General features: G+C 59.8%; 5 protein-coding genes across 9 annotated transcripts in view; 4 read left to right on the top strand and 1 right to left on the bottom strand.

The window, feature by feature from the left end:
• STK36 (serine/threonine kinase 36) overlaps positions 1-584 on the top strand; it is a 12,426-nt gene extending 11,842 nt beyond the window's left edge. The window contains exons 25-26 of the mRNA XM_059820528.1: positions 1-261; positions 363-584. The exon at positions 1-261 is cut by the window's left edge and continues 486 nt beyond it. Of these exons, the coding sequence (XP_059676511.1) occupies positions 1-261; positions 363-584 (483 nt within the window). The remainder of the gene's footprint in view (positions 262-362) is intronic.
• An 8,935-nt stretch (positions 585-9,519) lies between these two features.
• On the top strand, positions 9,520-29,216 carry TTLL4 (tubulin tyrosine ligase like 4). 3 transcript variants are annotated; one of them, XM_059820278.1, is made up of 19 exons: positions 9,520-9,824; positions 9,924-10,882; positions 11,579-11,688; positions 12,129-12,192; positions 13,606-13,730; positions 14,050-14,160; positions 15,142-15,218; positions 16,149-16,343; positions 16,427-16,509; positions 17,609-17,737; positions 18,368-18,490; positions 20,022-20,120; positions 20,693-20,827; positions 21,566-21,703; positions 23,564-23,666; positions 24,247-24,457; positions 26,727-26,797; positions 27,394-27,476; positions 28,295-29,216. In XM_059820278.1, the coding sequence occupies exons 1-19, from the start codon at positions 9,534-9,536 to the stop codon at positions 28,434-28,436; spliced, it is 3,249 nt and encodes a 1,082-aa protein (XP_059676261.1). In that variant the 5' UTR covers positions 9,520-9,533; the 3' UTR covers positions 28,437-29,216. The 3 variants fall into 3 exon arrangements, with proteins under 3 accessions (XP_059676261.1, XP_009807271.2, XP_059676262.1); XM_009808969.2 differs by having other exon boundaries at positions 9,520-10,882; XM_059820279.1 differs by lacking the exons at positions 26,727-26,797; positions 27,394-27,476; positions 28,295-29,216 and having other exon boundaries at positions 9,520-10,882; positions 24,284-24,450.
• A 1,619-nt stretch (positions 29,217-30,835) lies between these two features.
• Positions 30,836-36,333, top strand: PRKAG3 (protein kinase AMP-activated non-catalytic subunit gamma 3). Of its 3 annotated transcripts, none has more exons than XR_009484071.1 (13): positions 30,836-30,873; positions 31,766-31,805; positions 32,102-32,349; positions 32,434-32,515; positions 32,603-32,661; positions 32,957-33,002; positions 33,131-33,185; positions 33,281-33,407; positions 33,512-33,677; positions 33,849-33,886; positions 34,116-34,262; positions 34,442-35,658; positions 35,763-35,799. XR_009484071.1 is itself a non-coding variant. In XM_059820163.1 (13 exons), the coding sequence occupies exons 1-13, from the start codon at positions 30,841-30,843 to the stop codon at positions 35,783-35,785; spliced, it is 1,158 nt and encodes a 385-aa protein (XP_059676146.1). In that variant the 5' UTR covers positions 30,836-30,840; the 3' UTR covers positions 35,786-36,333. The 3 variants fall into 3 exon arrangements, 2 of the variants coding, with proteins under 2 accessions (XP_059676146.1, XP_059676147.1); XM_059820163.1 differs by lacking the exon at positions 34,442-35,658 and adding an exon at positions 34,348-34,441 and having other exon boundaries at positions 35,763-36,333; XM_059820164.1 differs by having other exon boundaries at positions 34,442-34,517; positions 35,763-36,333.
• Positions 36,334-37,321: 988 nt separating this feature from the next.
• Positions 37,322-42,615, bottom strand: LOC132317415 (sterol 26-hydroxylase, mitochondrial). The gene is made up of 9 exons (XM_059820630.1): positions 42,379-42,615; positions 40,066-40,256; positions 39,596-39,795; positions 39,321-39,518; positions 39,023-39,183; positions 38,508-38,674; positions 38,108-38,189; positions 37,821-38,021; positions 37,322-37,723 (listed from the first exon to the last, which is right to left on the bottom strand). Exons 1-9 carry the CDS (start codon positions 42,613-42,615, stop codon positions 37,598-37,600), a joined length of 1,563 nt encoding a protein of 520 aa, XP_059676613.1. The 3' UTR covers positions 37,322-37,597.
• Positions 42,616-51,947: 9,332 nt separating this feature from the next.
• Positions 51,948-64,762, top strand: WNT6 (Wnt family member 6). The gene is made up of 4 exons (XM_059820628.1): positions 51,948-52,024; positions 60,541-60,761; positions 63,715-64,016; positions 64,301-64,762. The coding sequence occupies exons 1-4, from the start codon at positions 51,948-51,950 to the stop codon at positions 64,760-64,762; spliced, it is 1,062 nt and encodes a 353-aa protein (XP_059676611.1).
• Positions 64,763-66,219: the final 1,457 nt, after the last annotated feature.

Genomic DNA, 66,219 nt, shown 5'->3' on the forward strand with positions numbered 1-66,219 from the left:
ACCTCCCCGGTTGGGACCCTGGGCAGGGCCGTGCCCAGGCTGACGCGGCTGTTGAACGACGCGCAGGCCAGGACGCGCTGCAACGCAGCCTCGGCCCTGGGCAACCTGGGCCGGTGCTGGGCAGAGCTGGGGGACCTGCTGATGGAGAGCAGGGCCCCCCACGTCCTGCTGGAGGTGGCCTGCCGGGACCCCCGGGAGATGGTGCGGGAGGGAGCCCTTGTTGCGCTGCGGGCCCTCAGCCAGCACCCCAGGATACAGCAGGTACTGCACAGGGACCGCGGCTCCTTTGTGGGACCTGACGGTGCTGTGGGGACAAGGGGCCAGGCTGGCGGGTGACTCCTGTCCCTCTCTTTGCTCCGCAGGTCCTGCTGTCCCTCAGAGCCACTGAGAAGCTGGCCGCGCTGGCCAGCGGTGACTCACAGCCTGCTGCTGGCGGCAGCCCCCGGCCACCTTCTGCCCGGCACTGCGAGAAGCTCCTCCGCCTCCTCGCACCCCTGCGCAGCACCTGTGGGGCTGGGGGTGGCGCTGGCAATGCCCCCGGCCCCCCAGGACCCGGCAAGGCTGCTGCCCCGCACCAGCGCTGAGGGCGGACGCCTGGGCTCAGCCCGACGCTGCCTTCAGCAGGACGGGACAAACGCCTTCGTCATTCTCCTGGGGCTCCAGCCCCGGCCTTCCGCGGAACCCACTTTGTCCGCCCCGAGGGGGACCCTGCCCGGCCAGCTTTACCCGGGGGCCGTCCCCGTGGGAAGCCGTTCCCGGAAAAGTGCCTGTAGACCTCAGGAAACCACCTCTTCCTTAGCGGGGCGCCCCGGGTCTTTGCTCCTCCGTCCCGGGGCGAGCCCCGCGCCCCGGCTGCCTCCCCGCCACGCCGCTAGGGGGCGCCGCGCGGCACGCCGGGAGGTGTAGTCCGCCGGCGCGGGTCGCGCGGTGGCTGCCGGGAGGTGTAGTCACGTGGCGGCACCGCCCCGGATCCCTATGGTAACGGCGGGCGGTGCGGCGGTGGCGGCACGGGGAGCGGCGGGGCCCGGGGGCGCCGGGCGGGCGGTGAGTACGGGAGGGGCGGGGCGGGCCTGAGTGCGCTTCCCCTCCAAGGAGCGGGGCCTTTCCCCCCGGGGGGAGTGCGTGCCCGCTGGCTGCTATCCCCAGCGTCCCCCCCGGGGCGTGGGGCCCTTGGTCCCCCCCGCTGCCTCCCCATCCCTGCCTTGCCGGGGCCCCCGGCGCTCCCTGCTCCACCGCCGTGCCCCCGGCACCCACCCGGCCTGTGCCCGGGCCTCGAGAAGGCACCTTGCCCACCGCCGGGCTTCTCCGCGGGGGCTCGCCGTGGCCCTACCCTGTGTCCCCTTAGGGCGTGCTGGGCCGGGCCCCGTGGAGCTGGGGAGACGGCACGGAGATGTTCTGCGGCGTCCTGACCAGTGCTCCTGGGGCAGGACAGAGCGTCTCAGCAGCGCCTTTGGCCTCAAAGACTTTTACCTGAAGAAATGACAGAGCGTGTTCCTCGGCTGAGCGCCAGGGAGGAAGAAGAGCTGGCTCCCCAGCGAGCCGCGGCCCTAGCAAACCTCTCCAATGGCACTTGGGGCAGCAGTGAGGATGGAGCTGGGGTTGACTGGACCTGAGCAGGGTTCTGGGACAGCCCAGCTGTTAATCCTTCCACTGGGGTCTTGGCTTGCCTGCTCGGGTGTTGTGAAAAGGAGCCGATGGGTCTGAAAGGTGAATGGCAGAGCTGCGAGGAGAGTTGAGACAAGCCTGGAGTGTTTCCTGAATGCCTCCAGGGTCTGGGCTGGGAATGAGGGGCGCAGGAGTGGGGAAGCCCTGTAGCGCTGTGCCAGCCTGCTGTCTCCCTGCCCGGCCGGGCTGCAGGTATCTCGTGGGCAGCAGAGTTCAGCTCCACATCAAAACCCTCCCTGTGTGACTTCCTGTGATGTGGCTTCTCTTTCTCAATGCTGTGTGCTCCCCATTGAATGGGCATGTGACATCTAGTGGCTCCTAGGCAGTTTAGGGGAATTAACAGCGAATTGTTGGTCTGATTACAGTTTTGTCTAATAATTTTTCCTTGACTTTTAGTGCTTGTACCCAGCAGATAGTGGTGCTTGTCTGTCCTTGCGTTGCTCTCTTGCTCCAGTCCTTGTGTATTAGGCAAACTTGGTTGATGACAAATCGGCCCATCCCGCTCTTCGGTCATGCCTGGGGCCCTTCTCAGCATAGCAGGGATCGCATTTCGAGGAGGATGCTGACGGGGCCAAATGCCACTGTCCCCAGATAATGATGCCTGTGTGGAGATGTTGTGTCACCGTTGCAGGTCAGGGGCTTTGGCTGCCTTACCAGCCTGGCTGGGTGCCGTTTCTTGGCATTTCCCGGGTTCTTCCTGTGCAGCAAGTCTGGGAGTATTTGGTGGCTTCTTCCCAACTCTGTTTCTGCTCCACTCCTGAGCTCTGAGAGAGAGCTGTATGGAATGAGGTGGTTGCAGTGCCTCCAGAGGAAGCACCCTGGAGGGTGTTCCCACCCTGGTCAAGGCATGGAAGGGTCCTCATCGCATACTGAAGGACAGACCTGGGAGCTTTTGCTTCCAGTTCCAGATATGTTTCAGAAAAAAGTATCAAGAAAAAAGGATGGACAAAGAATTTATGTGTTTTGAACTAATTGGACAGTTCTTGTTTCCTTGCTACATATTGATATTTTATACTTGTTCTACACACACCAAGTCTTCCACCTTTATTTTATTTCTGTGCCAAAGGCTGAGAGTGTGGCCACACTGCCTAAAACCAGACCGAGCTGCGCTGACTGCCTGTCGGTTCCTGCGCTGGCGGCCAAGCTTCCCCCAGGTCTCACTGCGTAATTCTCCTGTACCTTTTCTCCCATCACGAAGCTCAGTTGAGAATGCTATCCCTTCGGTTTGCTGCCTGCTTGGATCTGCAGAAAGGTGCTTTAGACCTCCTTGCTGAAAGGACCTCCCCATGCTTTATCTGGTTGCTTTTAACCCAGATTCGTTTCCCTACTCTAGTTTACGTTGCAATACGGCTGCTCCGATAGCCCAGACAATGAGTCGGTAAGAATTGGGAGCAAGAGCAGGGACTTCCCAGCTTTGTTGGTGGGGAAATACAGAGCTGCGCAGTCTGCTATCGCTGTGCAGCAGGTCCCCTTTGGTGGCCTGGGGACTCTGTCAGGGTGGAAAAGTCGGTATCCTTCGATAGTGATGGTGACTCCACGCTCTGGACGTTTCACCCTTTGGTGTGGCCCCTGCATTCTCTGGTCACAGCCAGGTCAGCCCGCCTTGGCTGAGCACTGAGCCAGCCCTATATTTTAGATGTCCCTGGGGCACTCACTCCATGGCAAAGCTGCAACCCTGGATTTTCTGCCTAATCATGCTGGAGTCCCTCACCTTGTCTGACACTGTGCTCCAGTGCCCTGAGAGCAGTGAGAAAGTCCCCTATGAACTTGAACGCATGAGCCTTCAGTTCCCAGCCCAGACCATGTGTGCGTGGAGGGAGGCATCTGCTGTGGCACAGAGCGAGGCTGTGTCTGGATTCTAGTTCTCATGTGGCTTGGTCCCGTGCCCTGCCGCCTGTAAGGTCTACCTCCCTCCCTCCCCGCCACCTTGGGAACGGGAGTGCGCACCGGACCTGCTCTGCTCTTCTTGCAGGGCAGCGCTCTGCTTGGTTAAAGGATCATTTTGGGCATCCATGCACTTCTCACGCCTTCTCTGTTCAGCGTGGAGTGGAGTTCAGCACTGCAGCTGTTGAATTGAAATTACTATCCCCAGAGCAAATGCCGGGCACAAATGTAATCCTGGGATGCAGGTGGAATTTGCTGATGCATCCCCATGGTGGGTGGTTTCTCACTGGTATTTTTTTTGACCTGAGTGGCCAAGCAAAAACTTCGTGTCTTGTTTAGGAGAGAAATTGGTCATCATCCTGTGCCTCTGGTTTTGTACCCAAAATGTGGTTCTGCAGGATGGTATTGGAGCTAAGAGGGAGCAGTGATGCCTAACTGCGTGGCAAAGCAGCACGCCAGGCTGTTGGTCCCTGTGCCACCGGCATTCCTGTGGTGGCTGAGCTGTCTTGTCCTCATGGACTTCTCGTGGCCAGCAGGACCCTCTGCTCTTCAGCCTGAATTTGCAGGCAGCCTCAGGTGCTGCTTTGTCTCGGTGTGTGACTGCACTTGAGGCCACTTGTTTCCTGGAGCTGATGTAGGTGAGGGTTGTTTCCGTGCTGTTGAAACAGAAGAGTTTGTACCTAGCTACCAGGTGTAAGAGCAGCTTTAGGCTCTCTCAGTCAGTTGGTTTCGGATCAATGCGCTTGAACATGTTGAAAGCTTTTTAATTTTTTTGAAGGGGTACAAACCCTTTTTTTGAAATGTATTTTGGTTTTAAAACCTGTTTATTTTGCATTGTTGTTAATTTGCTTGTTCAAGCTTTAATGAAAAGCCCTAGAGCTGCAAGTGAGGAACTTGGTGTGAACTCAGGTCTCATTTAGAAAAAGATGTTATCCTTTCTAATTGTAAAGAACAGAAATTGCACACTGCAATGGCATAGAAAACAATAGCAAATCACAGTTGTCTGACACACCCCCCCTTGTGACTTTGGGCTGCGTGAGGCTGACAGCACATTATCAGGTCAGCTTGCAGCTCATACATTTGCAAGCTCTTGTTATTTTAAGCATGTCACCACAGTTGCGTTTAAAATAACCTCCCCAGCCAAACTCACGTGATGTGCACACCCGGGCTCTTACGGTCTTGTCCTTTTCTGCTAGAAACGGGTCTGCGAGGAGCTGCCACGCTGCCGTTAAAGGAGTGCACACTGCAGGGAGGCTTGAGTTGGAAGAAGGGACGTCCACTGATGCTCAGTGGGGTGTGCACGGGCTGGGGCGCGTGGTGGCCCCTGCGCATCTGTGATGTGACATTTGTAAAGGCTGTGGCAGCACTCCAGCTGACGTCCCGAAGCTTGCGAGCAGGCTGTGCGATAATGAAAGGTGCTAGCGAAATAATTATAAGCGAGTGCAGCTGTACGGTCACTCCAACGGTGACAACTTTGGCCTCTATATTGTGTGTCAATAAGTCTAAGCCAAAATCCATTAGTTACTAGTAATGACGTTTGGGTTTGACTTCCAGCCCAGCCAGTTTGCCCTGGGCCTTTCCCAGCTCATGTTTCTACAATAAAATTTCCAAGCGTAGTTTTATTGCTGTTGTGAGCAGCAGAACGGACTCCTGCTCCTTTGCCATAGGGCTGGGTTGGCAGAACTAGGGATTGCATCAAGCTGTGACCTTCCTCCACCCCAAAACTCTGACCAAGTTAGACGTAAAGGGGAAACTTCCCTGACAGGTAACCAGTAGGGATTTACCTTGGGGCAGGTGATGTGGTTCGTGCCCAGATCCATGGGGATATGGCAGCTGCCGTCCTGTTGTGCCCACAGCCTGGCATGTCAAGGTGCCTCCGTCTCCGCCAGCTCATCTGGATGTTCAGCAGCTGCTTTGCCAAGCTGTCCTTGCAGCAAGGACAGGAGCTGGTTTGCAGGCAGACATCAGAGGTAGCTGTGCTGGCATGCAGGAGGTGGGACAGGAGTGTGGATGGGGGGAAGGACAGGCAGCATAAACTGGTGCTGACAGTCTGGATGCATCCTGACTTGTCCCGTGTGGGGGCATGTTCTTGCTTTTGTCCTTCCTGCCCCTATCTCTGAGCTCCTGTCTCCACAGGGAAACAGCGGTGGTTACTAGCTGTCAGCCAGCACAGTCCTCACCTGAAAGCTGTGTGAAAGGCCCTGCCGCTTCCTTCTGCAGCTGCTGCTTCCAGTGCACCCCAGCCCTGTGCTGGCCCAGCTGCTTCTGCAGCTCTACAGCAAAACCACTCTGGAGAGGGGCAAGCTCAGCACATTTTCTCTCTGTCACTGTGGGGCTGGGGACCAGCCCTGGCTGAGCAGGCGGTGGCAGCTAAGGCCATGCCATGGCCAGACCTCCACTCTGGCAGCCGTGGCTACCGGCAGTACCGCCATGCCTGTGCTGGTCACATCTGTGCCACTGTTGTCACTTACTCCAGGGGTAGGGTCACACAGGGCTTCTGCTGGCATACTCATGCTTGTGTCTAAGCCGGCTTGTAGGATTCACGTCCCTTATTACAGCTTCGTTAGGCCAAATCGCTTTTATTTTTATAGCAGGATGATCCATTGATAGCTGTAAAACTGGGTGGAGATGAAGCACAGGTGGCTTTCACTGCAGGCTGGTTTTGCAAAGTCATTCACGGCTGGTGAGAGCAAAGGCGATGGCCAAGCTGGCAGCATGCATGGTGGTGCTGCAGTGACAGTCCCCTCTAGGCAGGCCCACTGGGGACACTTTCATTCACCTCCTTGCATTTTTATTTTGCTTTTTCACATCTGCGTTTGCTGGTGTGCTAGGTTCGCTTTGTGGTTCAAGCGCACTTGCGACCTGGGTGCATCTGGGGAAACGGCGTGTGGAAGCCGAGCTTCGCTCGCTTGTTTACTGGGGGAAACTTGAGCCAGGCGGGTGACAACATCTGAGCTGCAGCCTCTTTGCTCTGTGCTAATCACTGTGAATGTCACAACACGGCCGGGTTTGCTGCTGGGCAAGTGATTGGATAGTGTGGTACAGCTCAGTTTTGTAGGGCATGTAGAATTCCCTTCCCCAGGGCTCAGAGCCCCTCTGGGCTGCAGCTCGCCGAGGGACGCAGTTGCCCCGTCCTCATCGGGAGTGCTCAGCGTGACTGTACAAGCACTAACAAGCAGTACAGCCATGGGCATGGAGCGGACCTGACCCCTTCCATACTTCCTTGCAGAGCTTGGCAGGGCAGCAGCTCTCCTTGGGGACGTATAGCTCCTATGGGATCCTGTGTGGGACGTTCCCACCTCGTACAGCCTCCAGTTGGGATGCCGCTGACCTGATGGGCGCTGGAGACTGGGGCCTGATTCATGGGTTGAGAAGGTCTGGTGGGTGTAGGTCTGTGAGGGGTGTAGGTCTGTCTGACCCAGCACTGTGGTGAGTGTGAGCTGCTGTCATGGTGCTACAGAGCAACGCCGGGGTTTCCTGGCTACACTTTAACTGCTGCAGACAAGGCTTGATTTTCAGGTGAGAAAGGAGTGTGTATGTGTATTGGAAGAAAACTAAGAGGGTGATGGTTGATGCTTTGCTTACCCTTCTTCTTATACTTTTTTTTTAAACATGGAAGCTTGTGAGAGCTAGAAGGTGGAAGAGCAAGCCAGCCAGCCTGCTTGGGATACAAATTCCTATCAAGGCTGTATCCAGGGGCCCTCCAGGCATGTGTTAAAGCAAGACAAATACCTGGTACGTAGTTTGTTTTCTCTTTCCCTTCTCCCCAGCCAAGAAGATCTTACAGGCATGGTGCAATAGTTCATTTTGGGAGGATTCAGGACACCTATGTCTGCAGCTCTGTGGTCTTCCAGTTGCTCCTTGCAAGTCTTTTCTGTTGGGGGAGAGGAACGTGTGTGTGGTACTGCCAGTCTCTGCTGGAAACCAAGGTGTTGATGTTAGAACAGCCTTGCATTTGCTCCTTGCTGCCTTCTCAGTCCTGAGCTCTTTAGGATGTCCTCAGCCCTCACTGAGCTTTTGCATGGGGTTACAAAAGTGAGAAACATGTTCCCTTTAAAAGCAAGGGCTGAGGTTTTCACCTAGTTGTGTGACTTTGGGAGCTGAAGCTTGAAGGAGTGGGGAGAGGAAAAAGAAGCAGATGTTTTGGGACTTGCAGTGGAGTTGGGAGAGCTGGTGGTGGAGCGCACGGTGCAGTTTGGAGACGCAGACTCGTGGGAGTCTCCAGCTGCTGTGCCGGGTCCAAAGCAGGTGGGCAGGTGGCCTCTCCTTGCAGCTGGAGCTGCTGTGCTGGGGCTGCTGCCCCATGGCCCTGGCTGGTAGCCAAGCATCCCTGCGCATTTGCAGGGTACAAGCTTTCCTGCAGATGGCACTTTTCGCAGGGCCCTCTCTAAGTTGTCCTTTGCATCCTCTGGTTTCATGTGAGATGCCAGCTCTTCCTTTGACTTGGTCCCAGGAGACTCTCGGGGAGGTCAGCAGGTGGAGACACGTGCAGGATAACCAAGGGATCAGGCCCAGCCAGCATGGATTCATGAAAGGCAGGTCCTGCTTGACCAACCTGATCTCCTTCTATGACCAGGTGACCCGCCTAGTGGATGAGGGGAAGGCTGTTGATGTTGTCTACCTGGACTTCAGCAAAGCATTTGACACTGTTCCCCACAGTATTCTCCTGGAGAAGCTGGCGGCCCGTGGTTTAGACAGGTACACTCTTCGCTGGGTAAAAAACTGGCTGGATGGCCGAGCCCAGAGAGTTGTGGTGAATGGGGTGAAATCCAGCTGGCGGCCGGTCACAAGCGGAGTCCCCCAGGGCTCAGTTTTGGGACCGGTCTTGTTTAATGTCTTTATTGATGATCTGGATGAGGGGATAGAGTGCACCCTCAGCAAGTTTGCAGACGACACCAAGTTGGGAGGGAGTGTTGATCTGCTTGAGGGTAGGAAGGCTCTGCAGAGGGATCTGGACAGGCTGGATCGATGGGCTGAGGCCAACCGGATGAAGTTCAATAAGGCCAAGTGCCGGGTTCTACACTTTGGCCACAACAACCCCAGGCAACGCTACAGGCTTGGGGACGAGTGGCTGGAAAGCTCCCCCGCAGAAAAGGACCTGGGGGTGTTGATTGACAGCCGGTTGAAGATGAGCCAGCAGTGTGCCCAGGTGGCCAAGAAGGCCAACAGCATCCTGGCTTGTATCAGAAATGGTGTGGCCAGCAGGAGCAGGGAGGTAATCATGCCTCTGTACTCGGCTCTGGTGAGGCCGCACCTCGAATACTGTGTTCAGTTTTGGGCCCCTCACTACAAGAAGGACATTGAGGTGCTGGAGCGTGTCCAGAGAAGGGCGACGAAGCTGGTGAGGGGTCTGGAGCACAAGTCTTATGAGGAGCGGCTGAGGGAACTGGGGTTGTTTAGCCTGGAGAAGAGGAGGCTGAGGGGAGACCTTATCGCTCTCTACAACTACCTGAAAGGGGGTTGCAGAGAGGTGGGTGCTGCTGGTCTCTTCTCCCAAGTGACTAGTGACAGGACTAGAGGAAATGGCCTCAAGTTGCGCCAGGGGAGGTTCAGGCTAGATATTAGGAAAAAGTTCTTTACTGAGAGAGTAGTGAAACATTGGAATAGGCTGACCAGGGAGGTGGGGGAGTCACCATCACTGGAGGTATTCAAGGAGCGTGTGGATGTGGCATTGTGGGATGTGGCTTGATGGGCATGGTGCTGTGTGGTGTTGGGTGGGTTGGTTTTTGGTGTGTTGTGGTTTGTTTTTTGTGTTGTTGTTTTTGGTTTTTTTTTTTTTTTTTAAGGTTGGACTTGATGATCTTACAGGTCTTTTCCAACCTTAGTGATTCTGTGATTCTGTGAGATGTGGTTTTTCATCCTGCAGGGAACACAGCTCACCCTGCTCCCCTCCTGGGGCACTGGGCCTGGTGCTTTGCCCTGCTGGGGTAACAGTGCCTTTCATGCTGTCATCTTGTTTCAGGCCAGCAAAGATGCTTCTGTAGATGACTGATTTGCTTGTGCCTCATGTGCTATGGCTCTTCATGGCCTCTGCAGGACCAGAACATGCTAATCTGAGCCCTGAACAGGAGAATAACGTCGGGCTTGAGTCAGGCACCCTTCCAGCTTGGAGAGCTCAGCTGCGCCAGGCCTGGCCCCTCGCTCAGCAGCAGGCGAAACCCATCTGGAATTTAGAGAGGTATGTGAGTGCTTTTCAGGATCGAAGCCTGCTGCCCTCAGGGACCCCTCTGCAGCAATCCTGCTTCTTGTGCCCACCATCACTATGCCACGCACACGCCGGTGAAGACGCCCTCCCGAGCCTGCCCTTGGCCCAGCCCTGCCTGGACCTGGGTGGGAGCGCTCTGCTCTACCGACACTCCTGCCTCAGACCCAAGCCCTACAAGTTTCCTTTCCGAAGCCCTCCAGATACGGGCTCTGCCGCGGGAAGGGTGATGTCTTCCTTGCTGATGGAGCCCTGCCTGCTGTCTGCACTGGTGGAGGAGCACTCTGGGACTGGAGTCAAAGTCTCTGCCCTCAGCTCAGGAGCTGGAAGCCTGCCGACCTATAGACCAGTGCTCAATAACAACTCCTTCCTACGGCCAAGTAGTGCTAAAGTGCCTTTGCTGCAGTCACTGGAGATCAAAAAGGTGAAAAACACCTACAGCTTGCCCACCGCCTCATCGCCCCATTCCGGGGATGATGGAGACAGCTTCCCCAGCAGCCTGGTCAACAGAGCAGTAAAAAACAGCGACCTTGTGTTGGAGCAAACTGTGGTCCCCTCCCTGACCCTTGTGCCCAGCAGTGCGATCCTCAGGAAGGACCGGTGCTCACGGGAGGATGCTGAGAGGAGAGTGCACAGCTTAAAAGAGAAGGAGCCAGACATCAGCCTCACAGAGGCTGTGCAGCAGCTAGCCAGATGGACTGCCACACACAACGGCTTTGGACGCGAAGTCAAAAGCTCTGTCCTTACAAATGTGGGCAGCCTGTCCAACTGGAACAGCAGGTGGGGGCAGCACATCATAGCACAGCTCACCCCAAAAGAAACGATTGCTCCTCTGAACTTGGAGCTGGGTAGCCATCACCTTAACGGTAACTCGAGCCTTATAGGCACCGATGGTGCCATCGTCTGCACTAAGCGTATCAGCGTCCATCTCTTAGCCTCACGCGCTGGCTCTCCCGACCGCAATGCCGACTGCCGGCTTGTGAGCATGCTGAGCCAGCGCAGCGGGGAGCAGATGGTGAGAGCAGAGCCTCCGCACCTCGCTGCTGTCTCCGAAGTGGCAAGTCAGATGTCCACCATCCAACTGGAGAAAGAGGAGAAACGGGCTCAGGCTGTGCTCCCAGGAAAGCTTGAGTAAGTAGAACCAGGAGGAGGAGGGAGGCTGTGGCGGGCTGGGCTGGCTGTTGAGTCTGTATGTGTTGGGAGATGATGCACTGTGGGCACTATGGGGGTGGCCATAAGGATAACTGTAGGCTGTGTCCCTGAGCAAAACCCATCTGCGGCATCCTGGTGCATGGGGGGCCTTTCTGCTACCCCCAGCTTGACGCAGACACGTGGGGTGGCTCCGAGGCCTTCCACCTTCTTCAGCCACAGCGTAGAATTGCTGTGTAGCATTTCTAGCTCATTCCCCACACAGTCATGGGGCCCTGCCTGCTGTGTCAGGCTCTGCACATATGTTGGGTGAAGACTGCTGTTGAGCCAGGTCCGGCAAGGCTTTCCTGGGCAGAGACATGGGTTCCTAAAGGAATGTGGAGCTGATGCAGGACAGGCAGGGTGCAAGAACACGGAGCTCCTGCTCCTGCTTTCCTGCTGGGAGATGGTGTCCTTGTGCCCCTTTCTTTCTGGCTGCTCTGGAAAATGTTCCCTCTCAGGGTGCCCTGGGGCCTCTCCTTCTTGCTAGCTTGGGATGAGTGCTTGTATGTTAGCACTGGGGAGGGCAGCACTGTCACTCCCCTGCCCATGTTATCTCATGCTGCCTGGTGGGCTTCTGGGTCTTTTGGCACTGGAAAGCACGTGCCACTCTTTCTGATGTGATGTCCTTTGTCCCAGTGTCACTGCTGAGCAGTTGCCCCTGGAGCCGAGCCATCCCCGGGATGAAGCAGAGGAAGAACTTGCTGATGTCCTGGACGAGAGCTGCAGTCAGGAGGAGGATGAGGACAGTGAGTGCTGGTTCCCCAGGGAGGGCTGTGCTCCGTGCCTCAAGGTGGGGAGTGTGGGGCCTGTGTGGGAGCTGGAGATGAGCACAGCTGCCCTCTGTCTTATATTCATGCTGTCATTTCTGGATGACCTAGAGATCGTGCTGAACACAAAAGCTATTTAGGAGCAAGGAGGAACTGCATGGGTTCCTCTGGGGAGTGGGCTAGGGTTCACCACCGTCCTGCTCCAAAACTTACCCATCTCCTGTCTGTGCAGGGCTGTCAGCTCCACCCCCTGCCCTGCCTTTTATGCCACCAATTACTAGGCAAAACCCAGGATCCAAGGATTTGGGGCAACTGGGAAGGGTCTCTCCCCTGGAGCATTTGTTTTCTCTCCTCCCTTCCTAACCCTGTGAGTATTCACTCCCTATGGAGATAAAACTTGAGTCTGTCCCCTCCTGCAGGTGACTCGGATGCTTCCTCTGTCGCTGGTGTGTCATCCAGTGGCTCTGTGGCTCTTGTATCCAGGTTAGTAGCTGTAAATAGTGCACGGAACTTGGCATCTTTGCCCAAACTTGTCCATCTTTGCCTTCTCTGGTGACAGAGGAGAGCTGTAGCATGTGGGGGAATGGAGTGAGGGTAGCAACAGGCTTCCCAACCAGAATGAGCTTCCTTGCTACTATGCAGACCAAAGCTACCTCTCTTGCTACAGATAGCAGCCTGCGAAGTGCTGAGGGTGAGTCCACCACAGCAAAACAGGGGTCGTAATTTCACTGCCAGTTGCTGGTTTAGGTTTGCTGGATTAAATTGTGCTCTTGCAGTGCTACTGTCTTGCAGATGAAGCAGAGCGGAGGTGTCCTGGGCCAGAGGTTGCAAATGCTCCTGCGAGCAAGTGTTGAACCTCAGGGTGCTGCATATGTGGTTGTGGAAGTCCTGCAGAGGTGACATAAATTGGACCAGCAGCTGTTTCTGGCAGGACATGGCTGGTTGGCCTCTGGGGGCAGATGGGGGGAAGCAGTGCTCAGGTTAAATGCCTCCTGTGGTGGGGAGGGAGGGATGTCAGCCACATCCCTGTATGGGCTGTGAGCTGGGCTGGCCTTGAAGCTTTTGCAGCTGCCTCCTGCCTTCAGTCTGTCGTGGATCAAAACCAGTTTTGTGCCAGGGGATTTTAATCAATATAATTTATTGCCAATTAACAAAATTTTAATTACTGATTCTGGTATTGAAAAAAATAAATACATAAAGACTTGGGGAAAACATGTCTTCTTCCCCCTTCCTGGTCTCCAACCCCCTTGCTGCAGGCTACACTTACTCCTTTCAGCAATATGAGGGGTGGTGTGGGAGATTGGGGTTAGTGTGTTGTGGTCCCTTTTGTTTTGCTACTCTTTGTTCCTTATTGGATTGCTCTGACATGGCTTCTTCCACTGGCTGCAGTGACATATATTTGAATATATGTTCATTATAATCTCTACTTTTAGCATCATCACAACTTTAATAGGTGTGTTTATAAATTCTACCCTTCCTTCCAGGTGTTAGGGATTGCCATGGTAAGAAGGTGTATGTAGAGTTGGTAAAACTCCATCTCTCTTCCCTGCAACACACCAAACCCAAGAAGGTTACAACAGTTAAATTATATATGCATTACAACCTCCAGCCCTTTTTCCTGTGGACTAGGTTATAGGGTTTATTGTGTAACAAACTCCACGCCTTGCCCTGGCAAAACACAGTTCTGAGGGGCTTACACACTTGGCCCATGTATTCTTTGCAAGCTTGACCCCTCATTGCTGCAGGCTGTGTTACTGGCCTTAGCGCCCATTGCTTGCACCACATTGTAATGATGCAAATTCCCAATACCAGAATCAAGGCTCCTTCCAGCTTCCCCCTTCCTCCCTGTTCTACTTTTCACCTTTAGCCAACCGCCTACTGCTTCATCTCTTCTAGGAACTGCATCGAGTGCAAGGCCCAGCCCGCTGAGGCTCAGGAGAAAGTGCTCAAACCAGCTCTTGTCTGCAGTTTATTCCCTAATGTGCCTCCAACCATCTACTTCAGTACTCGGGATGAGAGAGGTGAGCTGGTGTCTGTTGCAGTGCAGGGGGAGAGCGGCTAGCCAGGTATTAGCAAGCAGTGGTGCCAGCACACAGGCAGGAGCTGGCCAGCAGTGGCTCCCCTTCACCCTTCCCATGATGGGACCCTGCACCGTTGTGAGATCCAAAGGGCTGGAGTAAAATGATGGCTACTCCCGCAGCCTGGAGCATGAGTCAGGCTGCCACCAAATGTTCCAGCGTCCTCAATCTCCTCAGCTGTGGGGTCTTCTGCTCCATGCTAGTTATGCGAAGGGGATATTGTGTGTGTTTTCCTTCTGTCCTTATCTTTTTGCCTTCCTAGTGGAAAAGCTGCCTTGGGAGCAGAGGAAGCTGCTGCGATGGAAAATGTGCACAGTCACGCCAAACATAGTGAAGCAAACTGTTGGCAGGTCTCACTTCAGAGTCAGCAAAGGTAAGTTGTGGGAGGATGGTGGCATCTGACATGTCGTGTCCTCCCTTGCCTCCAGCCTGTGGGCGCAAGAAGGCAGACTGCCTGTGAAGAGCAGAGCAGGAGCGATACAGGCTTGGCACTGCAGGATGCTGTGTTCCCGTTTCTGCCTGTCGAACCCGCAATATCCGAGCTCTATGGGTCCTGACAGGGCCTGATCTCCCTCTTGGCTTGTCCCTGACATGGACCACAAGGACCTACTCCTGGGTTGTCAGGAGCTGAGGCAGCGTGTGGGGCAGCAGAGCTGTGCTCCGGCTTGTTTCAGCTGTGCCTCTAGATGGTGCTGCCACTCTAAGGAGGCTGGCACTCATCTGGTGCCAACCCTAGCTGTCCCTTGTCCCCATGTGCTGAGGAAGAAGTCATTCTCTCTGACTGTAGCCAGAGAGTTCTCAGGGTTGGGATCTTGTTGCTGAAGAGATGTGTAGGAGAGGGCTGGGGAAGCACTGGGCATTTGCAGCTATGATCCATACCCTGGAGTGTGATCTCCCAGCAGTACTTATGGGGCTCCTGCGTGTAACAGCAGACCTCTGCCCAGACCATTTTGGGACTATAATGGGACATGCAGGGCAGAGCAAGACCTAGGAAGTCTTGCAACCCTACATGTCCCTCTGCAGTGCAGCGCTGATTAGCCAACTGCTTCATTCACCTGCTGTAAAGCAGGAGAGTCAGGGTGCTGGGGGATTAAAGCCATTCCTTTGACTCTGTGTCTGCCCAGATCCCTGCAACAATCATGTTTGCAAGGATATGACCCACCTGGTTAACTGGATCTCACTCACAGCCCTTGATGTGGCAGCTTCGCAGTAGCCAGTATGAGTGCTTTGTGCTATTGCTGTGCAGCATCCCTAGAACGCTTCTGCTAACCCCAGGAGTTGGGGTGCTGGTGTGTTGAGAGGGCGTTGTGGGTGGCAGGGTACTTGATCATGGACTATTCTGTTTTTCCTGCAGAAAGCAATGACTGGCTGGGTTGCTGGGGCCACCACATGAAATCCCCCAGCTTCAGAGCCATCAGGGAGCACCAGAAGGTAGGAGATGTTTTGGGCTGACCTCCTTCACATGCATGGAGAAGTGTGTTGGGAGCAGTTTGAGTGCCCCTCTCTTCAGGGCCAGGTGTTTGCTGTGCAGGCTGTCCCTGCAGTGTCCCTTCCAGAGTGTGGCAGCTGGCATTCCTGTGCTGGGAGATGAGCCCAAGAGACAGGCACAGCTGGGTGAGCATCCCTGCTGTGAGGGTGGCTTTTGTACAGACTAAGGCTGTAGCCAAGACGTGTTCACTTGTGAGCTTGTCTAAATTCAGTTGTTGTTGCTTAAAGCAATCCTTCCTCTAGCAGAATTGAGCAGTAGGGCCAGTGCCCTCCCTGCCAGCACATCCAGAGGAGTTATACCTAACTCAGATCACAAAAGGGTCAGGAGTGGCCCATGGCTTGGGGAACATGTGAGGGACCAGAGGTTTGATATCTATCACACATACATGTTTGTTCTGGAGAGCCATGATGCTCCAGACTGCTTGGTCTTGAGGCAACATCCAGGTTTGGAAGCTAGCAGCCTCCAGCCCTGTTCCTGTCCTGCTGCGGGGTCTTTCTGTCCCCAGAGCTTGTGTTGCGTGGGCAGGACTCTGGCATACAGTTTAGAAGCAAGTGGGAAGCCACTGGGGTGGAGGATACTGCCAGAGGAAGCTTAAAGGCTGCAGGTTAGTGCCCTGCAGCTGATCAGACATCAGAAGGGATGAGGTGGCAGCTGCTGGCTTTATAGCTGGTGTTGGTCACCATGTGGGTGTTTGTCCCTGCAAAGCTTCAGGAGCAGGTGGGTCCTGTCTTGGTGCAATCCTGGGAGGGAAGCAAAGAACATTACCCTGCACTGTGTTCAGAAAGGATGTATCCTCTGGCCAGGGAGCAGCAAGGGTTGGGCAGGGAGGTGGGGAAGCAGGGAGATGTCACACCATCTGGGTTCTTTTCCAGCTAAACCACTTCCCCGGTTCATTTCAAATTGGGAGAAAGGACCGTCTGTGGCGCAACCTGTTGAAGATGCAGGCTCGCTGTGGGAAGAAGGAGTTTAACTTCTTCCCCCAGTCCTTCATCCTGCCCCAGGACATCAAATTACTCAGGAAAGCATGGGAGGAAGGAGCTAGCCGCCAGAAATGGATTGTGAAACCAGTAAGCGCAAAGCAGAGTTCAATCCTTTATCCCATTGTAGCTGCAGGGAGAATATCTGATCCCTTCTTGTTTGTGTTCTGCAGCCAGCATCAGCAAGAGGTATTGGTATCCAGGTCATCCACAAATGGAGCCAGCTCCCCAAAAGGAGACCACTGCTGGTACAGAGGTGAGTGAAGGAAAGCAAGGTTGACACACAGCCTGGGACCTGCTAGTGTTTAGTCTCTCTAGCCAGGTCTGGGCCGCTGCTGCTGTGTGGCAGGGCAGAAGCACCTGATTTGCATCCAGAAACTTCTGGACTGCCTGGGTGCAATGCTGCTGCTGGAAGTCTGGCTCTGTCAGCTGCAACTGGGCTTACCGGAGTGCTGCTGCCTCTGTGTGGATTTTTGAGGTCTCCAGTACAAACTGGCCCGTGAGCTTTCTGGAGCTTCTGTCTGGCAGGTGATCCAGCTTCAGTGCTGCTGTCATCCCTTTCCTACTGCTTTGTGCTCTGAGGTTTGGCATTTTTGGAGGCAAACAAACCTTATCCAGTGCCCACAAGCACAGTGGGGAAAGAAGTCCCAGGGAAGAGGTGGCAATTGTCAAAGATTTGTTCTTAACCAAGTTAGAATGGGTCAGTAAGAGTCTCTGTGTGTGTGGATGTTGGTCAAAGGGTTTTCTTGAAATAACAGGATTTTCAGAATCTCCTTCCCCTTCTGCAGAAAAATGGAATAGCTCATCTTGGTTTGAGGCTGCTTTCTGGGAAGGTTCTTGTGAGGGCACAAAAACTGTCTGGTGTTTGGCAGACAGGAACTGCTGTGCTGGCTTGTCTGTTCTCCCTGTCCACTTCCCATGTAAAGTGACAAGCTTTCCTATGGAAAATCATGAACTTCTGGGGTGAATAATAAAATGATGAAATGATGAAAATTTCCAACTGTTTCTGCTCACTGAATGAAACCATCTGTGGCCCACTGCATGTCTTAGGTGTTCTTGAATATTGTGATCAGTCTTGTGGGTGTGGAAAAGCTACTATGCCTTAGAGCTGGGGAAAATCTCTTCAAAATGCAACTGAGCAGAAGGGAATACTGCTCATGTGCTGCAGGATCTCCCTGTGCATAGGAGAGCTTTTTTCTTTCTCATTTTGACTGTGATGTACTTAACTTGGAAATGCTGTGCAAAAGGGCTTCTGCATTGATCCCTGGTTTTGCCAAGCCTTCTGAGGTGGGGGCTAGAGATGTTCTCTCACACAGAAATCATAACCCTCCCCTGGTGCTTGCTTCCCTCTGCAGATATCTGCACAAACCCTACCTCATTGGCGGGAAGAAGTTCGACCTGAGGATCTATGTTTATGTCACTTGCTATGATCCCCTCAGGGTCTACCTGTTCAAGGATGGATTGGTTCGCTTTGCCAGCTGCAAGTAAGTTGTGTGGGAGAGCGGTGCTGGGGGGCTGCCTCAGCAGCTGAGGCATGTGTGGCTATGGTACCTGCCTCAGCTGGGGCAGGAGGGAGTCATCCTGTATATGGTGATGCTTAAAGCTGTAGCTTGCTTGCTTTAAGCAGTCTGGAAACACCCAGGGTCACTGCAGGTGACAGTGTTGAAAGGGAATGCAAGACAATGCTTCGTTCATCCACCTTTCCCAAGGCAAGATCAGCTCAGTGTAAAGCGGTTCTTGAAATATGCTGGCTGTACTTCATACTGCATAAGAGCTGGCATACCAGAAACTGAGATTTTTCTTCCAGTTTCGACTTTATTGCCTGCATTTCCATTAGTGCATCACTGATGCTTTGGTCTTTTCTTAAAGACATGCTGTGAGGGTGGGATTGCATCCCACTGCCCCAAGACAGCCTGCTCTGCGTCTCATGCTTTGTCCTATCAGCTCTGGGCCCGTGGGGACAGAGAGCTCCAGGCAGCCTGGGGAAGGGAGGCAGCAGGGCTGGTGGGTGGCCAAGAGTGGTCTGAGATGCGAACAGAATTTCTGCCTGCCCTTTGGGCCTGGGGGCAACCAGTTCAAGCTCAGACTGCTTGTGCTCCTATTGCCTCTTCTAGGTACTCCTCCTCGATGAAGAGCCTCAGCAACAAGTTCGTGCACTTGACCAACTACAGCGTGAACAAGAAGAACATGGAGTACAAGTCCAACTCGGATGAGACTGCTTGTCAGGGGCACAAATGGTAGGTGCTGCTTTTAGGGCACAAGGCAGCTTTTTCTATTCCCTGTTAAGTCAGCCTTTTTTTCAGTATCCCTACCCAAAACTGGAAGGCGCTTCCTGTATTGTCTGGTCCCGCTTGGGGAAACTGGAGGAGCAGAGTGATTTTAGCATGGGTTAGTGTCGATGGAATCTGGATGGTCTGCCTGGCTTGTGACTCATCCAGTCCGCTGCTGCTTGGGCTGTGGTTGCCGTTCATCCTGCCTCCGTCTGTGCTGTTCCCTGTTTCCAATGCTGCTCTCGTGTGCTCATCCATCCCCTTGCCCTATTGCGGGGGCGATGGGATGTGGTTAAAGCAGAATCTGATTTTTTGCTGTTGGAACTTGAATGGGTAATTGTGATGCTTAAATTGGTTAGATGGGAGCTTCTGCCTATCTCACTCTTGACTTCCCTGTGGAGGCAGAGAAAGGGATAGTCCTGGTGCAAAACTGATAATTTATGTGCTACTCCATGTGAACAGGAGCAGTGGTGCCATTTCTAGGCATTTGGGAGGAGGGCTGCAGTCCTGGAGTTCCTGTTCCCTGCTGTCCCATGGGTGGACTGATCCAAGGCCCCAGACACTTGTCTCTGATTCCACAGCGGTGTGTGAACTCTTTTAAAAATAGTGCAGGATAGAGTTCTCAATTCATGGGCCTGGGCAGGGCTACTTCACTTCAAAGGGAGCTGCAGAAGGTGGTTTGCTGTGGTAGGATTGCTTTCTTAGACCTGGACCTGCTGCACAGTGGTCTGTTCCTCCACTGGGACTTTGAGAAGGGTCTGCTGTCCCCCAGCAGTTGAAATCCCATGGGGGTGGGATTGTGTGGGTTTTTGGTACCACCATGCAAGTCAAAGCTGGCTGCTCCCACATTAAAGAAGAGTGGCTGTAATCCACTCCATCTCGTATGCAGGAAGCCTGACCTTTGGATTCCTGGCCATTAGCCACGCGGTCTCACTTGGGCAACATCTGAGCATCCTTGGCTCAGTGTCAGGGTAGCTTGCAGCGCTCAGTGTGGTGTGGGAAACTCCTATAAAAGCTGAGACGCTCCCCCCACCATCTTGTTCTCCACGTTTTTCAAAAATTTTTCTCCATCCCTGAAGCCTCAGTGAAATGGCTCTAGCTAAAAGATTTACGGGGTTCTTGCTGGATTCCTGCTGAGCTGCTTTGCAGTGCTGCAGGGGAAGGCCTGCAGGAAGGAGAGGTTTGCTGAGGACACGGAGGGGGAGGGAAGAGAAGATCTGGGCCTGACATACCTTGCTCATGTGCTAATTTGGGACCTATTACTCCAGTGCTGGGACAAGTCTACGACAGATTTATGTTCCTAGTAGCTTGGGCCTACAAGACCAGGGGCCAAGCTGGGGAGGGCAGCAACCAGGAGCTGAGGGGTTTGAGGATGGCAGAAGGATGGCCATGCCAGGGAAGAGCTTTGTCAAGGCCTCCCCTCTGCTGCTTTCACTCCCCTAGCAGGGCTGGGCAGCAAGGGGCTACAGAGCTATGTCCTTTGCTTTCTCTCTCCCAGGGCACTCAAAGCTCTCTGGAATTACCTGACCCAGAAGGGAGTTAATAGCGAGGCCATCTGGGAGAAGATTAAGGACATCGTTATCAAAACCATCATTGCGTGAGTCCTGGCACCCTTTGCTCTGTGCCTGGCTGTGGGGTGCACCCTGGCCCCTCTGGCTCTCCAGTCCCCTCTCAGCCCGGTCCTTTAGCTCTTAATCTAAATGCTACCACTGCTGTTGGCTTCAGTATTTCTCTCTGGATCCTTCCTTTCATCCTGTTACTTATGCTCATGCTGCAGTAGCTGCAATGAGTAAAGAGACCTTACATTTCCTGGGTCTGCCTGCAGTGCAGGGGGGAGGGCAGGAGGATGCAGTGTACCCAACACTCTGCTCAGCTTCCCACCTGCTCTCCTGCTTGGTCAGGGTGGCTGAGAAGAAAGGTCCCCTTGTGCAGGATGGATCTTGTGTTCAGAGATGGATCCTGCCCGACAGACCGGGGATGCTCAGGATGCAATGCTGGATCCATACGCAGTGCAGCAGCCACAGCTCACAGGCCTGCGTTGGTTCCTCAGCCCATCCACTCCCGCAGCATGTGGCTGCATATGCTCTCAGAACCGGCAGTGTGTGCTATGAACAGCCAGAGCTCTGCTGTCTGACTGTTGGAAACAAGTGTTTTTCCCTTGGCTTGCAGATCTGAGCCCTATGTGAACAGCCTGGTGAAGACGTACGTACGGCGGCCGTATTGTTGCCATGAGCTGTTTGGGTTTGATATCATGCTGGATGAAAACCTCAAGCCCTGGATATTAGAGGTCAACATTTCCCCAAGGTAAAGCAGATTCTGAGCGACAGCAGGGTGGATAATAGCCTTTCTTTTACCACAAAGTGAATTTGGCTCATGATGTCCCCTGCACCCTGTGCTGAAAGACTGTGGGCTTTGAAGCCTCCCTCTCCAGATTGCAGGAATCAAAGTCCTCCCTGTCTGCAAAAGCAATATCCATCTGCAGCTCAGAAAGCTTTGCTGGGCATGCTCCAGCTAGAGCCAGGGAAGAGTACATTAAAAAAGGAAGGCCAAGGAGGGATGTGTCATGTAGGGAACAGGCGATGGCACAGATTTCTTCTTTGCGTGGGCAGAAGTGATCAGCGGCTCCACCGTCTCGTGCACTGTTCCTTGCTTGCTGATGGCACCCAGCTGTGCAGCGTCGGCTGCGCAGGCAGGGCCAGGAGCTGCGGTGTACCTGAGCACGGCCTCTCCTGCCTGTGAGAGTGGATGGGCATGAGCTGGACACAGAGCCGTGATCCCGGACAGGGCTCTGGGGTGGATTTGCAGGTTTCCAGCAAATCTGAGAACAGGTGGATAAATGAACCATTTCTGGTGGGGAACCCCCATTCAAAGAGCTGTTGTCAGGACTTCTGTCTCAATGTCTTGTGGCTGGCTGTGATGAGATGAAGGACAGGCTGGGTTTTGTATCCCAGTCGGTATTAACCCAGGTAGTGATCTCGGGGCTGTGGGGCTTGGCATCTAGCATTCTAGCACTCAGACTGCTGTGATGCTTCTTCCCTGCAGCCTCCACTCCAACTCCCCACTGGACGTGAGCATCAAGGGCCAGATGATCCGAGACCTCCTCAACCTCGCTGGCTTCGTTCTGCCCAGCACAGACAGCATGGCCTCAAAGCCACAGATGAGAAGCGGCTCTACCTGCAGGTCAGCCCCCTTCTCTGTCAGAGCAGCAGGGCAAGGCAGGTTTTTGTCTTAGGAGATTTCATCTGGGGACTGCTTGCAGCCCAGCAAATGCTGGTTTCTGTGCTGTTGAAAGCCTGTGCTTGCTGGTCCTTCAGCTATGGGTCTGAGGGACTTGCATCATTGCCTGGGTATCTGGTTCCTGCGGTCTCTTCAAGGCAGAAGGATTTATGCCCTCTCTGGAGGTCCATAGCTGGAAGTGAGGCCAGCGTAATTTGTGCTTGCTCTGCAGTTAGTTGAGTCGTGCTGCCTCCTTCCCCCTGCCAGAACTAACGTGATGCTGAGCTGCACTGCCTCTCTGTTTGCTTGGAGGGCTGGCTGGCTGTGTTGGGGCTGGATCCACTTACCCTCTACCGCAGGGCTGACGTGCTGCTGCCTTGAGCAAGAAGAGCACCTGCTATTTTGCAAAGGCTGGAGTAATCTCTTCCTTAGGGAGGACTGCAGGTGTCAGAGGCTGTAGACCTATGGGTAGGGGCATGCACAGCCTTACCTTGCAGCTAACATGACTGTTTCTTGCATAATGCTAATTCCTGGGCATGTGTCCACCCAGGCCCCTGCTCCTTCTGTGTTTCACTACAGCTTGGGTTTATACCAGTTTGAAACCTGATGGTGGGGGGGAAACCAGTCCTGTTCCCTGCAGCAGAGTGACTGCTGGCCATATGTCACCGAAGGAGCAGCTTGCTGGGATAAGCACCAGCTCGCAGTGATGTATGGACACGCCAAAAGATGGGACTCTTGCCCTCCACCTGCCCTGTGCCTTCAGTGAGGGATAAGCCTGGAGCATGGGCCCATTCCAGCTGGGGAGCTCTCGCCAGCTCATCTGCGGCACTTTGATCGCACGCTTGTTTGCGGCTTGCGATGGAGGTGCTGAAGGGCAGGTGTCCTCGGAGGGACCTGCAGGGGATTAAGTGGATCCTTAACATGATTCAGATGATGCATTATCAGAGTTCCTGCATCTAGGGGCAACCTTGCTTAACCATATCTCCTGCCCTGGAGAGGATATGAAGGGTTTTTTTGCATATGGGCATAATTCCAGTAGATCTGTGTGCTCCCCAAGCACCACGCAGCACGGCCTCAAGGCTCTGCTCTCCCTGTTTGGATCTGCACACAACTAATAATTTTTGCAGCAGCAGAACAAATTAGCTGTGTTGATATAAGGGTTAAAAGGTGTTGGACAAGTATCTCCCAGACTCTGGCATCCCCAAATGGTTCAGTTGGGTGCTTAGAATAGTTTAGATTGTTGCTGGTCAGATAGTACAAAAGGCCAGGGTTTCCCATGGCATGTGGAGCTGGAGCTGAATTCGAGTCTTGAGAGTTCTTGGATGTTGCAGGAGGAAGTTTTTGATCTAAGAGTTCTCTCCTTCCTTGTACAGTACCAGTACCGAGTACTCGTACCCCCAGCCCTGTGGTTACAGTTAGGAAGCCGCGTTCCAAGCAGGATGTAAACATGAGATCCCACCAGGCTTCAAGTGCTGTGAATCAGGTCGTGGTGTATCTTTGGCCCTGTTGAATCCTATGTGGGTATGAGGTGATCATTCACCTTTTGGATGAAGGAACGTTAAAATGCCTTGGCGAGGAGGTGGCAGGGCCCTCCCAGTTCCACTGCCCTCATCCTTCCTGGGTCCTGTGCTGATGCACAAGCCTGTGGGTACATCACTGATCTTGGAACTAGTGAAATTGTTGGAGAAAGCGGTCTCTTCTCCACGTCATCTTCTTGAGGGTGTCACTGCTCTTGCAGAAGTTGCTGCACAGGGAGCAGCTCTGCCATGACAGGACTTTGTCTTCTCTGCTTAAATGCTCTACTGCTTCTTCTTGTGTCCTCAGTCTGGACAGTGCTTTGAAGGAGAAGCCCAAGCCAGCATCTGAGCATTTCATAGCAGAGAAGATGAAGAAGGCCTATTACTTGACGCAGAAGATACCTGACCAGGTATGATACAGTCTCCTCTGATACTTGCACCATCCTGCCAAGCTACTGTCCCAGCCAGTCCCACATGTCTATCCCTTGTCCCTCTCTGTGGGACAGCCAGATGATGGGGAGCACTTGGGCTCCAGTGAGTTACGGGACAGCTGGTCAGAAATAAATTGGGTTTACTTAAGCCACTGCTGCACTAGCTTATCTTTACATTAAAATAGGCATGTGCTGAGGGGCACACTACCCACTAGGCCCCAGACAGCGTCTGAGCACTGCCTGTTCCTCGTTGTGCCTCTGTGCAGCTCTCATAGCCTTTGCCTGCTGAGCCCGTGCAGGTTAGCAGGGATGCTTGCCTTGTGCCACCTGGCAGTGTCTGTAAGAGAGGTTGGGCTGCAGAATTGGGGATCTCCTCAGCTCTGTGCAGCGTTGATGTCACCACTGAGCCTAGATTTCTTCATTTTCCATGTGGCCTGTTCCCAAAGATCTCAGATACATGGAGACCTCTGCCTGAGAGACTTCGAGGAGTGGGGAGGTGGGAAGGGGGAACAAGAAAACAGTTCATGTCTCCCTGACCCTGGATTGCTCTTGTCTGCAGGATTTTTATTCTTCTGTCTTGGACATTCTGACCCCAGATGATGTTCGCATTCTGGTGGAGACAGAGGATGAGTATTCCCGGCGTGGGCAGTTCGAGCGGGTGTTCCCCACCCACATCTCCATGCGGTACCTGCGCTTCTTTGAGCAGCCTCGTTATTTCAACATCCTGGTGACCCAGTGGGAGCTCAAATACTACTTGAATAAACACAAAGGTAACTGCCATCCGAGAGCCTGGCACCGTCACCTGAGTCAGGCAGGCTGCCTGCTGGCGGTTGTGGGAAACTTCTGAGCTATGCATGTTGAGGGGGAGCTGCCTGCCTGCACAGTAGCCATAGGAAATGTGTTACCCTCCCAGACTGCTTCAGATATCATGAAAAACATATTCTGAGTTGATCAGAGGTGCTGACTGCTTTGGTAAACACAGCACCAGCACTTCTAGGTGCCCTGGGCCTGAAGCAGGCTGGGATTCTGTCTTCAACCTGTAGCTCTGGCCTCTTACTGCGTTCCTCTGCCCTCTTTTGAGGGAGAAACAGCTGGAGTGGCTGGGCTTTGCTCCTTACAGGTGATCTGTGAAGTGAAGGAAAAATTGGGCCTATTCCCTGGTCTCCTGTTGCTTTCTAATTGATGAAAAACTGTCAGTGTGCACACAGAGGAATTTTTCCTAAACACTAGAAATCTAGCTATCATTTCCATCTTTCCAGGACACAACTCTGTATTTTAATAAAAAACATCTTTTAATGAAGCATAGCTGGGCTGGACCCATTCCTTTTCACCCAGGGCTGTCTCTATCAGGGCAGTAGTAGAGGCTATTTAGGAGAGAGAACCAGTGAGGTCTAGTGTGAAGGGTTAGAGAACATAAAAAGAAACTGTGGCTCAGGGCTCTCTATCCAGCATCTGATCTAGCTGGAGAGGCTTCTGCAGGAGCTGGCCCTCCACTGAGGCAACCTTATGTGTGCTTCTATCCTGTCATGCAGAGAAAAAAAAAAATGCTTTTGTCACTTTTCACTGGTGTTAAAGCATATATCAAAGGGGTCGGTAACAGCCTTTCACAGAGAGACAGTAACCTCATAGCCCTCTCCAGCTGCGCTGTCAGCATGTGTCATCCTTTGCTTCACTAATACCTTTGCTGGATGCTCTCCTGTCAGCTTGAAGAAAGATCCTGTCATCATCCGCACTGAATTGCTGCCCTGAACTCTGCCGCTCAGGCTGGGGTCCTGGTTCAGTGCTCCAGCTTCCCCGAAGCAGCCCAGTGAGCAGATTTGCTTTAGCCCCTCGTTGCTCTTCACCTCTTGAGCAAAACCCAACCTCCTCCTGGCCCCTTCCCATTCACATATGTTGCATACAGCCCTCCTCTCTCCCTGGCCGACAAGGTGCAAAGCCTGGGCTGGTGCACCAAGCTGGGGCAGGGCTGCCGAGCTGCCCTGCTCCCCTCAGCCCCCAACACGTGGGGTTTTTTTCCAGGGTCCTGGGGCTTGCTGAAAGGTCACTGAGGAACAAAGTTTGGACAGCAAGGATTCCTCCTGTAGCCAGGGCTGGTATCGTATAGCAAACCACAGTAACCCCAGCTGGACAGCATCAAGTTCCTGGCCATTGCTCTGTTGGTTCTTAAATCTCAAGGCACTTTAGCTTGTGCTGTGGCTCTAAGGCTCTTAAAAAAGAAAACAGGAAGGGAGAGGTCCTGGATTTCTCAATATTTCTGGGTTAGCAGAGAGCAGGGAGCTTGGCTGTAGCAGGGACAGCTAGCAGGAGGCCTTGGAGGAAGTGGAGCCCGTTCAGTGCGGTTGGACATATGGCTCTGCTTCAAGGTGACCTCGCTGTGCTCTGGAGCAGCATGTCTTGTGTGCGGCTGGAGGAACGGTCCCTTCCAGTCACACCGCCAGTGAGCTTGGTCCGTGCCAGCCTTGCCCTCTGTCAGGGATGGAGACTAGATCTCAGCCCACGTTGAGCTCTGGCTGGATCCATGCAGGGAGGACGTGATGCGCTGGGACTGTGCAGCTGATCGGTGCTGTGCAAGGAGGAGGTTGCCTGAGCTGCTCTCCTCTGGGAAAGGGGCCGGTGACAGCAAAGCTGCTCTATATTTGCACTGTAGGAACTTTCACCTGTGCAGCCCAAATCAGGTGCTGCTCTTGGCAGGCACCAGTCTCAGGGGGACAGCCAGTCTGGTCTAATTCGGCAAATCCTGTGTTGCCCCAGTTTCCTTGCTTAGCTGAGCCTGCTGCACACTGTGTCTGGCTCCCCCGGAGGAAGGCGGGCACTGTGGCAGCCCACGTGCTGGCGCTCCTTGGTGTTTGCTTGTACAAAGGGTGAACGCCCTTGGTTTACCCCGTGTTTGCTGGGGCTCAGGCATGTGTTCAAGTAGTTATTGCATAGCATGCGCTGCACGGTCAGTTCACTTCATGCAGCATATTTGCGTGCTGAGATGGCTTAACTCTTTGCAAACCTAGTCGTTCATTCTCACTTGTCTTTTCTGTCACTTCCCAGGTCTGGAACTACTGAAGAACTGGTGTGTCAAAGGGTACCACACTGGGGCAGGGATGGATTTGGCCCAGACGGTGCGTATGGCTGTGGGTAAGCTAGGGAGAGGTGGTTGTTTGCCTGGGCAGAGTTGGGCAGAGAACCTGCTTGTTCTGCTCCTGTGGCTCCTGCCCTACCTGTTTGCCCTCTTCTTCCCTCTCTGCCAGGGCCTCCAGGAGTCTGGAAAAACCCACGCTTCTCTATCAACCCACCAACATGAAGTCCACCCAGTATATCAGATCTGCAAGTACTTTGCATCTGAATATCCTTGGGTGCACTGGGCACAGCCCTACATACTTGGCACCTGGCCTGCCCTTTATTCCCCTCCGTGAGGGAGCCATCTCCGTCTGTCACTCCTGTGCCTTATAGTAGGCTGATCCAGCGAAAGAAACCCACTCTTTCGACCTCGAGATGCTCTGCTCCCACTGACAGCCAAGGGATTCATTAGGCAGAGAGCAAAGACTGCTCTGTTTTTGCTATTCTGGGAACAGTCTGGTGGCAGTGACGATGCACAGCAGTGTGAGGCAGTTCAAGCTGAAGCGCACTAGGGCAGCCTACAGCAGAGCCCAGCAGGCTTGAGGGATTTTTGCCATGACTTAAATAGCCATTTCGTTGTCTTTCTCTCCTCCTGCAGTGGTCGTTGCCAAAGTCTTTCTTCCTTCAGAAGAGCAGCATTCAATCAAATGGCTTCAGCAAACTGGAACTGGGCAGACTGGGGTGAGTTTGCACTGGCCGTGACACGCGTGATGTTCACAGTGTGGCTTTAGGACTGATGTCGTGAGAGAGAACTGGCAGCAGGGAAAGCAGCTTTAAGGGGAGAGGAACAGGTTGGCTTGCAGGCTCTGAAGCCAGCCTCCGCTCTCTGGAGAGCCAACTGGTGACGCTGGCATGATGTCTACGCGACTGGGCATGTCTCCTTGGCACTGTATGCCCAGCTCGGATGGGAGTGAGGCCCAGAACAGCCGGTCTGGGTGATGTTTGGGGTTGTCATGGTCAGGACACACTGACAAGATGTTCCCCACAGGGACCCACACCACTTCTGTGGGCTCTGCTGTGGCCAGCAGTGAGCAGAGTCTCTCAGCCACAGCGTGGGGCTGGGGGAGCAGTGAGGCCTCCAGGACTGCTGCACTCTGCCAGCTTCCCTGAGCAAAGCTGGGCTGCAAAATGGCTGCTGCTGGCCCTGACAGCCTTCTGCAGAGAGGTGCAGAGAGGGGTTCATCTTGGTGAGCCGAAGTGGAGGGCAGGCACACCCCTGGTCTCTGGTGTTAAGGGAATGGGCATCCCTGCTCCTGTGCCCAGGCCAGGATGGAGTGGGATTTGTGTGCAGCCAGGGAGATCAAGCTGTGACCCTAAAATCCCATCACTGTCTTGGATGTCTGTTGGGGTGACTGGTGCTGCACAGGGTGGGGGATGGAGTAGGTGAACCTGGCAGCCTCATCTGTAAGCTTGTGTATGATGGTACCACAGGTGAATGTTGCACCATGGCCTTTTTGATCCTTTCTCACTGTCCCTAAGGGGTCTCCTTTCTCCTGCAGCACGCTCCTCCCTTCAGCCAGTGAAGACCTCATGAGATGCCTGGAGCCCAGCCCTACTCAGAGCTTACCTCTCAACAAGTGCACTGGTGGAGCTGACCAGAAACTTGCTGGCTGCCTCTCGGACACCGCCCTGGTGATGTGACCAGGCAGCTGCCGTCCCTCCCCAGGGACACCTCAACCTACCTCAAAGGAAGAGACAGGAGCTGGCTCCGGAGAGCAAGGACTGTGGGAGCCCCCTGCGCTGCACACTTCCCTGTGGGTCTGTTTTTAGGGAGGGATGTTTTACTGGGCAGCGGGGAGAGCTGTGTTGACTTCCGTTTTTAAAACAAATGGCAAAGCCTGGGGAAGTGGAGTTTGTCTGGCCTTTGTCCTAGTCTGCTCTTAAAGCCTGATGTGGTGGTGGTGGTTTCTTTGCTGCGTGGGAGCTGGCTGAGCTTAGAGTCAGCCTGGCCTTCCTTTTCCTGACCAGCATGGGCTGAGCCCTTGCTTGCCTGTGTCTCCGTGCACTTGTCCTGAGCTGCTGGGAGCAGAGTGTCCTTCTGCAGCCTGTCCCGTGGAGAAAAGTCCTCAGCTGCCACCCCGCTCCTGTGGAAGGAGCAGGGCTTGGGACTTTCAGCTGACCCGTTTCATCCTCTCTGGATGCCTGTGCCAACATCCTGCCCTCCCCCAGCCTCAGGGCCTTGGAGAAACCTCGGGCCTGCATGTCGCAGCTCGAGAGAGACCACGGGTACCAGCGTGGCTCTGGTTTGTCGTGGGGACCGTAGGGCTGCTAGGGACGGAGCATCCTCTCAGGGCTGTTGGCTTTCCTGGGTGACCTGCAGTGTACATGCAGGGACTGCAGGCTGGTGCTCTTCTCTTGGGCTCTGCTCTGTATTTTCCCTTCATTTCTCAAGGATTTCTATTAAAGTTTAACACTCAGCTACTCTCCTGACCTCCATCTGCCTCTGTTTCCCCGGCCTGTTTGGGTCCATGGGGCAGCTCAGCTCTCCCTGCACTCCGCTGGGCTCTGGTGCAGGTAGGGTTTGTGCTACCACCCTGCCATTCCCTTGTCCTTCCCGGAGCTGGGGGTCATTCCTGCTGTCCCCATGGCAGGTAAGCATGCCCCTCTGCATGGGGGAGCAGCTCCCAGCATAGCTGCTGTGGTCTGGGGTCTGCCTTACATCCTGGGGTCTCTCCCGCAGATGGTTAACCAAGGGGGACAGAGCAGCCCAGCCCTGCAGCAGGGGAGGGAAGGGTTGGGTTCCCTGAGCTCTCCCTTGCTGGTTTTGGGTTGTGTCCCTCAAGCCTGGCCAGGCGATGCTGGGCACTTGAGCGACTTGCTTGGGGCCAGGGGTGGTGCTGAGCCCCATGTGTGGACCCTGGGGCATGCAGAAAGCCCTTCCCTCCCCTCTCCTCTCCTCTGCCCGCAGCCCCCCTCTGCCTGGAGCTGGGCCCTGTTTCTCTGGTCTCCTTGGTGACAATCTCGTTGCTCCTCGGCTTTTCTCCAGCACCTGAAAATAGCCACCGAAAGTGGAGATGCCTGCTGCCAGCACCCGGCAGTGGCCAGGCTGGAGCCAGGCTGCCCGGCTCAGCGCAGCTGTAAGGCCTGGCCCCATCCAACCCCCTGCACTGCTGCGGGGCAAGGGCCACCCAGGACCAGGGCAGCCGCTGTGTCACCCCAGCCCTCCTGGCCCGGCTCCCACACTGAGCCCCCTGCCTCGTCCCTCCTCTTCCTCCCTGCCTTGGGGTAGCACCAGGGGACAGGGGCTTTGCTCCTTGCACCCTGGCAGGGGCTAGGGTCTGGCTGTCCCCTGGGAGTCAGCTGGAGCCACTTTGTCCCCTTAGCCCGGCAGCCACCAGTCTGCTTGCCCACGGCTGCTCCCGGGCCAGCACGGCAGCTGGCCAAGGGGTTATTTGAACCTTCCTGAAATAGAAATGGAGCCGGGAGTGAACAGAGGGCAGGCAGGAGGGGGTGGCTCCAGGAGTCAGGAAGGAGGTTCCCCGGCAGGCGCTGGCTGCCCCTGCCATGAGACCCGGGGTGGCCGGGGATGGCTGAACCGCAGCAGGACCCCGGGCAGGGGCAGCATCGGGGGCAAAGCGTCCCCAGGTGCTCTGGCTGTTGCCAAGCCCGTGGCTGGATCCAGCCCTCCTCCAGCATTCCCAAGGGAGAGGGGGAATACTGTGCCCCCCACCTGCTCCTGCTGCAGGACAGGATGGGAGCAGCACCTGGGTGGGCAGGGCTGCATCCAGGCAGGTGCTGAGCACCGCTTCTGCAGGAAGAGGGTCTGCGGGGTGGGGGACAGGTTTTCTGCCCCTGGCTGTCTCTCCATCACCCCCTCCCTTGCATCCCCAGGGCCAGCACTGTCCCCGGGGCCATGACATCCCCTCCAGCCCAGTGCTGTGGGGTCGCGGGGTGGCGCAGTAGCCACGGGCACTGCCCAGTGGTGGTGGCGGTGTCCCCCCCCGCGGTGGTGGCGGGGGCATGGCTGGCATTGCTCGCTGACACCCTATCTGCCAGGCCCCTGCCAGCCGCGGGCCCAGAATAGCAGCGCTGCCCCGCAGTCAGCATGGAGCGACTCCCCGGCCCTGCCGTGCCCCAGGTACCGCCGGGGCGGGTGGGGAGCCCGGCCCAACAGCCCCTCGCTTGGGGTCGAGCCACCCCCGGGGTGGGGGGGTGTGGAGGGCTGGTGGCCCCCTTCCCATGGCCAGGCAGCCTGGCCAGCCTGCCTGCTCCGGCTGTCCCCAGCCCCTTGGGAAGGGTTGGGGGACGTTGACGGAGGGTAGCCTCCTTCCCGGGGTTGACTCTGGGCTCCTTAGGGAGCAGTCCCCGTGCCTTTGTTATTGTAGGGTGGCTCGAAAACATTGGCTCTGCCAGAGGGTTTGTGGTTCGGGGTTGCTCTTCCTGCCGCGTGTGCCGCTTTGCTATGGTAGGGTCTCCTGGGGACGGGGGGCACGGGGTCAGCTGGCCCGCGGTGCTTGCCTCCCCCCCTGCCTGGGGCTGCCCCCTTGTTATTGCAGGGTCTCCCGGGGCGGACCTGGTCCCTGGGGGGCAGGTGTGGCTGGCGGGGTTCCCGGCACGGGAGGAAGCAGACTGGGATTTACACCTTGGGGTCGGAGAAGGGAGAGGACAAGCGCAGAGCCGCTGCGGAACGTGCTCAGGCTCCAACAGCGGCGAGAGGAGCCAGGGGGTCCTGCCATCCTCTGCTGTGACCTGGGGACTCCCACTGCCCCCCCCCCCCCGCCCCGAGTCGGGGCACAAGCTGGGAGTCCTGGGCTGGAGCCACCACGGGGGCAGCAGGCTCCAGGGGTCCTGGGCAGGCAGGGGGCTTCCCGTGGCAGCTGAGCCCAGTCTGCATCCCCACCCTGAAAGGACAGTCCCCTCTGCCCGGTTTGGGGGGGAGCGAGGCAGCCGGATGTCTGCAGGCAGCACCCATGGGTGGGGGAGAGGCTGGGCTGGCTCCCGCTGACCCCCCTGCCTGTGTGCCCCCTCAGGTGGCGCTGCTGGATGCCGCTGCCCGCCCCGAGGAAGAAGGTGGGTAGCAGGCAGTGCCTAGGCACATAGTAGGGGGGGCTGGCTGACCATGTGATGAGCGCATCAGTCCTCTGCCCACCCTGCCCATACCCCTTGTCGCCCCACTGCTCAGCTCCTTCCCAGCAGCTCCCGGTGCCCCCAGACTGGAGAGCCACAGTGCTGTGTGCTGTAGAGTGGAGAATGGGGGGGTCTGTGGGGAGCACTCCCGCAGCATCCCCCTGCTCATCCCAGGCAGGAAGATGCTGAGACCTGGCAGCTCAGCTCACAGGCCAGGGCTGGGGCGGGTTTGCCGGCAGGGTTCCTGGAGGCCCTGTGCCCCAGGGAGGAGGGGGAGGAGGAGGAGGAGGAGGAGGAGGAAGAAGACAGGCGGAGGAGCCCAAGACCTGTCACCTTCACGCTGGGCAACGAGATGCTGGGGCTGGGCCCGGAGAGTGAGTTTCAGACCCCCGATGCCGAGATCTACATGCACTTCCTGAGGAGCCACTGCTGCTATGACGCGGTCCCCACCAGCTGCAAGCTCGTCGTCTTCGACATATCCCTGGAGGTGACAAAGAGGGGGATTGGCAGGGACGGGCAAGTTGGGGAGCGGGCTCAGGGACCCCCTGACCCCTCCCCACTCCGCTGGCAGATCAAGAAAGCTTTCTTGGCGCTGGTGGCCAACGGGGTGCGTGCCGCCCCGCTCTGGGACAGCAAGACGCAGAGCTTTGTGGGTGAGTGCTGGCAGTGCCTCCTGGTCCCTTCCCCTGCCTGGCAGTGAGGGGTGCAGGCAGCGCTGCCAGCCCCATGTGTCTCCACAGGGATGCTCACCATCACAGATTTCATCAATATCCTCCACCGCTACTACCGCTCGCCGCTGGTGAGTGTGGTGGGGAGGGCATGGGGATTGGGGTAGGTATGGGGCAGGGAGGGGCTGTCCCCACCTTTCCTGGACCCTTCTTCCCTCTCCTGGTCCCCTCTTCATCACTAGACCATGACCAGGGAGATGCTCTGGGCCAGCCCAGCATCCACTTGATGCCCCTCTGCCCAGCACCCAAGATGTGATCCCTGTACTCAGGGTGATGGGGTGGGATGCCCAGGGAAGGGGGCAGTGCCCCAGAGCCCCCTCAGTCGCCTGTGGGGCCACCATGACTGGGGCATCTCCCTGCCCTCAGGTTCAGATCTACGAGGTGGAAGAGCACAAGATTGAGACCTGGAGAGGTAAAAAGTGGGGGGCAATGGGGGTGGCTGGGTTGGGGATGTTGCACAGGGCATGGAGGTGGGCTCCGGCAGTGCAGGGCTGCATGAGAGGGCTGGGGGACCCCTCTCCCACCTCTCTCCCTTGGCAGAGGTGTACCTGCAAGGATCCTTGAAGCCACTGGTCTACATCTCCCCAAGCAATAGGTGAGCCCCTGCCCGCTGGGGGAGAGCACACCCCACGGGGGTGTGCCTGGGATGCAGCCCTATCCTCCTCCCCACGGTGTCCCCATCACCTGCAGCCTCTTCGACGCTGTCTACTCCCTGATCAAGCACAAGATCCACCGCCTGCCTGTCATCGAGCCTGTCTCCGGCAACGTCCTGCACATCCTGACGCACAAGCGCATCCTCAAGTTCCTCCACATCTTTGTGAGTGCCGGGGCTGCGTGTGCACACGCACGGTGGGTGTGTAGGGTCACAAGCAAGGGTGTCAGGGTGTGTGTAGGTGCCAGCCCAACCCTGCCCCACCACAGGGCTCCACCATCCCCAAGCCGCGCTTCCTGAAGAAAACGGTGCAGGAGCTGTGTGTTGGCACCTTCCGTGATGTGGCTGTCGTGCCTGAGACCGCCCCCATCTATGCCGCCCTGGAGATCTTTGTGGACCGCCGCGTCTCCGCCCTGCCTGTCATCAACGATGCTGGTACCTGGGGAAGGGACCAGTGACCCCTTCATGTCCCTCTACCAGTGGCTCTGGCCCCATCCCCACCCAAAAATCCCCCTTCCCACCAGCCTGGTTCTTGGGGTGCAGGGGGAGCACAGTGGGTGGTCCTCAGGGCCCCCTCCGCAGCCCCCGCGCTGTCTCTCCTTGCAGGGCAAGTGGTCGGCCTCTACTCCCGGTTCGACGTCATTGTGAGTACCCTGTGTGTTTGCACACCTGGGCACGAGTGTGGCCCCTTGCACGCTGCTGGTGGGGCGCTCACACACGGCTGTGCCCGTACAAACCTGCCGCATGTGCACCAATGCACGTGCCAGAGCAGATCTGCCCTGTGTGTCACCGGGGTTCGGTGTCCCCCTCGGTACCAGCACAACAGGGTACAAGGACGTGTTGGGGCGCTGAGCAAGGCCACCTCTCCCGCAGCACCTGGCAGCCCAGAAGACCTACAACAACCTGGACATCAGCGTGCGGGAGGCACTGCGGCAGCGCACCACCTGCCTGGAAGGTGTCATCACCTGCTACCCCCACGAAACCATGGAGGACATCATCGACCGCATCGCCAAGGAGCAGGTGAGCAGTCAGGGCGCCTCGTGCCAGCGCCAGCACCCCCAGCCCGCTGCCTGACCTGCCTGTGATGCTCTGCCTGCGCCCACAGGTCCATCGCCTGGTTCTGGTGGATGAGAACCAGTACCCACGGGGCATCGTCTCCCTCTCAGACATCCTCCAGGCCCTTGTGCTCACTCCCGCAGGTATCGATGCTCTTAACTCTTAGCCCGCGACGCTCCGTCTTTCTCCACTTGCACCCTCCATTTCTCTCCACTTCAGGTAGGCGCCGTCCCCCGCTGTTGTGTGCCTGTCCCCTCCCCACCGCTGGGTCACCCGCACCTCGTCACCTCCCTGCTCAGGCCACCGGCCCCCACCCCAGGCCAACCAGCCCCAGGGGACGGAGGAGGCTGGGGCTGGGGTCCAGCAGCGGTGGGTGGCCAGGTGGGGATGGCAGGACCCGGATGCTGCTTGCCTCCAGGGACACAAAGATCACGGGGATCCCTTCTGGGGTCCTGATCCCTGGTGTCCGTGAGGAAGAATGCGGGCACCTGCCACGGAGCCACACCCAGACCCCCATCCATGCAGCGTGTGGGATGCAGGTTTTGCAGCTCCCTGAGGTTTGGGCTGGATCAGGGTTTTGGGGTGTGATGCACCTCAAGACAAAAGCCCTTTTTAGACCTTGCCTCAACCCCCCTCGAGACCTGAGCCCCTCCAGTGCCGTTCCCAGGGGACACAGAGGGGACGAACCCCCACTGGCACACCCCGGACACGCTGCCCACCACTAGCCATGTGCACAGTGTGGCCGACCCATGGGCCATGGCTGGCAGAGCCCACTGCCCCCTCTGCCCACAGTGGCCCCAAAACCGCTTGCTCCAGGGACAGGGCTCACTCCCAGGCCGTGCTGGGATTGCGCTGCCCGGCCACCTGTGCCTGGCTCTGCTCGCCCGCTGCCTGGTGAGTCCTCACTGGTGATGAGGGGGCACAGTGCTGCCACCCACTGTGGCACACATTTAGGGGTGAACTGGGCACCGGAGGGAGCTGGCCCTGGTGTCCAGCTGCTTCCCAAAGCTAATGATGCTTTTTTGGGGGGGTGGTGGGGAACGACCTTGGGTCACCCCATACCTACCCCTGTGCCCACCCATTCCCCCAGCAATGCCCAGTTGCTCCATGCAGAAGGGGACTGGGGGGTAGTGTGTCTTAACACACCAGACATGGGACACCCCCCTTTCCCCATCACAGTGCCTTCATTCACCCCATCCCTGGTGCTCATGGGGGGGGGTGGCTGTGCTGGGAGCTGCTGGGTGGCCACCGGGATGTCCCTTTCCAGGCCAGCACCCCCCTCCTACTCCAGGGCTTCCATCCAAGCCAGGAATGGAAGCAAGACCCCGTTGTTCCCTGCGCTGTCCCCATGGTGCCTGGGGTGGGTCGGAAGGCCATGCTGCGGGGTGCCCAGCCCAGCGCTGGTGCCCTCGGGGGGGGGGGAGGGGGGGGGGCTATGGCCTCACGCACTCTCTCGCCCCACAGGCATTGACCGATCCTCACTCTGAGGACACCAGGGAAGTGCTGTCATCCTGTCCGACTCGGGGGTCTCTTGCGTGGCCCCGGGGCTGTGGAAGGAGGCTCGTCTTGAGTCTGGGGCCAGATCCTGCCAGCCTCGGGGAGGCAGGGAGTGGGGAAAAGGGGGCCCAGGGGCACCTCCCACCAGCGAGCACATGGTGATGCTCGATGGGCACTGTGCTGCCAGGAGCTGTGCCACGTCCGCAGCTGGGCGTGGGGACCAGCATGGCCCTGCACGGCCCCAGGGGACTCGGCCACCCCGCTCCCATCCTGCTGCTGGATTCGAGCACTTCGGCCACAGCTCCCCCGTGGCGAGCACCCGATGCCTGGTAGCGTAGGCTCAGCAGCACACACAGGCTTGTTTTTTGTAGGGTCACATGGGGCTGGAGCTCCCTGGCAGAGGCGCAGCCTGTGCCGGAGCTGGCACCAGGATGGGCACTTGCACGGGGACCCTGTGCACATTTTGGGGTGGGCGGGGGATATTTATTTATTTGCTGCCTGTTCAGCCTTGCTGTAATAAAGCAGCCTGCTCCAGGCAGCGCCGCCTCGCCTTTCTGGGGTGCAGCTGGGCACGGTTCCTCCGGAGAAAGCCAGGCTGGGGAGGGGGTGCCACCTGCTCAGCAGGGCTAGGGCACCCAGCCTGTGATGCCCACCGGGACCCGCTGCAGCCAGGGTGGTGTGGGCAGAGGGTGCCACCTCTACCCATGTGGGTAGAGCCAGGGGGATGGGGACATTGGCTTACTGCAGGTCATGTAGCCTTGAGGGCTCCACAGGTCCCCTTGGGGACACCCTGGGGATGGCAACCTTGGTGCCAGCAAGGTTTCTGCCTGCTGCTTTCCCCCAGTCCAGCTGCGGAAGGTGAGGGGGGTTCCCCTCAGCAGCAGGAAGGTGAGGGGGGTTCACCATGGGGGTGCCCTGTACCCCAGCCCTCCAGGAGCGCAGGCAAGCAGCAATGCGTCCCCTGCCTGTGGCTCCTCCCAGCTCTGAGCCCCTGCGATGGCACTGGGTGTCAGCCCCATGTCCCCTCTTGGGGACTGGGGGAGCTGAACCGATCCTCTTGTGGCTGCTTCGCCCAGAGCAAGTCCTGCCCCCATTCCCATGCCCCCATATCAGCATCTTGGTGAACTAACGGCTGATAGCAAAAGGCCCCGGGTGCTCCACGCTCCCCCTGTGCTGGCTGGCTCTGCCAGGGGCCACAGTGCCAGGGCCGGGTGGTGACAGGCCCCCTCCCCATCGGGGGGGGACATACTGGGGCTGGCTCTGTCCCTCGGGACCAGGTGCAAACCCCAAACCCCCACCAGCGGCTCAACCCTCCCCAGGGAGGCAGCGGGGAAACTGAGGCATGAAGAAACGGCTGAGGCCAAGGTCAGCTGTTCAGAGAGGACCCAGACGTCCTGGCTCCAGGCACAGATCCACGCGCAGCTACACAAGGACGGGACGAAGGAGACACTGAACGGCTGCAAGCCCCCTCCCCGCATCCCCCCCCAACCCTGGTAGAGCTCCTGGGTCCCCGACGCAGCCCAGCTGGGCAGGGGATGGGGGGGACACAACCCCTCGCAGTGTGTAAAAGGCACAGCAGTTCCCCAAGCCTCCTGCTGATTTGCGGTGGGGGGACACTAGTGCCCCAGGAGCGATTTGGAGGCATCTCTCATCCCCCCGTACCTTCCCCACAGTGGGGCTGGGAGCCCCCTGGCCCAGGTTGGGCAGGGGGTGGGTGCTGCAGTGGGTTTGCCTTACTGCCCCTCCTCGTGGGGCAGCAGGGGTCCCCACTTGGCACCCAGGGTGGGGGGGTCAGCGTGCAGTCAGGGGGCCCCTGGGCGAGCGATGAACTCCAGGTTGATGGGCTTATCAGCCACCAGGACGATGCGGGACACGGACGTCACCTCCACGCCGCGGGGGTCCGGCCGCACCTCGAACGCCTGGATGATCTGTGGGGAGAGGGGGAGGTGGCAGTGCCTTGGGGACTCCCTGGGGCCCCCATCCCAGCTCGTGGTGAGTAGCCCGGGTTGGGGGAATCCTACTCACCCTGGCGAGGGCCAGGTGCATCTCCAGCTCAGCAATGCGGCGGCCGACGCAGGCACGGACCCCGTAGCCGAAGGGGATGGAGCTGAAGGGGTGGTGGGGGGAGCCATGGCCCCGGAGCCAGCGCTGGGGCAGGAACCGCTCGGGCTCGGGGAAGTAGGTCTCGTCGTGGGACATCGCGTAATGTGCCAGGACAAAGAGGGTCTGCAGGGCAAGAAGAGGGGGCTTAATGACCCCCGTCTGGCCCCACTGAGTGCAGCGGGGGTCCCCATGGCATGGCCCCCACTCACGTTCTTGGGGAAGAGGTAGTCTCCGATGACAATGTCCTTCTCATAGAAGACCCTGGCGTTGGTGGGCACCACGGGGTAGACCCTGGGACACGGGGAGAGTTCATGGGGGAGCAGGACCCATCTGGGGACCCCAGAGGGAGAGAGCCACAGGCAGGACAAGGGGGAGCATCTCCCGCTGCGCAGCAGCTCTGTCCCCCTCCCCAAGGAGGTGGTGGATGGATGCGGCCCTGAGGGACTGAAATCCAGCCCTGCACCCTGCCTGGTCCATGCCTCCATGTCCCCCATCACCAGCCACCCTGGCTGCTGCATCCCCCAATGTGGGGGGAGAAGGGGCTGCCCCCAGCCCTAGGGAAGGGGCCATTGACAGGGACCCTGGGGCAGGGGCAAGGCTGGGCTGTACCTCAGCGTCTCCTTGATAATGGCCCGAAGCATTGGCATCTTGGGGATATCCTCAGCACCAGGAAACCGGTCAGCGGGCACGACGGCTTTCAGCTCCTGGTACAGGGTCTCCTGGATGCCTGGGTCCCGGGAGAGGTGGTACAGGGCCCAGGACAGCGTGTTGGAGGTCTGAGGGAGGAGAGCACAGAGGGGAGTGAGGGAGATGGGGCCAGTACCCAGGCAGCCTTGTGCCAAGCGTGGCACCAGTACGGCACCAGACAGCCGCTGCTCTGGTGTGCAGGGAAACCAGGGGTGATGGGCAGCGAGCATGGGGGAAACTGAGGCAGGGAGCAGGGTGGGGAGCAGAGCAGAGGACAGGGTCTGTACTGACCGATCCCTGAGGATTTGCCCCTGTGAGGCATAAGCCCACCAGCCCAGAGCTCACAGGGGCTGGGCAACATGCCTGAGCATGACACCATGGTTTCCCTGGCACGGAGCTCAGCAGGGATCCCCCGACAGCAGCTGCCCGGCTCTCACCGTGTCCACGCCGGCCAGCAGCAGCTCGGCCACACTGCCATAGACCTCGTCCAGGCTGAGCCTGCCGCTGGCCAGCAGGTAGCTCAGGTAGCCAGACACCTCCTTGCCCCGCTCCACCTGCCCCTCCAGCTCCTCCATCTTTCGGTCAATCAGAGTCTTGCCTGCAGGGACAAAGAAGGGGACCCAGCGCTGACAGAGTGAGGGTGGCCAAAAGAACACATGGACGGGGGCTCCCCACTTCTGAGGGTCCTTAGGGAGTCCAATCCCACTGTGCCGGGCTCCCATCATCACCACTCACCGAAGGCGAAGATGGTGTCCCAGCTGTCCAGGTAGCGGTCCCAGAAGGGCAGCACCTTGCGGCTCCATCGGGGCAGGACGGTGGCGAAGATGGAGTTCTTGAACATGAGGTTGATGGAGTCGATGAAGCGCTGGGTCTCAGCAGGGACCTGCTGCTTCAGGCACCCGATGCGGGTCTCAAAGAGGATATAGGAGATCCCTGCAGGGGACAGGCCACATCCAGACCCCCGTGGGGATGGCAAGAGCGGGGCAGGGCAGGGGCGAGGACCCCCCTACCTTCCAGGGCGAAGCGGTAGAGCAGGTTGGCCACGTCCCCCACCAGCACCCCTGAGGGGCTGCGGCTCCGCTCGTCCCGCAGCCGCACCATCAGGTCCGACACCACCTCCCCGATGGCATCCGCGTACAGCACCGCCTCCGAGGGCTTCAGCAGCCGCTTGTTGAGGACCTGGCGCAGGCGGTACCAGCGCTCCCCTTCCCTGCGCGGGGACGGGGCTCAGCACCGGGGGCACGGCCGGGCAAGGGGCAATGGCTGGCAGCAACTTCCCAGTCCCCAGGAGCATCCTCCCCGTGCCGGGCTGGAACCACCCCGCGGGTCTTTCCTCCCCCCATAACCATGCCCTTCTGCTTGGGGGGAACACGCTGCGTGCAGGAGGGGTAATAATGTGAGCTGCCACCTGGGCCCTACACCTGAGGAAGGGACAGGAGCCACCTGCCGCCCTGCAGAGCAGAGCCAGGGCAGGACTTACTCGGTGAAGGGTCCGTAGGGCAGGCGCCGGGTGTCCCGGTGCTCCTTCCACAGGGCCATGTCACTCCGCATGGGGTACTTGCCCTCCTGCCGTAGCAGCTGCTCCAGCACCACTGGACTCCCAATGTTGATGTTCTCGTAATGCCCAAAGGTCGACTTCCAGATGGGGCCGTAAATGCGCCGGGACATCAGCTGCAACGCACCAGAGCATGGCAGGGTGAATGGGACAGTGGGTTGGGGAGCAGAGCTCAGCATTGGGGCTGGATCAGTCCCTCCCTGTCCCGATCCTGCCCTGCATGTGTCCAGCATGCTCTGCACCCATCCCAAGGACCCCTCAGCACCAGCTGCGCCCAAGCACCTGCCTCTGATCCCCCAAGCTGGCACCATCCTTGAAGCGCCCTGCAGATGGCTTGGGCTGGTGTCTCCAGGCACATGTCCTCTGCCAGCACTAAGCACACCAGGCACCAACCCCCGGCACAGGCTGGCACATCCCTCACCCACCCCAGAGATGCACAGAGGGTCTGATGGGTCTTTTGGGGAGGCAAGACCAAGAGGGGACAGCAGGGACAGGGAAAACTGCCAAGCACAGGGCTCCGCCAAGATGCAGGGCCATTGCATCTTCCAGCATGGCCCCAGCCATGCTCTGCTCAACCTGGGGACAACAGTCCCCGCATGGGTCCTTGAACCCGCCACCCGATAAGGGTGGTTAATGATCAGCACTGGGAGGGCAGCGCCAGGCTGGGGCAGGATTGGGCTGCTCCCAGGGCAGACTGCCATCCCCGGGGCATGGCCCTGGGGCCACAGGCTCACAAAGCAGCCAGGGGACATCCACCAGCATCAGTCCCGCTCTGGGCTCTGCTGGTCGCAGCTCCCCTCTCCTCGGCTGCACCCAAAGGTGCCATGCCTGCCTCCCTGCCGGGGAGCACTGTGAACCCCAAGCACAGCCCTCGGGGGCAGCCAGGCACCCCTTTGCAAATGGATCTGCACGGGGCCACGTCCAGGGGGTGCTTTCCATCCCACTCAGGCACCACCAGAGCCCCTGCAGAATGGGGCCAAGCCTGGGGGGCTGTAGGGGACCTAGCAGGGAAGCCCTGGTCCCCGTTCCCTGCGGCTGCGGGGATGCACGTGGTACAATCTCCCTTGGTGACTGACTGCATCGCAGCCTGTGCCCGGATTCAGCTGGATTCGTCACCGCGGGGAGACGTTCCTCGTTCCTCGTGTGTGGTGGCAGAAGGAGGGGGAGGGATGGCCGCCCCGGTGCCTCAGGCGACTCATCGGGTGAACACTCTGCGTGGGACCGTGGGCAGCCGTGGCCCAGGCTGAAGTCTGCCCACTGGCATCTGCTGGCAGCTGGGACCCGGCACAGCACAAGCCTGGGCGAGCCGGGCCGAGAGAAGCTGGAGCTGCCGGGATCTGGGGAAAGGCACCTCCGGAGCATGCGGGCATCTATGTGCAAAGCCAGACCACACTCGGAGCCCCAAGGGCAAGAGGGAGCAGCAGGGAATTCCCATGCCCACTCCCCAAGACGCCGCTGCCCTGCGACAGTCTCTTCTCCAAACAGCAGTGCCCGGTGCTCTGGGGTGCCGGGGAGGCCTGACCCTGCATGCTCCTCCCGAATGGTCAGAGCTCCAGGGCGCTGGAAGATGCCGCCTGGCTCTCGGCCAGCCAAGCCCATCGCTTGCTTCATCCGAGGTATGAGGAAGTGTTGACAGAAGAAAACAAACACCTCTGCCTATCCCTCCCCTGCCTGTCTGGGTACCATCTGCCCAAACACCTGCCCGGCTGCCTGCCCCCCAAACCACAGCCTCTCCGGCTTGTCACGGCCAGGGCAGCTCAGGCTGCCCGGGGATGCCAGGACCCCCCCAGCTGCCCCCGAACCTTTGCCCTCGGCTGTCTGGCTGGCTCGGGGATGCCGGAGCAGCCCTGGGCTGGCAGTGACCACCCGGTTCTGCCCTGGCCCCTCTCCGTGCTGCTCGCCGCAGCACCAGGCCGGGGTGCAGGGGTGCTCCCCGCCGCCCAGCCCCTCCTCCCCCCGCCCCGCCGCCCCCGCGCAACTCCCTGCCGTCACCTGTAGGCTGCCCCCCCCCCGCTCCGGAGCCCATCTCACCCTGCCCCCAGCGCGCACCCACTCCCCTCCCTGCCAAGCCCCCTCCCCACGCACAGCACCCTCCCTGCAGCCCAGCCGGGAGCCCCTCCACCCCACGCACCCCCCCCAGCCCCCCCACCCCCATGCACCCGTGCAGGGTCCCCAGGCCCCCGCGCACCCGGCAGCCCCGGCTCCCCGCAGCCCCCGGGCCGGGCTGCCCCGGCGCACCTGGAGCCGGTGTGTGTGCAGCAGGTAGCCGCGCAAGAAGAGCCAGACGAAAGTCCGGAGCAGCCCCGGCCCCGGTAGCTCCTCCGGTCCCTTCAGCCGCGCCGGCCCCGCCGCCGCCGCCGCCGAGCCCCCGGTCCTGCGCGGCGGCCCCGGGCTGCTGCGCGACGGCGGCGATGGGCAGGGGCGCAGAAGCAGCGGCAGCAGCGGCCGCCGGGCCCCGACGCTCGGGCCCGCCATGCTCCCTCGGCAGCGCACGGGACGGGGCGGAGCGGGGAGGCACCGGCGGCGGCGGGGGGCGGCACCGGGGGCGGTGCGGGGGGCGGTGTGGGGGCGGCAACCGGGCACCGGCACCGGGCACCGCGCACCGGGAACTGAGCATCGCGCACTGGGTACCGCGCACCGGGTGCTGCGCACTGGCTACCGACCCCGGTACTGGCTGCTGCGCACTGGGTACGGGGTACCGGCTGCTGCACAGCAAGGACCGGGCGCCGGGCAGAGCATACCGGGCACCTTGTGCCAGCTACTGCACACCTGCTACCAGGCCGTAGATACCGACTACAGCATACCGGGTACCGTTTCTGGCACACTGGGTACCATCTGCTATACACCAAGTGCCGTACACCCGGCACCGCTCACCGGCATCACACGCCATGCACTGGGTGGTAGGTATCAGGAACTGGCATCAGCAGTACCCGGTGCCACGTACCAGGTACTGGGTGCCATGCGCTGTGCACTGCTCAATGGCACCGTACACCAGGCAGCTCGCAGCCAGCACTGGCACGGCGTGGCAGGGACAGCACCCTGGGCATGATGTGGTGTGTGGCACTGGCACCGGTACCGGTACCAGCGCTGGGTACTGCACACTGGGCGTTGCACATGGGCAGCGGGCGCTGGGCACAGCTCACCAGGCACCGCACATCATGTACAGGCACCGGCATCGCGCACCGGCACTGGGTACTGCACGCCAGACCCTGCACAGAGTGCAGCTGCTGGCACCCCAATGGGAGGTAGGTTTGGTTTGCCTTCAGGCCAGGGAGAGCATGGCACCAGCTCCTGCCCAGCCTGGTGCAGGCCAGGCTGTCCAGCCCACAAGCAGGGCTCTGCTGTGGCACGGTGTCCGGGGCCACGGGTGCAGGGCATGTCCCTTTTTACGAGCCTGGCACTACCACCAGGTCCTGGGGCCGTGGGGCAGGGCACTGCTCTGCCCAGGTGTCACTCCGGGGGCAGCCAGCACTGTGCTTCTGGCTGGGACATCCCAGCACTGATCATTAACCACCCTTATCTGGTGGTGGGTTCAAGGCCCTGGATAGGGAGGTTTTGTCCCCAGATTGGGCAGGCAACTCAGAGCCCTGTGAGTGGCTGTTGTCCCCTCGGTCCTGCCTCACTGGGGGACAAGGGATCTCCCAGGCTGGGCTCCAGACTGGTCCCTGACATGCTCCCTGCCAGCGGCGCGGAGGCTGGCGGTGCAGGATCTGGGCACCCCTGTGCCTGCAGACACCCGTGAGGCACCCCAGGCTGCGACAGCCAAGCATGAGCGCCTGCCGCCATCTCATGGCTGTTCACAGCCAGCTCTGCAGCTCGCCCTGCCCCAACCGGGCCCAGAGCCGGGGGCAGCGGGAGACCCCAGGCCCCAGCCCTGCTCAGGGCGTTCCAGCCTGGCACCCAGCCACCCTGCGGCTCTCACTCCCGGTGACAGGGGGACGCCTCGGCCTCTCCCAGCCTGCTGTGGCCGCCTTTCCCCTTGCTGGGGAGTGGGACCCCGCCACCTCTTTCAGTTTAAAACTGTTGCCCCTTGCAAAAACAGTAAAAACTACAGGGCCTGGTAAAAAGTCTCTCTCCATCTTTCTTATAAACCCCTTTATATCTTAGAAGGCCACTCTAAGGTCTCCCAAGCCTTCTCTTCTCGAGGTTGAACAACCCCAACTCTCTCAGCCTTTCTTCATGGGAGAGGTGTTCCAGCCCTCTGACCATTTTCACAGCCCCCTCTGGACTCACTCCAACAGGTCCAGGTCTCCCTTGTGCCGGGGGCCCCAGAGCTGGACGCAGCGCTCCAGGTGGGGTCTCACAAGGGCAGAGGGGAGGGGGAGAATCACCCCCCTCGACCTGCTGACCACTTTTCTTGTTATGCAGCCCAGGACATGATTGACTTTCTGGGCTGTGAGTGCACATTGCCAGCTCACATTCAATTTTTCATCTACCGGTATCCCCAAATCCCTCTCCACAGGGCTGCTCTCCCCTCCCTCCCTCCCTCCCTCAGCCCTCCCTCCCTCCCTCCGCCTGTACTGGTACTGGGGTCGCCCCGACCCGGATGCAGGACCTCGCACTTGGCCTTGTGTTAGGGCAGGCTGTACCACCGAAGCGCTGACCGCAGCGGCTCCCGGGCGGGGCGGGGGGGGGGGGCACCGGCATCCCGGTTCCTTCCAACTCCCGCCGCTAGGCTGTGCTCCCCGCCCTCGGACCGCGGGCAGCGGCGGCGGGGGCCGGCCGGGGGCTCCGCCGGGGCGGGCTGCCAGGGCTGTGGGGGAGGCCGTGCGGGAAGGGGGGGGTCGGGTGAGTCAGACCCCCCCCAGAGCCGCTCGGCGGGGACTTCCGAGGGAAGCGGCTGGGCCATGAGACATCCGCAGCTGGAGGATGCCGTGGGGAGCCGGGGGCATCGCCAGCTCCCGGGAAGCCAGGGACCCCCAGTGCGGGGCCAGCCCCGGCCCCAGCTTGGTGACAAGCAGGGCGGAGGCAGGAGAGCAAATGCTGCGTTTACCCGTGGGAATGGGGAGCTGGGGCTGGCAGGTCCCATCCTGTGTGTCCCTCTGCCCCAGGGATGTTGCGACTCTGCTCATCCCACAGCCACATCATTGGGTCCAACCTCACCTCACCCATGGGACCTATGGGTGCAGAGACAGGCACCGTGGGACCCCCCCCATTGCTCTGCCACTCAACCCATCCACCACACACTGCTCATGGAGTGCTGCCCCCAACAAGGAGGGCCCTGGCTGCTGGGATGGAGTGACAGCTTCTTTACGTGACTTGTGCAGTGTCACCCAGGAGCTCGAAACTTTTCCCAGGGCTGCATCCACTAACCCCCATTTGCTCTCCCACAGCTGGGGGGGGAAGCGGGGTGTCCCAGGGGAGGGCATCCCCTGACTCACCCCCAGGAAAGCCCAGGCTGTGAGAAGGCTGAACTCGGGGTCCCAGGGATCATAAATAGCCCACAGCATTTAGCTGGAGATGGCCTGTCACGCCAGCTGTGTGTCACCACACTGTCACTGCCTGAGTCATGAGCCACGCTGGGGCTGGTGGGGCTGCACAGGGAACACATGGGGAGATCCAGAGGGATGGGGGACCCCTCAGACCTGGGCAGGGTCTTGGGGACAGCACAAAGCTTTTGAAACAAGAGGTAATTCAACCAGCATTATGGTCCCCCCCCCCCCCCCCACATACCACGTGGGGCTCAGCACCTGGCAGTGAGCTCTGGGCTCTCCCCGTTTTGTGCCCCACGGGACCCCAGCGGGCCGGGACCTTTCCCCGAGGACGTGGGAGCGGGATGCCGGAGCGAGCCCAGGGCTGGCGGCTTGTTATCATGGGAGATGGGAGGCAGCCCCTGGCTGCTTTCAAGTGGTCCCGGCTGATTAGTGACTTCAAGTGCCTATGGAGTTATTCTAAGTCAAGTAGGCGCGAAGGGAGCCGACCTGGGATCGGCAAGGCCAGCGCCGGGCTTTGCTGGGGCGTCCCCCATCGCTTCTGCTCCCTGCCAAGCCGTCCGAGGTGGGGAGGTGTCCCCCCCTCCAGCCACTCTCCCTGTCCCTTACTCCTCCTGCAAAAGGCTGTTTGCTCCAGCCCAAAGCAAACCTGATTTTATCTCCTGACTCCAGTTCCCTTGGCTGTGGGCCATGGTCGATGCCTCCCACGCAGAACTTGTGAAGCCCATTCGGAGACCCGTGCACAGAGCAGGCTGTGTACGCTGCCACATGACATCATGTTTACGGCCCGCGGGGGCCCAAGGACACCCCCTCCCAGCGGCATCGCTCCCAGCCCAAGCAATGTGTGCCCTTCCTGTGGCTGGACAGACGGATGTGCGGGGAGCTGGAGGAAGCAGCACTGGCCACAGCACCGTGCTTGCCTGGAGAGGAGTGGTTTCAGCTTTGCTGCACTGCAAGCCATTCCCCCCCGGCCTCAGTTTCCCCTCTGGGCAGTGGAGAGCGGATCCTGTGCTAGGAGCAAGGGTGCACTGCTGCAGCAGCACAAGGTCAGGCCCTCAAGTTGTTGTGAAGAGAGAAGGGCAGTTTTTCTCCCCTTGGGACATGGATGTTCCCTTCTCTCCCAGGACAGAGCTAGGCCTTTTCTGCTGCTGCATGAAACTCAGGTTGTTGGGAAAGAGCAACAATGTCCAGAGCCACTGGGGCTCACTGAGGAGTGCTAGGGCCAACCTTTCTCCTGTCCATCTGTCCATCCATCCATCCATCCATCCATCCATCAACACTTGCATGCAGCTTTGTATCTCACAGCCATCTCTTTATCCATTTATTGAGCTGCCTGTGCACTCACCCATCCATCCGTCGACAAATGCATGCATCACTCTTCCCAGCCATCCCCACACCTACCTGCCCATCCATCCAGCTAGCCACCCACCCACCTGTCTGTCCATCCTCCCATTCACCCCTCCATCCATCCGTCATCTGCTTGTCAGTGCCTGAGTGATGCCCAGCCACTGAACAGCCCTCCTCGGGGGTACGGTATATGCCCACGCGTGTGCGCACGTGTGTGTGTGGGACATGCTGGCCACGCGGAGCACTGTGGGCAGGGATGTCCCGGGCTGTGTCCAGCCATGGGGCAGGGTCCCGGAGTGCCAGCTGGGGGGAGGCGGGGGACCCGTCTAATTTAAGAACGGGCTCCGTGTCCGCTGTCAGCGCCGGGCGGCTCTGATCTGGGGACAGGTCCTCATCAGCTCCGCTCGCCGCCCGCCAGCCCGACATGAAAGGGCTCTGCGCCCCGATAAGGCCTCAGACGCTCGGTCCTGGAGGTGGGCAGCGCCATGGCCAAGCCTGGGGGACCCCTGAGCAGTGAGTCGTGGCATGGCTGTCCCCAAATTCACCGTCACCCCAGCACCACAGGACTTGTGTAAATGGTCGGGGAGCTCAGCCGTGGGCACTACCCTCTGCTTTGGGCGCTGAATCGTGCCCTGTGTCACCACCAGCTCCCACTGGTGACATGACCCCAGGGAGGGGTCTGTCCCCAGCATCACCCTGGCTGCCACCAGCCCCTCTGCCAGCCATTACCCTGCATCAGAGTCCCCGTCCGCAAGCGGCCGCGGATGGGGACCATGTTGTTTTAATAAGATCATTCTCCTCCTGCAGTGAGGTCGCAACCCTGGGCTTATGACATCACAGCGCGCTGCCATGGAGACACCGGGATGTCACAAACACAGCTCGATGACCTCACTGCAGGAGCAGGAGATGGGGCCAACCTGGGTTTGATCGCCAATGTCCTCGGGAATAAAGGAGGGGAGGGACGCTGGGAAAGTATGCGGCTGCTGAGCGCCGGGGTGTTTGGGTTGGAAATCACCGCGCTTTCCCCGCAGCGGGAAAGGCCCATTCCTTCCTTCCCCCGTCCACTCCTCCCAGCGGCCAGAGCCCCCCCAACCTTGCGGCTGCAGGGCAGGGGGGCTGGGGAAGCGGGGCACCCCCATCCCTGCCCTTGGGGCCATGCGGTGGGGAGCGAGAGCTGGAGCTCAGTGCAGCGCTGGGGCACCAGCTTAGGGGCAGAGGGGGGTTGGCGGGGGGCTGTGTCCCCGAGCAGGATGGGGCACTCGGGGGGTGCTTTGTCCCAGGAGCAGGATAGGGACCACTGGGGATGCTGTCACATGGGGCAGGGTGGGTTGTTGTCTGGGGGAGGTCTCCTTTTTCCCAGGGGAAGCCCAAAGCCGTGCTCCTACACGTGGACATGATTCCCCATCACAGCATCCTGCAGCTGGACTCCGAAGCACCCCTTGGCCCTGCCCAGCCACCCAACAGCCATCCCCTCCTCAGCCCATAGCCAGCAGCATCTCCTTTGGACCAGCCCCCACTGCTCCATCACCCTTCCCCGCCACAGCCCGGCTCACCACCCTCCACACTCAGACCTTGCCACCGGGGAAACCGCGGCTGGTTGGGAGGACACCCGACCCCCCGCCTCTCTGCTGCAGGGGTGCATGCTCACCCCCTGCATCCCCCATCATTAATTTCCATCAGTGGCCAAGCAGGGCTGGGGCTGCCTGGGGGTGGCTGAGGAACACGGCGCTTTCCCCTGATAGCAAAAATAAATACATTAAAATTCTTGCAGGAGGCAGAAGAATGCGGGACGGCAGGAAAAAATTGTTTTATAATTTGTAATAACACAAAAGTCGGGGGGGGGGCGAGCTGCAAGAGGCGAGGGAAGGCAGAGACAAAGGATCAGCTGCGGCGGCAAAGGCTGCTTTGGGGTGGCGGTGGCATCCCCGTCACCCATAGCCCTGGCTCATTGTCACCACTGTGGCCTTGTCCCCTGAAGGATGTGGCCCTTTGGATCTTGTTGCAGAAGGAGGGGTGAGCAAACTCCTGGGGCTGGGGGAGCAGGCAATCACCCCCCGGCTGCTTAAGCAGGTCTCAGCATCTCTGTGCCTCAGTTTCCCCCTTGCTAAAGGCGGATTTTTATGCAACTGGGAGGAATGCTGGGAGGCAAGGGTGAACCCCAGGCATCCCCCTGGTCCCAGCCCCCCTGGTACAAGCACAAGGCAAGGACCTCGCCTTTGCCCATCCTGCCCCACAAGCCCCTCTTGGGGGGGTATCGCTGCAGGACGCAGGTGATGTTCCCACGTAGATGCTGGGGGCATCACGACCCCCCCGGCCCTCTCCAGCCTCGCACAGGGCTGGGACGTGATAAGGCAAGTTGCTGTGCGCCAGCCGCACCTGCTCACCGGGACGGGGCTCCCCCTCCTCCTGCTCCCCTCTTCAGGGCAAAATCAAAGGGATTTTTCTGCCCTTAGGAAATCAGATAAAGGCTTCTCACCTGCCCCGCACTGCCTTTGCGAGGAGGCCGGGCGTTCGGAGCCGGGGGACAACAGGCACTTTCAACACGCCGGCAGATGAGCCGTGCGTTGCAGCCAGCCGCCACGGAGCTCTGCCTGCAGGGGCTGGGGCCCCGGGCACGGTGTCAGCCTGTCCCCGGCCTCGGCAGGGACGTCCCCTCCCCAAGAGCTGCCTGTTGCTGACTGCTCGCCCAGTTTTGAGGCAGTAGGGTTCCCGTGGGGCAGGTAGGATGGAAGCTGGCGGGTGAAAGCAAAAGACCCCGGGGACCGGACACAATGCAGCAGCCCAGATGCAGTGCCCAGCTCCGGGAAGGTCCCTGGGTCCCCCTGCTGCGGCCAGAACAGCCCAATCCTGGCCACCACTCCAAGGGTGCAGACTGGGAGCCCGATCCCTGTGTGGGAGGGCAGGGAATGAGCAGGTGGGAAACCTCCGCAGGTGGTGGGAGTCTCTTACCTCCTGTGCCCAGGAGGGAGAGGAGAACTGTGCCAAGCCGCAGATAAAACCTGAGTCATTCACCACCAAATGCTGCTGATGGGGAACGAACATGCCTGGGTGAAGGGGAGAAGCCTCTGGTGGTGGGGCATGGGGAGCACTGATGGGGGAGCCAGGGGCTAGAGATGGGCACGGGATGGGGAGTGGTACCCTCCCAGGAAGAGAGACAGAGCCCAGATCTTTCCTGGAGGGAGGGGTGAGCTCACCAGCATAGAATCATAGAATCGTTTAGGTTGGAAAAGACCTTTGAGATCATCGAGTCCAACCATTAGCCTAACCCTGCTAAGTCCACCACTAAACCATGTCCCTAAGCGCCTCATCCACACATCTTTTAAAAACCTCCAGGGATCGTGACTCAACCACCTCCCTGGGCAGCCCCTTCCAGTGTCTGACAACCCTTTCAGTGAAAAAGTTTTTCCTAATATCCAGTCTAAACCTCCCCTGGTGCAACTTGCAGCCATTTCCTTTTGTCCTATCGCTTGCCACCTGGAAGAAGAGACCCAACACCCACCTCTCTACAATCACCTTTCAGGTAGTTGTAGGGAGCGCTAAGGTCTCCCCCGAGCCTCCTCTTCTTCAGGCTAAACAATCCCAGCTCTCTCAACTGCTCCTCATAAGACAGTGAGGGTGTTCTGCTTTGCCATCACTGGTGGAAGACACCCTGTTTTAACCCAGTGGGCTGAATGGATGCTCAGTGGAGGTGGGTGCAGAGGTGGATCAGGGTCCCACGAGGGCAGTTGTCCCAGCCCCAGGATCTGTGGCCCTGATGCTGCAGGGCTGGGAGCTGCATCCCCAAGCTCTGCTGTGAGTCACAGATGGTGCAAGAGGAAGTGGAGACCCAGGGCCCTGGGATAAGACCTGGGAAACCATTCCTGAGGCTGCACAGGGGGGAGAAAATTGGGATGGCAGCCTACAGGCGCTGGCTCCTCCTGTCCCTGGCCGCCCAGCCCCGGTGTGGCCCCCCGCTACCTCCCAGGCCCCTCAGCTTCCTCCTGCCCCAGGCAGCTCCTGCTGCCTGCTATGATCCGGTGCTGGGGGCTGTCTCCCTTCTGGTTCCCCACTGCACCTGAGATGAGATCACCATAAACAAGCTGGCCCTCCCCGCACTCTTTTCCTGGTCTCTTTGCTCCTGGGGGTTGCTCCTGCCTCCCACCTGTGTGTCCCGCTGTCCCAGGGATGTCTCCCCAGAGGAGTTGGAGCTGAATGCTGGGAGATGCTTGGTGGGGTCACTCCTCCAGTGTCCCCAGGTGGGACAGACTGGTCCAAGGGCAGGCAGTACCACAGATCCAGGCTTGTGCCAGGTGGACCCAGTACAGGGACAGGGCTGTGCTGGGGGGCAATGCAGGGGCACCAGGTTTGGGCAAGGCCATGCCAGGGATGTCAGGGTCAGGCAGAAGAGCAACGGGCAGGTGCCGGGGGGGACCTCAAGACCGGGTGAAGTTTGGCAGGGCAGTGACGGGACCCCGAGCAGAGCCAGGCAGAGCAGAGCCAGGCAGGGCTGTGCCAGGCAGGGCTGTGCCAGGTCCCCGGGGCTGCCGGGGACAGGGCTGTGCCAGTCAGACCCCGCTAAAGTGGTGCGCGTCCAAGCGCGGCGGCGGGACGCGGGGCTGGGCAGGCTGCGGCCACCGTCCCGCTGCCGGAGGGTGCCCGTGGCCGTGGCCGTGCCCACGCCGTGCTCGTGGCTGCGCGCCGGGAGCCGAGCTCGGCACCCAGGAGTCCCCCCGCCCGGCCCGCCCTGTCCGTCCCCCCGGGCTCCGGTTTCCCTGTCGGAGGCAGATGCTTTCGCAGCCCCGTCCCTCCTCCTCCTTCTCCGGAGCAGCCTCCGCGCCGCGCTCCAGCCGCCCGGAGGTGCCTGCCCAGCCCAGCCCCAGCCCAGCCCCGCCGGCCGCGGTGCCCGCCCGCCCCGGCCCGGCGGAGGGAGGCAGCGGGCACCCACCCGCCGGGGCCCAGGCCGGACCCTCGGGGCGGCGGCGAGCCCGGCTGCCCGGCTCCCCGCGGGGGGCGCGGAGGGGGCTCGGCGCTCCCCCCAGCCCTGGCAGGATGCTGCCTTCCTCCCGGACCCAGCTGGGGCTCTTCTTCATCCTCCTCTGCCCCGCCAACATCATCGGGCTCTGGTGGTGAGTAGGACATCCCAGGGTGGGTGTCAGGAGGGCGCGCAGGGTCCCTCGCTCTCTGCGGGTGGTCCCCCCACCCCAGCTTGGGGACAGAGTCCCCTACACCAAGGGCACCCTTTGGGTGGGGACCGCTGCTCGCTGGCTGGGTGGATCCAGCTCGGGGGCACCCCCATGCTGTCGGGGTTTGGCACACGAGGGTGGGGACAGCAGGCTGAGGGACCCCGGGAGTACAGGGCACCCAGGTCCTGTGGAGAGAGCTGCAGCCTGCCTCCCCGCACCCCAAGCCCACAGCCTGGGAGGGTTGTGTGCCTGTGGGGAGGGGAAGCGGGGGTAGGGGCCTCCCGACTTCTCCAATAAGTCAACTTTAATTAAAAGCCCGAGGGTCCCTATGGTGTCCCCTCCTGAGCGGTGGCCTGAACGCGGCGGGGACAAAACCCCTGTTTGTAATGGTGCCTTCATCAAAGGCAAAGACGCAGAGACGGTGCCTTGCAGGATACCGGAGGGGGTGGGGGATTCATTACAGGCGCAGAGCTGGGACCCAGCCTTGGAAAGCCCAGGTATCTGTCGAAACATGAACTATTTAAATCTATTAAGAATTTCACCCAGCCTGTCTTTATCCGGTTTTAAGTGCTTAGATTCCAGCTCCCCGGCGTGCCGTCCGGGTTATCATTCATTATCTGAGGCTATTCGTCTCCACATTGTCACACTCTTTTGACCCCTAAAATAAAGCTCTCCATAAGCCTTTCCCTTCCCGGTCCCCCGCCTGCCCGCCAGTGATTTATTCTGTGGCTCCATCCCCTTTGCTAGCCTTGGCTCCAGGGGTGCAGGGCAAAAGCAGGGAGGGCCTTGGTGGGTATAAATCGTGCCGTTACGGATGGTTTTACACCAGTTGAGAGTTTGGACCCAGAGCCCAAGCACAGTGTTTATTGCTAGGGAAGGGTTTAATTCGGCTCTGAGAGAGGCTTGCCTTATTTTTTTGCTAGAGGAGGGGAGACCAAGGTAGGGTGAGCCCTGGCCGGGGCTGGGTGCATGCTGAGGGTCCCCCTGCTCCCCGCCACCCACCTCGGGGTAGCTGCACCATCCTGGGGCATGGTCCATCCTGCTGTTTTTCCCCTGGCTAATTCTCAGACTGCTGCTCCACACACAAGGCTGTCCCTTCAGCTCTTTCCTCTTTCTCTACCCCAGCCTCACTACCCACCCGGTGAGCCCTCACCCCCAAGATCGTGCCCCGCACCCCATCTCCAGGGACATCAATACCACCCAGCCCATGGCTGGAAAGGGCAGGGGTAAAGCGGGAGTTCTCTTTGCCTTCAATTCAGGGGCAGGCAGACAGCACCGGCAAGGGCAGGGTGCTGGGGTACTGCTGCCCTCCTCCCCGGCTGCTCAGAGCTGTGTCTCGCTGCCGAGCCCGGGTCCTGCTGGTGCCGTGACCATGCCGTGCGTGTGCTAGCAGCGCCGGCTTGGGGAGAGTAGCAGTATTTGGCAGAGGAGGGCAAGGGGTCACACTTGTTTTTTCTTCTATTAAAAAAGAAGAAGAAAAGGAACCTTTAATTTAAGACTAATAACCCAGCTGCACGCATGGCCACATGCGTCGGGCAGTGGAGTGGCCGCAGGGGGATCGCCAGCATGCACTCTGCTTCACTCTGGAGCCCAGAGCCAGTGAGCCGGGAGGAGGTGATGAAGCCACCAGCACCACCAAACGGATGTGCCGGGCTTCCCAGGATGGGGCACTGGAGCAGCCAGCTGATTCACGAGCTGCTTCCCCCAGAGCTTGGGATCTCCGGCCCCCGGCTGAGATCATCCCTCATTTCCAGGGAGCTCTTCCCGTGTCGGGGAGAGAGGTCCGGGTGCTGCCCAGCCCTTTGAGCCCAGTTGAGACGGGCATCTTCCCATGTGCCTGCTGCTGGTACCCGTCCTCTTTCCCAGATCTGGGTAGCACTGGTGACTGTGGGTTTTCTTTTGGTGAGGAGGGGTTCAAGGGTGCAGCCATGTGTTGTGCCAGGGCTCCTGGAACCCCCAGGGCTGGTGGCATTGGTAGAGCTGTTCCTTACTGTCCCTGTCACCAATGCATAGGGAACTTGGTGGCACGCCTTCATGTGTACATCTCTGCACACTCACCTGGAGCACCTGTGGGTGCTTAGCCAAGGGGGCATGTTGCCCTGGGCAGGAAAGGAAGGTCTTTACCCGCCACCCCATCCCACCCCTGGGCGCATTGGCTGTGCAGTGCAGGGGGACGCAGGGGCTGCCTTTTTGAGGCATTTTTTTCCCACGCTGGTGACAAACTGATTTGTGAGAGTGGCACGGCAAGGTGCAGTGGGGCTGGGTCCCGGGGCGGGCTGTCCCCAGCCCAGGCATGCAGCAGGGCTCGGCCTCTTGCAGATGGTAACGGCGCCTGTTGGGATCCTGGCAGATGGCTACATCTACAGAAAAAGGTTTGGGTGCGATGTCTGAGCGGTGACATCATGCTGATGATATTGTAGCCTGAGAAAGAGCATCCTCATTGTGGCAGGATATCCTCAGAGGGCTCACTGAAGATACAGTCACCCTTGTCCTATAGCCCCTGTGCCCCTGTGTCTAAGAAGAGACAGAGGAACAGGGGACGGGCATACACACGAACCTTTCCATGGCAGAGGGGAGTCAGCTATGGCCAGGGCCAATGGGGAAGATGTGACATTCAGGTGCTGCCGGTCCCTTGGTTAGTGCCAGGCTGCAGGGAACAGGTTCTCCTTGCTCCCACCAGTCCTGTAAAATCTCTTTCTTCCTCCTCCCTTCATCTTTTTGTGTTTCTCATCCAACTCCTTGTGCACCAGTGATTCCTTCCTGAGCAGGAAAGGTAGGGGCTGCCTGGGGTTCCCGGGCTGGCCCGGAGGGTGCAGGGATACGGGGCTGGAAAACCTGGTGTCTCAGGAGCCCCGGGAAGGTTGAGGGCAGGATTTCAGCCAGGCTGGTTTGTGGTTGGACTGCGCTCACAGGGATGGAGGCACCATGGGGATGGGGGTGAGCAAAGCCTGGGCTTCCCCAGTACCCCAACGCCCATTAGCTCTCTGTGGGCATGGCCGAGAGCAGTTGGGAGGTAGAAGAGAGAGCAAGGGGGAAAACCATCCCAGGTGAGATATTCTCTGCTCCAGCTGTGGGTCTGAGGTGGCCCAGAGGGACTGACGCCTGCCCTGCGTCCCCTTCCCATGCATGCCCACAGGCAGCGTGTCTCCAGCTCTCAGTACAGCTCCTCCAGATGCCGGCTCAGGGAGGACCCATCCACTGGCACCCGTGGCTGCACCCCTACTTGAGGGGGTCCCGGCCCTGCGCCCCCCAAAACCACACACTCCTGGGTGGGTTTCATTAGCCGGTGGCCTCCCCTTCTCTGCTGCCCCAACCAGCACCACCTGTGCTGTCTGCAGGCTGTAAGGGCAGGCTGCTGGACTGTAGGACCCTGCCTGTGTGCCTGGGGGTGAGCATCGTGAGTCACCCCCTTGGGCCTGCTGACCCACACCCGCCACCCCACAGCCCACGGCCACCCATGGCGCCCAGCAGACTGGGCTGCCTGGCCGTCCCGGGCATGCCCTCACCCCTGGAGGAGCGCTGTGTGGGCAGCAAAGCACCTCCCAGCAAGGGAGCCCCTGCCCAGTGGCATCTCCCTGTGCCCCTTCTGCAGCAGCTGCTGACCTGCTGGGTTTTTCAAAGGGAAAATGTTTCCCTTGCGCTCTTTGAGATGGCACCGGCTCCATAATTGGGCTACTTGTGTCCTGCCCCAAAGACAATGGAGCTTTCTCCCATGCCATCCCTTGTCCCTGCTCCTGGTCTCCTCTACTCTCCTGTGGTGACACCCAGGCTGCCCAGCCCTGCCCTGCGCATGCCCTGAGCTGAAGGGCTTGGCCGGGCTTGGCATCAGAGGCTTGATCCCTTCGAGTCCCCCCTGTGCAGGAGAGTGCTGGGCAGAGCTGGGCGCACCTCGATATTCACTCATGAGGGGTCATGGATGTACAGGGTCCTGCCACCACACGTGGCACCCACACTTGGCCATATGCTGGCCCAGCCCTCATGCCACCCCAGCTCCAGTCTCCACGAGCGCTTGGAGGAAGGACACAGTGACCAGGCGGTGTGTACCCCTTTCTTCTCATCCCAGCACCTCCAGGGCTTGGACACGGCTTCGGGATGGCTGTCTCTGTGGGCACATGCTCCCTCCATCCCTGGCCGGTACCCACAGCACAAGCTTGGGCAGCTCCTGCTCGGGAGCGCCCGGCCTCGGCGTGACCCTGCAGCCGGCAGGTCCGTGGGTTGACGCCATGCCATGCCAAAGCCTCTTTCCTTTGGGCAGCTTCCCAGCTATTTGCATCCCAGCCTTGCTGAGGAGGTGCGAGGAGGAGGGCAGGGAACAGCGTCCCCCTGCTCTCCTGGACCCACAGCATTTCCTGCTCCCTCAGTGCCCCTGGCGCTGCTCGGCAGCCGAGCCCCAGCTGTGCCCCCCAGGGCAGTGACTTGCTGCTTACTCACCCCCCTGTGCACCTCCTTCGCTTTCCACACCCGGCTGCCCTGGTTAGTGGCAGCACCTACGCATTGCCCCAGGTGAGGGGCTGGGTACCCACTCTGCGCCTGCGTGGGATGAAGGGAAAGTTGGACAGGTGAAAATTCATGTGCGTCCCCCCCTCGCCCTGTTTGCAAGGCTTGGAAAGAGACGGACTCCCATCAGGTCCGATTTCCTTGCAGGGCTGTCACTGAGTGTGACACCACTGGGTGGGATGCAGGGTGACCTGTCCCCATGGGGATGGAGCTCGGCTCTCCAGGGCTGGCATCCTGCGGCTTTAGCCTCTGCAAGCAGGTGAAGAAGTGCCTGTTAGCTCGGGGCGATGGGCTGGGTACCCTGGCACCCTGCATCTCCCTCCTGAAGGCATCCAGGGGCTGGGACGGAGACCTGGATGTGAGGCAGGCCATACCCTTGCTACCCCACAGCGGGGTCCCCTTGCCACATGGGAATGCCCAGGCAGCAGTACTCAACGGGTGCAGACCTAGCTGGTCCCATGTGGAGCTGGCATGACACAACCACTGCTCTCCCTCGGGGTTTCAGGGCCGTCAGGACCAAAGAAGACATTTTTCCACCCAAGATGCAGGTGCTGTTTATGAAGGTTGACCATCCTCTTCCTCGCCGCATGGCTCTGCCAGCCCCTCTCCATCGGGTCCCTGCAAACTGGGACCCCACTGGCTCCCTTCGATCATGGTTCGCTGGCAGGGGCCAGAAGAAGCCCTGCTCCACACCATCCCCATGTCCAAGGGGGAGATGGGGACTTGTGCCAGGCTCCTCAGTCTATGATTTTGGCTGGGAACCAGATCGGGACATGCTGGAGGCTCCATGACCCTGAGCTGAGCCGAAAAAGCTGGTGATTATGGCTTTTAGAAGCCCCGGCTCTGTCGCAGCAGGAATCGCATCCAAAGCACAGGGGTTGCATCAGAAGTCCCGGTGACTCCTGTTTCCTCTGTGTCACCCAGACCGGGCTCAGGCTGCAGCTCCGGCAGTCGAAGGGTTGCAGCAGCAGTTCGGCAGCACGTTGCAGATCTTCTTCCGTGCCTCAGTTTCCCCTTTCGGCAACGGGGGTTGTTTTCCTCGCAGAGGGGAGCTGGGAATCAGGGAGGAAAGCAGGGCTCATAGTCCTGGCTCCTTTCGGTGCCAGGTGGCAGCGACGTGGCGGCAGCTTCGGCAGCAGGCAAAGGGCACCGGGGGCAGGCGGGAGGGATGCCGCCGAGGCGCTGGGCCCGGCCGGGGGCTGCCAGGCAGGAGGTGGCAGGGGGCCGGTGTGCCCCAGGCGGGTTGGGGGGAGCTGGGCTGGCGACCCGGTTCCTTCACCAGGGCAGGGGGAGGAGTGCCCGGCGGCAGAGGTGGGGCACCTTAATTGTAGATGCGGGAGGCCTTGGAGCAGGACAAGCTCAGGCAGATCTGGGCCCCGCGCCGGAGCCCTTGCCAAAGCGGTAGCAGTTTGGCAGCATTTTTCTTGCCCTTGTCTCCCCCCCGCCCCCCCCCCCCCCCAACCCCTCCAAAGCAAAACAGCTCTCGGGCTCCCGGCAGCCTCCCCGTGCCAGAAAGCGGAGCCCAGCGGAAATTAATATCGCGCCGGACTTAGGCAGCCCACCCCACGCCTTGTCGGCATGGCCGGCGAGCTCCCGCGTGCTCCCACCGGCCTCACCGCTGCCCGGGCCATGGGTGGGGACCCCCGCGGTGCCGGCGAGCCGCCCGCCGCCCCCCAGCCCTGCGGGGCTGAGCTCTTCTTCCCGGCCTGATCCGGTGGGCCGGGGTGAGCCGCAGTTCAGCATTTGATCTGATGGCCCTGGGGGGCTGGCGCATCGTTTTCATATGAGTACAAAGAGTTGTCTCTTAATGAAAGTCCTGTCCCAGCTCCCGTTCTTCCCCATCCTGCCGGAGCAGGCGGCCAAACCTCCGTCGTCCCGTTGGGGATGTCGGGAGCCCACGGTCCCCAGGAGGGCAAGCTCAGAGCCCGGCATGGAGGCTTGAGTCCCCATGTGGTCATCGTGGGATGGGACTGGAAAAGCTTGCTGGTGGCTTTCCACATGGGTCTCAGTTTCCCCATCGGTGGGGGACCCGTGCCAGCCCAGCCACGGCCCCGCGGTGCTTCCCCAGCTGCCCCATCCCTTTGCAGAGGCGCCCGTGCATCATGCAGCAAAGGGAAACTGAGCTGTGGGGAGCAAAGGGAGATGGGTGCTCCCCAACAGCAGTGTGGGCTTGCCTCAGTTTCCCTGCTGGAGGTCACCCTTCCAGGCTGTGCCTCTTGGTTGAGCTTTTTAACCCTTTAAACCTCCAACCAAAGCATAAGGGCTCCGTCTCCAGCCTGTGCGAGAGGGCACGTGTCCTCCCCAAACCCAGCTGGGGTTTGGTGGGCAGGAGATGTGGGCAGCTTGGGAGCCTGGCGTGGGGCAGGGGGACCCTGGCAGGACCTCGGGCTTCAAAGAAGGGGCTAGGAGAGCGTTTGCACTTGGGGCAGGATGGCAAGCGAAGTCCTGCAGCCTGGTATTCCGAACACAGCCCCCCAGCTGCGCGAGAGCGAAAAGGAAACCCAGAACATAGTTAAACACCGAGATTCAGCTTGTGATTTTCGAGCCCCTGGGGCTTGGCCAGACTATAAAGGTCTGGGTTTGGAAGCTGCAGCACAGCCGGTGCTCCCCAGCGAGCAGGGCTGCCGGCATCACGGGCTGCCCGAGCGCTGCTCCCCCCCTGGAGGGGGTTCCAGGGGACATGGCCTCACAGTCCTCGGGCATCCTAAAATGCTGGGGGATGCTGAGTCCAGCCCTGGGGTCCTGTGGGCATCCACAGCCAGGAAAACCATGTTATCGAGCAGGATGAGCTCTGAGCCCATGGGAGCGGTGCTGGAGGCAAGGGGAAACTGAGTGGGGCTGTGTTCGGGGCGAGCTAAATTCGGGTGGCCCATGGCCACGCAGTCTCCGTGCCATGGGACGGGCGGCGTGGGCGGGAGGCTGTCAGCGCGGCGTGCCTGCCCTCTGCCCGCTGCAGCTCCGGCATTGCCGGCGGCGGAGCTGGAGCATCGCCCGCCCCAGCACGGGGCACGGTGCCGGCGAACTGTGCAGCTGCACGAGCCGTGCCACGGAGGGCACTCCAGGCAAAATGTGTGGGGAAAGTACAGGAGTTTCTGTAGCCAGCGGCATGCTGGGGAGCGCGTTGTCGTGCTCAGACTTTGCCTCCCAGCCTGGAGAGCCAGGCACCTCGCTCCAGCTGTGCTGGCAAGGAGGAGCCGCCTCTGGCATGGGCCCAAGTGAGACTTGCCCTCCTGTGCTGGCATCGGCAGAGCTGGCGCTGCCACCTGCATCCCTCCCTCGTGTGCCCGCACCCGCCCGCGAATCCGTTCCCCCAGGGCCGGTGCCTGGGTAGGGGGAGGCGAGCATGGGAGGCTGGCCAGCAGCCAAGGGGTTTTATCGCCAGCAAGGTCACTCAGCTCGTCTCCCACGGGGTAAAGCAGCCAGTCCCCCTGGAGAGGGGGAGGCGCGCGAAGAGCACTGGCTGGGCTCCCTGCTGCACCCACAGGGCTCTGGGAGCCGCAGCTACACTGGGCATCGGTCACACCGTGATGCCAGGGCTGTGCCGGGTCAGCGCCAGACCCAAAGAGCAGGTGCTGAGCAGCACAGCGTCTCTGCCACCTCCCACTGGGGACACCGCCATCACCCCCAGGGATGTTCCCAAGGGCTTCGGGGTGTGGAGTGGCATGTGCTGGCATCACCCTCCAGCCAGCCCCATAGCTGGGGATCTCCCCCATTCCCCGTCTGGCTGGGCAGGGCAAAGTATCCCCTGGGTGCTGGCACGCAGGTGCCACCCATGCTTTTTGTCCTGCCCTCCCTGCATACCTCTCCCTGTCCCCTTGTCACCCAGGCTCAGGGCTGAGCCGTCGTCACTGCCCCGCAGCCCCGCTCTGTCCCTGGGAGCAGGTCTGGCCATGCCCCATCCTCACCCTGGTCCCCTCTGGGCTTGGGTGCTGGTTTTGCTCTGCTCGCTGTCCCTCCTGCAGGGCAGTGGGGAGCCCCCTGGTCATGGACCCCAACAGCATCTGCCGCAAGACGAAGCGGCTGGCAGGGAAGCAGGCAGAGCTGTGCCAGCTGGAGCCAGAGATCGTGCAGGAGGTGGCCAAGGGCACCAAGCTGGGCGTCCGAGAGTGCCAGTACCAATTCCGCTTCCGCCGCTGGAACTGCACCAGCCACAGCAAGTACTTCGGCAAGATCCTGCAGCAGGGTAAGGCCAGCGCTTCCTCGGCCTCCCATCTCCTAAAAAGCAAACCACAGCCTCCAGCTGCCTGGCCACGTGCCTCCCCGGGACTCCTGGAGCAGAGTCTGGGCATATAAACATGTGTGTATGTGTGTGTGTGTGTGTGTGTGGAGGGGCTTGCTCAGTGCTCCCCAGTGCAGTCATGCTGAGGTTTTACTGCCGGGACATGTCTCCCCATGTTGTAATGAAGCAATTACCGATGCTCCCAGACAGTGCGGGGCTTCACAAAGCCCAAGAATGCACCCTCGTCTGGCAGTGATTTACTGCTCCCCCGGCACCCTGGGGTGTGCTGGGGGAAGGGGCCCGGGTGGGAGGCAGCGCGCAGCCGCTGGGAGCTGCCCCTCGCCCCATGGGTTCCCTACAGATCTCTCCGCCTGGCCTTGCAGGGAGCAGATGAGAGGAGCACTTGCCCCCTGTCCCTGCGTCACTGGGAGGGCACCCTGATGTCACCCCGAGGGACAGGGGCGGGGTGGCAGGGAGGGATGGGGAGGTCCCAGCCAGGTGGATACAGTGGTCCAAGCCCAGTCCAGCTGCATCAAAGCCCAAGCAGGGGCAGAACGAGGTGGCTCCTGTGAATCTGTAAGGGATGGGAAAGCCCTACCATGGTCCACAGGGAGAGAGGTGGGGGGGTGGATAGAGAAGGGGGGGATGCATGAAGCACCTCGGGCTGGTAGGGCCACTTAGTGGGTGGTGAGTTTAGTCCTGTCCCTGCTCCCACATTGGTACCTGTGCCGGGGCGGATGAAGATGCTGGAGCGAACCCCGGTCTCCTCGGCCATCACATCTGCTGGTGCATTCGCCAGGCCAAGGGAGAGCGGGTATGCCCTTGGGCCTTGCAGGGGAGTCAGGGTGGCCTCCCTGGGGGCAGGGCAGGGCAAGGGCAGAGCGCCCTGGGCACCCGGCAGCTGCGGGTACCAGTGGGTGGCAGAGCTGGGGCCCCAAGGGAGACATTGGCATGTGGTGGGGGAGCAGGCTCTTTTAAGAAGCTGATTTGCAAGTGTGGGATCCCCCCAACACAGGGAGGTGTATTCGGTCCAGGGGAGAGAGCCAGGGCACAAAGGGAACAGTCTTGCCTCTGGAGTCACCTATTTTCACACTGACCTGGCAGCGAGGCAGGTGGGATCTGTGCCAGGCAGGGCTCCAGACTGGAAGCGGGGTGGGGCCAGGATTCCAGGGCCAGACCAGGTGGCGACTGGGTGATGCTGGTGGATGAGCTGTCAGGTACCCAGGGACAGCTTGGGATGGAGGAGATGCAGGCACATCAGGCGCGGGGCTGCTGAAGGGGCCACCACTCTGTCTGGCCCAGCCTTGCTGCTGGAACGGTGGAGATGAGCAATGTCCTGGGGGCAGTGGTGAGGCTGGGACCCCCTGGCACTCTGAGGACACGGGACATCCCAGCTAGAGGTGTGGAGGTCCCCAAGGCTGCATTGTGGGTGTCAGAAGCAGAGAGCTTGCCCTGCACTGAGCCGTGCCAACAGGCACCAGCCTCCCTGTAAGCCTGCAGGGACTGCATAAACCATCCCAGCATTTTTGGGGTTCCCAGCTGCCATCGGATGGGCACCTCCCATCCAACAGCCTCTTCTTTCCAAGGATACTGCAATAGGCTCTGCTTCCCGGCCGTGGCCTCCCCGATGCGGTCACGGCCATCCCCCCTTCCGCCCCTGCCTCCTGTGCCAGGCACAGCATGCCAGGGCAGGCTGGCTTGGGGGCAGCCACGTGTCTGGAGGAGCTGTCAGAGAAGCGGCATCCCCCCGGGGCCCAGCTGGCAGGGTGGCACGGGGACCTCTGCCAGCTGCGGACTGCCCGCCGAGGGCTCTGCGAACCCCAGGGGTCGTGTGGCTTAGGGGGGGCGGGAGGGCCAGGGCAGGGGGCACCTGTCCCTGGGGTGGCACTGCTGGCAAAGCACTGGTGTGCTCAGTTCCTACCAAGACCAGTGGGAATCAGGTGCTGTGTGGGCTTGTGGAAGAGCTGCTCATGCAGCCAGTGACCAGGAACCCCTCTTCCCACAGCCCCCCAAGTCAGAGTGCTGGAGACAGAGGGATGGGGCACCCCCCCCCCCAAACACACCTTCCCCTCCGTCCCCATGCCCTGGGCACCCCCTGTGTGTCACCACCCTGAGCCAGCCCTGCCCTGGCATTTGGGTGGGCAGGGGTTCACCTGGCACAGGGTGAGGGGAGTGTGGGAGCTCCCCGAGCACCCCCGCTGCCAGAATCCCCCGCTGGCTGCGGCTGTGAGCGGCAGGTCTGGGCAGGGGAAGGATGCTTGGAATTCGTGTCCCGGAGCAGAGAGAGACAGGAGCAAATACTAATAATAAATAATCCTGCAGGGTGGAGGCTGTGCTGGTGGAGGGAGGGGGGCAGGCAGCGCCCCGTGGCAAACTGGGTATGGGGGGAGAGAGGGCAGCACAGCTTCATCACTGCCACCTTGCAGAGGGGTGAGTGGCACTCGCGGTGTCCCTCGCAGCGCTTCTGTCCAGGTGCCAGTTTGCAGCTGGGGATGGGATTTTTACTGCTTGGAGGGACATTGCAGGGTGGTGTGAGGAAGCTGTGGGCACCACCTGGTCACCTGGGACGCCCCTGCCTGCAGCCAGCACCAGCTCCCCTCTTTTCTATGGAAAAGCACCCATCCTTGCAAGAGGAGGCAGGAGGTTTCTTGCCCCTAGAACCGTACAGCTGGGGTGGAGGAACTCTGGCAGGGCCTGGCCATCCCCCAAATTCTGCATGTCTGCTTGCGAGAGACAGGTCCTGCCCCAGGCAGCCGGCTCTGGGGTGGGTACATCACCGGGGGAACAGCACAGAGCACAGAGGAAGGGGGACAAGGGAAGGTCTGAGCACCCATGGGGTGCTGGTGGGGGGATGCTTTGCTTGCAGAGTCTTTGCCAGAGCTGACCCCACATCCTGGCGCTGGCTGTTCCCCTGCAGATATCCGGGAGACAGCCTTCGTGTATGCCATCACGGCAGCCGGGGTGAGCCACGCCATCACGCAGGCCTGCAGCATGGGCGAGCTGCTGCAGTGTGGCTGCGAGCTGACGCGGAGCCGGGCTCCCCCCTCGCCCACAGTGGGTCCGGGCTCCGAGGGCACGGCCTGGGAGTGGGGGGGCTGCGGGGATGACGTGCAGTTCGGCTACGAGAAATCCCAGCAGTTCATGGATGCCAAGAGCAAGAAAGGCAAAAATGACATCCGAGCTCTCATCGACCTGCACAACAACGAAGCCGGGCGCTTGGTAAGGCCCCCGCGCTCCCTGCCCTCCGCAAGCATCACCCCCCCGTGCCCCTACCCAGCTCAACCCTCCACCTTATCTCCTCCAAGCCATGTACCTGCACCAGCTTTGGGTGAAATATGGACCAATATCTTTCAGGAGCCCTTTGCAGGTCCTTTGGAAACCCCCTGTGCCCCTCCCAGCACCCTCCCCCAGGCCAGGGCAGCACCAAAAGGCAGGGTTTTGGCTGGGGGTGCTGGGCAGGGAGGCGGGGGACTGGGGGCTGAGCATCACTGTCTCTTCCCCAGGCAGTGCGCAGCTACATGAGGACAGAGTGCAAATGCCACGGGCTGTCCGGCTCCTGCACCCTACGGACCTGCTGGCGGAAGATGCCCCATTTCCGTGAGGTGGGGGACCGCCTGCTTGAGCGCTTCAACGGGGCTTTCAAGGTGATGGGGGGCAATGACGGGAAAACTCTCATCCCCGTGGGCGACAACATCAAGCCTCCCGACAAGCAGGACCTCATCTACTCAGCCGATTCGCCTGATTTCTGCTCAGCTAACCGTAAGACAGGCTCACTGGGCACCCGGGGCCGTGTCTGCAACAGCACAGCCATGGACACGAGCGGGTGCGACCTGCTGTGCTGTGGGCGAGGGCACCGGGATGAGACGGTGGTGCTGGAGGAGAACTGCCTTTGCCGCTTCCACTGGTGCTGCGTGGTGCAGTGCCGCAAATGCTCCGTCCGTCAGGAGCTCAGCCTCTGCGTCTGACAGCCCAGGGTTGGGTGAGGACAATTTGGGGGGCCACCCCCAGGTTCACGCTGCAGCCCCCCCGGCACAGAGACAGGCTGAGCCGGTGGCAGGGACGGCGTGGGTGAGCCCAGCTCTGTGCCCTGGGGAGTCCCGGCTTCCCCGGGGGACAGTGTGGGGCTGCCTGGCATCCCCATGGCCCCTGCGGTGGGGGCTGCGGGTGCAGAGCTTCCATTAATAAAGCTATTTAAAGTTGGTGTGCCACAGCGCTTCCTGGGGAGGGCTGGGAAGTGCTGACCGCCATACTGGGATGGGACCGGCCGGAGAGCTGTCCTGCCCCTGCCGAGAGTCCTGATCAGCTGGACTCCCTCCAGCCTCCTGTTTGTGCTGGCCGTGCTAGGACCCATGGCAGAGCCTGGCTCATTTTTCATCCACTCTCTGCTTTTCTCCGTGGTTGTAGAGCCAGGAGATGAGTGTGGATGAGGGCGAGCGCTCTCCTGCCCCGCTCTGCAGCCCACAGGCTGGGTGGGTGCTCTCCTCCCATCATCCATGGCCACCGTTGCTTTGGGATGCCAGTTTGTGTCCTGCCACCACCAGACCTGGGATGTTTGCGGTCTGCAGTCCACGGTCCCTCCGCTCACCCCTCGTGCAGGAGGTACGGCTAGCTGCCCTGACACCATGGTGATGGTCTATGACTTTCTTGAAGGTATCCTCAATTCTTTTCACTCTGCCTTCAGCCACCGTTGCTGCAGTCCCCGCTGTAGGGCCTGGCACGGAGAAGCTCTGTGTGGCGCTAGCACTGTTGGCTTGGTGGCATGCAAGGCATTCGCTTGGCATGCTGTGGGCCACGTGCAGCCTCACCTGGCTGGCACGGTGCCAGGCATGTCTTGGTAACCTGATCAGCCCATGCCCTTTGTGGGCACACACAGGGTGAGGAGCAGCCCGCCTGGCTGCCCAGGTGGGCAGGCTGCCATCCCTCTGCTCCAGAGGCTCTGGGGGTCTCCGAGGGGTTCCCTCCCCTGCTGCAGAGAGCCCACAGGAACTCCTTTCTCCAGCCTTCCCCAGCGTGGGGGTTTAGGTAACTGCAGAGAAGAACTGCTTGGCTGACAATGCTACGCTGGGCAGAGGACCCCCCCGAGGGATGTCAGCAGAGCCAGAGCCTGGGCAGAGAGGTTCATGCTCCCATGCCTGCCCTCCACGCTGTAGCAATGCAGGGCATGGGGGCTTTGGTCATCCACCCCTCTGCAAAAGGACTACTAGGGCTCTCAGCCAAGGTGGGCAATGCCCTGCACACTGGGTACTGCCAGGCAGGGCGTGAGCAGAGCTCACGATGCTGGGCACACTGCAAAGCAAGGGGAGCAGCAGTGGGGTGCTGGTGATGCCCACCAGCAGGTCCCTCCTTGCCTCTGCCCAGGCAGCCAGCGGGGAAGGGCAGAGGAAGCAGGGTGCTGGTGAACTACTAACTTGGCCCAGCGAGT

Source organism: Gavia stellata, chromosome 8 (genome assembly GCF_030936135.1).
Source record: "Gavia stellata isolate bGavSte3 chromosome 8, bGavSte3.hap2, whole genome shotgun sequence".
In the NCBI taxonomy this organism is placed as follows: domain Eukaryota; kingdom Metazoa; phylum Chordata; class Aves; order Gaviiformes; family Gaviidae; genus Gavia; species Gavia stellata.

Coding starts and splice junctions, on each gene's coding strand:
- LOC132317415 (XM_059820630.1), bottom strand. CDS start 42,615: ATGGCGGGCCCGAGCGTCGGGGCCCGGCGGCCGCTGCTGCCGCTGCTT. Junction 39,796..40,065: donor CCCTACGGACCCTTCACCGA/GTAAGTCCTGCC, acceptor GTCCCCGCGCAG/GGAAGGGGAGCGCTGGTACC. Junction 37,724..37,820: donor TGCACCTGGCCCTCGCCAGG/GTGAGTAGGATT, acceptor CTCTCCCCACAG/ATCATCCAGGCGTTCGAGGT.
- WNT6 (XM_059820628.1), top strand. CDS start 51,948: ATGCTGCCTTCCTCCCGGACCCAGCTGGGGCTCTTCTTCATCCTCCTC. Junction 52,025..60,540: donor AACATCATCGGGCTCTGGTG/GTGAGTAGGACA, acceptor TCCCTCCTGCAG/GGCAGTGGGGAGCCCCCTGG. Junction 60,762..63,714: donor CGGCAAGATCCTGCAGCAGG/GTAAGGCCAGCG, acceptor GTTCCCCTGCAG/ATATCCGGGAGACAGCCTTC.
- TTLL4 (XM_009808969.2), top strand. CDS start 9,534: ATGACTGATTTGCTTGTGCCTCATGTGCTATGGCTCTTCATGGCCTCT. Junction 21,704..23,563: donor AGAAGCGGCTCTACCTGCAG/GTCAGCCCCCTT, acceptor TTGTGTCCTCAG/TCTGGACAGTGCTTTGAAGG. Junction 24,458..26,726: donor CTACTTGAATAAACACAAAG/GTAACTGCCATC, acceptor GTCACTTCCCAG/GTCTGGAACTACTGAAGAAC.
- PRKAG3 (XM_059820163.1), top strand. CDS start 30,841: ATGGAGCGACTCCCCGGCCCTGCCGTGCCCCAG. Junction 31,806..32,101: donor TGCCCGCCCCGAGGAAGAAG/GTGGGTAGCAGG, acceptor GTTTGCCGGCAG/GGTTCCTGGAGGCCCTGTGC. Junction 32,662..32,956: donor GCTACTACCGCTCGCCGCTG/GTGAGTGTGGTG, acceptor CCCTGCCCTCAG/GTTCAGATCTACGAGGTGGA.